The sequence below is a fragment of the Momordica charantia genome, assembly GCF_013281855.1.
Source record: "Momordica charantia cultivar OHB3-1 chromosome 9 unlocalized genomic scaffold, Mcharantia_2.0 BLBB01000009.1, whole genome shotgun sequence".
Classification (NCBI taxonomy): Eukaryota; Viridiplantae; Streptophyta; class Magnoliopsida; order Cucurbitales; family Cucurbitaceae; genus Momordica; species Momordica charantia.
In genome coordinates, this window is record NW_028275167.1 from 14,041,942 (window position 1) to 14,114,030 (window position 72,089).

Genomic DNA, 72,089 nt, shown 5'->3' on the forward strand with positions numbered 1-72,089 from the left:
AACATTATTCATCAACCTCCCGAACTGCTTACCCCCATCTCGGCCCCATGTCCATTCGCGTAGTGGGGGGTAGATATCATAGGTCCTTTTCCCCTGGGCAAAGGACAAACCAAGTTCGCCGTTGTCGCTGTGGACTACCTCACCAAGTGGGCCGAAACCGAGGCACTATCCCACATCACAGAGTCCAGAGTCACATCTTTCATATGGGCAAACGTTGTATGCCTTTTTGGTATACCAAATGCTATTGTGACAGACAACGGAAAGCAGTTTGATAACGCGAAGTTCAAGGACTTTTGCAGTAACCTGGGAATACATCATCTCAGCTCGTCCCCTGCTCATTCAAAGGCCAACGGGCAGGTCGAAGCAGTAAACAAAATCACAAAGCGGGGACTCAAGCTGAGATTGGATTCCAGAAAGGGACGATGGGCCGAGGAGCTACCTGAAGTATTATGGTCGTATCGGATCACCCCGAGAGAGTCAACTGGTGAAACTCCGTTATCGCTAGCCTTTGGCTCCGAAGCTATTGTACCAGTTGAGATCAGCGTACCAACAGACAGAGTAGAGTAGTACGAGCCAGCGAAGAACGAAGAAGAGCTACTCCTTAACCTGGACTTATTGGAAGAAAAAAGGGAAATGGCTCAGCTGCACCTAGCATAGTATCAAAACAGAATGGCCAGACATTACAATGCCTGAGTTTGACCTCGAAGCTTCCAAGTTGGACATTTGGTCTTAAGGAAGATTCAGAGTCATGTGGGCACCCTTGACCCAAGTTGGGAGGGACCGTTTGAGGTTAAAGGCATAGTCCGGCCCGAAACGTATATGCTGGCCGACCTGGAAGGACAAGTGCTTGCGCATCCATGGAACGCGGAGCACTTGAAGCGCTATTACCCTTGAAATGTCAAAATAGTCCTAAAATGGACTTGTAAAAATTTTCAAGGGACGGAATATTTAATAAACGAAGTTATTTAATTTCGTGATTTCGAGTTCGATCAGAAATTAAATGGGGGCCACGGACTCCCATAAGACTTAAGATCGGCAAGGTAAAGCTAAAAATTGATCAAATTAAATCCTCTAAACCCATGGGTGCGAGGTGCGATGTGAATATTAATTATGGACTAAAAATTCAACCCTTTAAACGTTCAAGTTAAAGGTGCGATGTAGGAAGTTCAAATTGTTGCTTAGTATTATCTTCTGGACTTCTGAGTTCGAGGAGAAATATTAAAAACCAATTAAAGAAACTCTTAGATTCAAACCTTAAAGGTGCGATGTGAAAAATTATCTCACGCTCAATCCTTCAAACTTATGAGTTAAGAGGTGCGAGATGGAAATTATTCATAGATAAGTTCCAGCTTACAAAAGCAAATCTAAAAAGTTTAAGGAAAAAGTAAGGGAAGAAAGAATCAGAGCTAGATGCAGAATCGCAATCAAATGTAAAGAATGAAGAATTCATTGATTGGAGGACAGAGCCAAGGCTTATAGACCTTGCAGCTCTGCCCAAAGACTTACAAAGGAAAATAAAAAAGAAAAAAAAAGAGAGAGAAAGAGAGCCTCAGCTACTTCCGAGGTGGGAGGACAGCTCGCCTTGGGAGCCCAGAAGGTTGACCTTCTTGGAATTCGCCCTGCTGAGAAGGAACCTCCTCTTGCGTCGTGCCGACCTCATTAGGCTCTTGGCTAGGAGCATCCTCTTCCTCCACATCGGAGTAGTCAGAGTCCAGCTCCCTGACGTACTTATCCACCAGTGATTGGGGGCCAGGAGTACCGTTGGGCCCAGAAGCCCACTTCTCAGAATACTTCTTCTTGAGATCGCTGAGATCGATCTGAAGATGAGGCATGTCGGCAGCAATGCCCTTCATCAGGAACTTGAAGCCAGCATCGCTGAAGTCTTTGGCAAACCCATCGAAGTCTGGGTGTTGCCTGAACGACTTCTCCAACAGAGTTCCATTGGTAAGGTGCTCCTTCAGGTCTTTGAGCTCGGTCGTAAGGCGCCCAATTGAGGCATCATTCTCCTCAAGGACTTGAGCAAGGTCGTCCTTCTCTTTCAGGAGTTGGAATTTCTCCTTCTCCAGCCCTTTGGTGATAGCACGGGTTGCTCGGAGGTGGGCCTTGTATTTCTCACCCTCTTTCTTCAGAAGCTCGGCCTTGACATCCACCTCGGCCCTTAAAATATCCACCTCGACCCGGGCCTTTAGCAGCTCGCCCTTCAGCGTGGTGGCAGCCTCTAAGGCAGCAGAGGAGTTCTCCCTCTCCTTCGCTGCCAAAGCCTCTCTTCCATCCAGCTCGGCTTTGATCAGAACCGCTGAATGAATGGAAGCGACAAACGCCTGCGAAAATCAAAGAGCACAATGGTTAAACCAAGCTGAGAATTGAGAAAGTAAAAAATGGTAAAAAATGGCACAAAAGCAGGTCTTAACTCGGCAGCGTTGTCAATGGTCCTCTGCAATACGGACCCAGGATCACTCACGAACTTGGATGCTCTACTCAGACAGCGGTCCAAGAACGTGGCCGAGATGCGGGACACATGGTCTTTCACCCCAGAGCTTGACGGTTCCATCCTGAACCGCATTTTCACATCGGATGTTCCCCCCATCCGAGCTTCGGGGTCATCCACCAAATGAGCATGGCTAGTAGGCAGAGTCCCACGAGCCCCAGCCTCCGAGGAGGAGAAAGTCTTCTTCTTCTTTCTTCTTCTCCTCAAAGGAGATTCTCCCCTCACCTCGTTTAGGGGAGATACGTCAAGCGCCTCGGACTCCTCCCTTGGACGCTTCTCTCCAGATCGATCCCCAGATAAGTCAAGCTCAATCACGAGGGTGGGGACTGCAGAAGATGGCCCAGAGTTACCATGGGCCTCAGTCCGTGGCACCGTTGGCGTCACCGGTTCAGTACCCACCACGGTCTTGAGGGCGTGAACACGACCCTTGGACTTGCGCTTCACACTTCTAGTGAATCCAAACACCATTGCTGCAAAATAAACAAGCATAAAGTTTGAGATCAAAGGAAAGTTAAGATTGAAGTTGAGATCGAACACGGCTTACCGAGCTCGGAGTTCGGCCTTGAAGCTTCAATTGGTCGAACCAGAGGGTTGTAGTCTAGTAGCCCCGACTCCAAGAGTAGCTTGTCGATGACCAAGGTTCCGATCTTTCGGCCCCTAGGGAAGTGATCCTTGTAGTATTTGAGGGTATCGAAGGTGGCTTGAGCAAGCTCGGGAATCGGTTTGATCGACACTGCACAAGACAAAAAAGATTCAAGTTTGATAAGAAAAAGGAAGAATAGAAAAATTCAAAGAGGTAAACACAACGACCTCATACCTAGATTCCCAAACCTAACAGGCACGTCAAAGAAGGGACGACCTGACTCGTCCTTTGCCAGCCATTCCCCTGAGGCAAAGAACCATTTACCTACCCATCCTTTGATGGAGGTTGGCCCCTTGACTATGCCACCCGCGCCCTTCCTTGCGCACATATAATACCGACCTGGTTTTTTAGCTATCCTCTTGGCCTCAAAGCACCCAAGAAGTTGATCAACGCTTAGTAGCTCGGCCTCATCCTCGTCCCGAGCTCACAACCAAAAAAGAATAGCTAAAGCAAAAATGACACCCCACCCATTGGGGGCCACTTGAGTAGGAGCTAGTCCAGTTCGGTTCAGGAACTCCTGAGCAAAAGGATGAAGGGGAAGTCTGAGGCCGTACTCAAACATCTTTAAATAAAGAGTGACCCATCCCTCTGGAGATTGTCAGCTCTTTCCCCTTCCTCAGGAATCCTAAGAAGGATATCGTTCGGAATTTTAAACCCCCTACGGAGGGGTCCGAGATAGTGCTCGGGCATCTTTGAAGGGTACTCCAGACCCTGAGCCGAGGTGGAGGTATCACTATCCTCTCCATCATCTGAGAACCTAAAGTTCTCTATTTCTTCTAGCTCGGACTCTAACCTACGAGCTAAGCCCTCCCCAGAATCACTTGGTTTTGGGGGCGAACTACTTATGGTACGACCCGCATTACCTAGGCTATGACTACTGGAAGGGGAAGACAAAAAAACCACCACATTCGAAAAAGAAGTAAACAAGAATGACTGACCTACGGAAGGTTCGAGCTGGCTTCAGATCGAACTCCAGAAATTCAGGAAATGTGAGGTTTGACCTGAAATCTCGGGACTATTTATAACTAATCGAAAAAGTCTCTGCGCCGTACACGTGTAATCAATGAGCGGCTAGGATCTTCTCGGGATACGCAACGGTAGTGCTCCGACAACCTGGCAGATCGAAACGTCTTTCGCAACGGTCATATTCCCTCTACAAATGAAAAGTCGCCACGTGTCCAGGATGGACTCGGATGAACTTCTCTGCCAGGTCGAGAACGAACCTGACAGAGAGGGGGCCAATGTTTGGGGGTAAAATATACCTAGTGTTGGGTGTGTTGCCCTAAACTCGTAGTTTGTATTTTGTAAAAACATATATCTATTTAATAAAGTTTTATTCAATAAATTTGTTGTTGAATCATAGCTTTGCATTTTCAAAAATCCAATAAACTAAACATCCAAGGTTATTTATGATGTAATCGGGACAATATATATACTGGGTTCGGACATTTCCTGATTAGTTCTTTAATCTTTCCCACACCTCGTGAACAGGTTCACGATCATACTGTCTAAAGGAGATGATCTCCTCTCTGATAACAACGTGGCGAGTAGGTGGGAAGAATTTTGTTAAGAACTTCTCCACTAACGACCCCCATGTGGTGATGGATCCCGGTGGAAATGAATTGAGCCTGCTCTAGCTTGGTCCTTCAAAGAAAATGGAAAAAGTGTTAGTCTAAGAGCATCGTCTGTTATACCCGGTAATCGAAATGCATTTGCAATTTGAATGAATGATTTCAGATGATCATGTGGATCCTCATATTCCTGCCCTCCAAAATATCCAATTGTCTGCAACATTTGGAACATCATTGGTTTAAGCTCAAAGTTTGCGTGGGCTGGAATAGGGTTGACTATCCCTGAATCAAAGTTTTGAAAAGTCGTGGCGGCATATTCTCGCATTGCCACGTCTCTGTTGTCCGCCATATGGATATGGTTGAATTCATCATTTCTTGCGTGATCCCTCATATTACCGTTAACAGCAGGTGGATCAACCGGATCACGAGGTGGAATATCTGCCATTGATGTGCTCGTACTCTGTACCTCACTTTCAAGACTGATTTCACCTTCTCTCTCTTTTTGCTTTTCTAGTTGTTTTCGAAGTCTTTGCTCCTTTCGAGTTTTTCGAAGGGTCCGCTCAATCTCAGGGTCAAGGGGGAGAAGAAAAGATCTTGTGCTCATGCACTTTAACTTAACCTTGTGAGATAAACGACCAAAAATATAGAACAAAAACGGTGGATGGAAATTACACCCAACAACAATTCACAAAAATAAAAACTAAAAGAATTTGAAAATAATTTTAAAACTAAAGTCCGCGGCAACGGCGCCAAAAACTTGACTGGCGTTTTATGCTGAACGCACGCACTAAGCGTGGTAACAATTCTATAGATGCAAGCGCACACCTGTCAGAGTAATATAAAATGGATGGAGTATCCAAGTATCGATCCTCAAGGACTTCTAAATAATTTCCAAACTCTAAAGTTTTAAAGAATAGTGAATGTTGAAATGAGTGATTCTTGTAAAATGGGAAGTGGTCACAAATAATGGTTTTGGATTTGGGATTTGGACTTATAATGGTAAAACCTAGCCCGAATTACTTCAAGTTAGCCAACAAAGAATCAAGGATATGCTAAGGACGATATGCATTTTGCTTTAGGAACCAACGACTACGCTTTTCACTTGACTTATGTCTAAGCAAGTTCAAAGTCCTAAGACATTCCCTAATATGTCTATTATGAGAGATATCTTAGTTTTAGGATGGAAATAGTCGCAACCTCGGGTTAAGGTCCTATGTCTAGGCTACTTAAGCGGAACCCCTATGTCTAAGGCACTCATCTCCTCGGTTTAACCACTCAACAATGCAAATAAGCAACCTTTTCAGTATTGACTTGTTAAGACTTACAGTGGCCTTCTCTAAATCCTAACTTTTTAGGAAAACATGTTGAGCAATGAATGGAAAGCAAAAACACTACTTCTTAGCAACCCTTTTTAGAAATAAAAGGCTAAATATCCATAACCGGGCTAGAGACGGGAATTTAGAAAGCATATTGAAGAAAATACAGCAAGTAAAATGGTTGAAATTGAAATGCATGTGTGAAAAACAAAAGTTAACTAACAGAGAGTTTTTCTCGGGATTGAGAGCTTCGCCCTTCTCTTTCAAGCAAGGGGGAGTGTCACGTGCTCTTTCCTCCAAAAACACAACTCTCTTAACTAAAAATAAAGTAAAGGCAAAGGGAAGATAAGCAAAGTGCTGGATTTTTATATATTTAAATAAGTAGAAAATAACTAAGTATAAATGGAAACAAAACAAAGCTCAATAAAGGAATGTAAAGTGCTCGGGATTTAAAAACCAAAAGCAACTAATGAAAGCAACTCAAAAGTACTTAGAAAGCAACAAAGAAACACTAAAAATGATCAAGAGAAGGAAGCAAGGCTTGATGACTTTGGTGGAGAAGCTGCTGGAATTTATAGCTGTGCAGAATTGGTTAGGTAGGTCCTAAAACGATGGTGAATCACCCATTTCCAACATCTTTGACTGACTAAATCGTGCTCAAACTGATAGTGGAACACTTTTTCTACACTTATGCATCGGTTGGAACCACCAAAACGCATTGGAAGACGCGTTTCATTAAGGGCAAAGTTGGAAGAAAACCAGTTTTTCTGCAGGCACGCAGGCGCCTGGCGCCTCCTGAGGTACTTTTCCATCTTTTTGCTTCTTTTGATTAATTTCCACTCCCAAATGGTCCTAAAATGTCATAAATATAATATAAGCCAACCACAAACCATCATATATGAATTTTGCATGAATTGGAACTCAAACGACCGAGAAAAAGTCCGAAACAAAGTTAAAACATAGTAAAAACAGCATCTAAAACCTTATTTTTACGCATGTAAACAAGCGTAATCACACCCCCAAACTTAACTTTTTGCTTGTCCTCAAGCAAAACTTAGCAACTTTAATCAGCTTTCTAACACATGGACAAGGTAAAGCAAAAGCAACCGAGATGTTCAATCATAAATTGTCTCAGGGAAAAGATGTCAAAGCTTACCATTCTATTGCCTTTGTAAGCTTAGTCACTATAAACCAAGTTTGAAATGATAAAAACTTTCTCTTTCAAAATCCTTTTTCCTTTCACAAACAGAAAACGTTTTCAAATACCCCTAAGGAATCTGCACACTCCCTTCTTACATTGAGACTTTTACATTTGAAAGACCGGCTACTAGCCCCTGAGGTTTCCACACACTAACATCGGTTTCAACCACAGCTACTCGTAGAAAGACTTTGAAACTAACAGCTAGGTCATAAGACGACGACAATGAGAAACACGAAGTCACTTATCACCATCCTTACTGCTATTTTCAAAGTCAACACCTAAAACTAAATGGGTGTCTACAGTAGGACTCGGAAATCATAAATACATTTTCTTTAACTCTCATTGTTTTTACCACTCTTTTCTTTCTAACACAAGTATTTTCCCCACTCTTATTTTCTCTCAACAAGACTCTTTTTACTCTTTTGCAACTTTTTTTTTTGCTGAGTGCTTTTCAACACTTTCTTTCTGTAATAGCATTTGTTTTTCCAACTGACTCTTTTTCAAAAGAAAATAGCATGAGTTTTCAAATATAAATGACACTTTATCTTTCTGAAACAACGACTGACACAACGACTGTCGCCCCCAAACTTAAGAGAGACAGTGTCCTCACTGGGAAAAGACTTTTGCATCGGATGAAAAAGGCTTAACAGCAAAAAGGACAAGGACTTCCTATATAGGGGCAAAGAAAAAGCTTAAAGTTTGTAAAGATCAAAAAGACATAAAAGAAAATGAGTTTATCACATAAACGAATGAAATAGCTCAAAGCTTAGTCAGGCATAGAACAGAAAACGCAACAATCTATTATAATCATCATCGACATGAAATCACATGCACAGCACAGATGCTTCAAAGTAGGCATGTGAAAAGCTAAACTAAGGCTAAGTGAAGGCATACTTTAAGTGATAAGAAGATAAACGATACTATTTTATACATGCTTTAACTGAGCTCGAAACATAATCAATACAAAAAAAACATGCGTAGTAATGCTAGAATATGCAAACTACGTCATTAACCAAAAGAGTAATACACAAAAAAAAAAAAGCAAAGAAAGAACCTCCCCTTCATGAAGTTGGAGGTTGTGGACTAGGATCAGTGTCGGTACTGGAAGATGGATGACAAAGGATAGCAGCTAGCGCTGGAGGCCAGGAAGGTAAAACCGCAAAATCCAATGAAGCCCTCAAGTTGTAGATATGTTGCACGACTTCTCGAACTTGATCTCGCAGCTGTTGGTTCTCCTCTCGGAGACGACGGATCTCCGATGTAGGAGACGTCCCAGTACCTTCCCTTCTTTGTAGTGCATGTGCGATAATTCTCCGAATATTCTTCTCTTCCACAACTGGGGCATCTCTCTTAATGTGAAGTATTTTTGAGTTTAAGGAGAGATTTGAAACTTAAATCACAAAGGATTAATGTTTGACCCAAAATAAAACCCATAAAATTCGAAAATGAAACCCAAACCACGAAGGAAAAAGAGTTTTCGAAATGCTGGAAAAACGGGGCAGGCGCCAGGCGCCTGCGTAATTTTTTTCAACGTTTTTTTTGTTTGTTTGTTTGTTTGTTTCTTTGTTTTTTTTAACGCTTTCAAGAACATTCTTAATAAGCAAAACTTTTTATGATTAAACAAAAAAAATGTAAGAAACAAAAACTTCCTTCCTTTAGTTTTGTTCTTTTAAAACGGATAAGAAGGAAAAACATTTTTCGCAAAAATTTATTGTCCTGAAAGTTGAATAGAGGTTTTTCCTCTATCCACTGGTTCTCCAAAATATGGCTTAAGTCTCTGCCCATTTACTTTAAAAACACTTCCCTTAGAATCAACTAGATCCACTGCCCCATATGGGTAGACTTTAAAAATTTTAAAGGGACCAGACCGTCTAGACTTAAGTTTCCAAGGAAAAAGTTTCAACCTAGAATTGAATAACAGAACCAGATCACCTTCTTGAAGATTGTTCGGTCGAAGACGCCTATCATGCCACTGTTTAGTTTTTTCCTTAAACAGCTTAGCATTCTCATAAGAAAATTGCCTGTGTTCTTCTAATTCCAACAATTGTAACTTCCTCGCTTCACCTGCAGCCGACAAATCAAAATTTAATTTCTTAGTAGCCCAAAATACTTTATATTCCAGCTCAAGAGGCAAATGACATGCTTTTCCAAAGACTAGCCTATAGGGGGACATGCCGAGGGGAGTCTTAAATGTTGTCCTATATGCCCAAAGTGAATCATCAAGCTTCAAAGAGCAATCCCTACGGTTAAGATTTACAGTTTTTTCTAAAATGTTTTTTATCTCCCTATTAGATATTTCGGCTAACCCATTCGACTGAGGATGATATGCTGTTGCAACCCTATGACGCACATTGTATTTAGTCAGCAACTTTTGCATAGACCTATTCACAAAATGAGCCCCCCCATCGCTTATCAGACAACGCGGGGTTCCATAACGCGTAAAAATGTGCTTTTGCAGAAAACGAATGACAACTTTAGAATCATTGGTAGCAGTTGCAATGGCTTCTATCCATTTCGAAACATAATCTACTGCTAACAATATATAAACCTTACCATTAGAAGATGGAAATGGACCCATGAAATCTATACCCCACACATCAAATATTTCAATCTCAAGGATCGGGGTTTGAGGCATTTCGTGGCGTTTAGATATATTACCTGTCCGTTGACATTTATCACAAACCTGGGCAAACTTATGTGCATCTTTGAACAGAGTGGGCCAAAAGAACCCACTTTGCAAAACTTTGGCTGCGGTTTTGTGTCCTGCAAAATGTCCTCCATATGGAGACATATGACAAGCGTCTAATATCTCCTCGTGTTCTTCTTCTGCTACACACCTGCGTAAGATATTGTCAGATCCTAGCTTATATAAAAAGGTTTATCCCAACGATAAAATCGAACTTCATTTAGAAATTTCTTTACCTGTTGCTTGTTAAACTCATAAGAAACTATTCGCCTTACTAAATAATTTGCTATATCGGCATACCACGGAACTGAATCAACTCGTAAGAGTTACTCGTCAATAAACTGTTCACGTATAACAGTTCCATCATCACAGAGCGGGGATTCCAATCTAGACAGGTGATCAGCAACTTGGTTTTCAGTACCCTTCCTGTCCTTAACTTCAATATCAAACTCTTGAAGTAACAAAATCCACCGTATCAAACGTGGTTTCGCATCTTTTTTAGCAAATAAATATTTTAAAGCAGAATGGTCAGTAAAAACAATGACTTTTGTGCCTATCAAGTAAGACCTAAACTTATCAAAGGCGAACACAACTGCTAACAGTTCCTTTTTAGTAGTAGTGTAATTGAGTTGTGCACCGGTCAGAGTCTTACTAGCATAATACACAAGATGCAAGATCTTGTTTTTACGTTGTCCTAACATAGCTCCTATTGCATAATCACTAGCATCACACATGAGCTCGAAAGGTAAATCCCAATTAGGTTCGATAATTATAGGGGCTGAACTTAAAGCAACTTTCAACATTTCAAATGATTTTAAACAGTCATCATAAAAAACAAATGGTCTATCATGTTCTAATAATTGACACAAGGGTTTAGAAATTTTAGCAAAGTCTTTTATAAAGCGGCGGTAAAATCCCCCATGCCCTAAAAAACTTCTAATCCCTTTAACATTTGTGGGAGGAGGTAGCTTTGAAATGATGTCTATCTTAGCGTGGTCTACCTCTATTCCTTGCTTGGAAATTTTGTGACCCAAAACAATACCCTCTTGTACCATGAAATGACACTTCTCCCAATTTAGGACTAGGTAAAACAAAATGACTAAAAGACCTTTTACTGGAAAAGGTTATAGAGCCAAAGAGCCCTTAGAACTTATACATTCAGACCTTTGTGGTTCGATGAATGTTAGAGCTCGAGGAGGGTATGAATACTTCATCTCTTTTATCGATGATTATTCAAGGTATGGTTATTTATACCTAATGCAACATAAGTCTGAAGCACTTGAAAAGTTCAAGGAGTACAAGACTGAAGTTGAAAATCAATTAGGTAAAACCATTAAAACACTTCGATCAGATCGGGGTGGAGAGTATATAGACTTGAGATTCCAGGACTATATGATAGAACATGGAATTTCGTCCCAACTCTCAGCCCCTGGTACACCTCAACAAAACGGTGTATGAGAAAGGAGAAACAAAACCCTGTTGGACATGGTTCGATCAATGATGAGCTATGCTCAATTCCCTAACTCGTTTTGGGGTTATGCAGTGGAGACTGCAGTTTATATTTTGAACGTAGTTCTATCAAAGAGTGTTTCTGAAACACCCTTTGAGCTGTGGAAGGGTTGTAAACCTAGTTTACGTCACTTTCGCATTTGTGGATGCCCGACACACGTGCTTATGACTAGCCCGAAGAAACTGGAACCTCGTTCAAAAGTATGCCTATTCGTACGTTACCCTAAAGAGACGAGAGGTGGTCTCTTCTTCGATCATAAAGAAAATAGAGTGTTTGTATCGACAAATGCTACTTTCTTAGAAGAAGGTCATGTTCGAGATCATAAACCACGGAGTAAGGTAGTAATTAACGAGATTTCCGAAGAGGCTACAAACACGTCAACAAGAGTTGTTGATCAAACTGGCACTACAACAAGAGTTGTTGATGAAGCCAGCACATCGCGTCAGTTGCATCCACCTCAAGTGTTAAGGGTGCCTCGACGTAGTGGGAGGATTGTGTCACAACCTGACCGCTACGTGAGTTTAACTGAAACTCAAGTTGTCATACCTGATGACGGCGTCGAGGATCCATTGACCTATAAGAAGGCAATGGAAGATATTGACATGGACAAATGGGTCAAAGCAATGGACCTGGAAATGGAGTCGATGTACTTCAATTCCGTTTGGGAATTTGTAGATCAACCTGACGGGGTAAAACCAATAGGGTGCAAATGGATCTACAAGCGAAAACGAGACGTCGAAGGAAAGGTACAGACCTATAAGACGAGACTTGTGGCAAAAGGCTACACACAAAGGGAAGGGGTGGACTATGAAGAAACCTTCTCCCCTGTAGCTATGCTTAAGTCTATTAGAATACTTTTGTCCATTGCCACATATTATGACTATGAGATATGGCAAATGGACGTCAAGACTACTTTTCTGAATGGTAATCTTGAAGAAAGTATTTATATGTCTCAACCCAAAGAGTTCATAGAACAAGGTCAAGAGCAAAAGGTTTGCAAGCTTAAACGGTCCATATATGGACTCAAACAAGCATCTCGATCTTGGAACATAAGGTTCGATACTGCGATCAAATCTTATGGTTTTGACCAAAACGTTGATGAGCCTTGTGTATACAAGAAGATCGTCAACAATACCGTAGCCTTCTTAGTGTTGTACGTGGATAATATCTTACTCATTGGGAATGATGTAGGATACCTCACTGACATAAAGAAGTGGCTAGCGACTGAGTTCCAAATGAAAGATTTGGGAGAAGCTCAGTATGTTCTTGGCATCCAAATCTTAAGGGGCCGTAAGAACAGAACGTTAGCCCTGTCTCAAGCAACTTATATCGACAAGATGTTTGTTCGATATTCGATGCAGAATTCCAAGAAAGGTTTGTTACCCTTCAGGCATGGAATTCATCTGTCTAAGGAACAATGTCTTAAGACACCTCAAGAAGTTGAGGATATGAGACGTATACCCTATGGTTCAGCAGTGGGCAGCCTGATGTGTTATGCTGTGCACCAGGCCTGACATTTGCTATGTGGTAGGGATAGTCAGTAGGTACCAATCCAACCCAGGATATGATCACTGGACTGCTGTTAAGGGAATCCTCAAGTATCTTAGGAGAACGAGGGACTACAAGCTCGTGTATGGCGCTAAGGATTTGATCCTTACAGGATACACTGACTCTGACTTCCAAACAGACAAGGATTCAAGGAAATCCACGTCGGGGTCAGCATTCACTCTTAACGGAGGAGCGGTAGTTTGGCGAAGCATCAAACAAGGATGTATCGCAGACTCCACCATGGAGGCTGAATATGTTGTGGCTTGTGAAGCAGCGAAAGAGGCAGTTTGGCTTAGAAAGTTCTTGATAGATTTGGAAGTCGTTCCAAACATAAACTTGCCCATCACACTTTATCGTGATAACAGTGGTGCTGTGGCAAATTCTAAAGAACCTCGAAGCCATAAGAGAGGCAAACACATCGAAAGGAAGTACCACCTTATACGGGAGATAGTGCAGCGAGGAGATGTGATTGTCACGAAGATCGCTACAGAGCACAATATTGCTGATTCTTTTACAAAGGCACTCATGACTAAAGTGTTTGAGGGCCATTTAGAAAGTCTAGGTTTACGAGCTTTGTACAGTTAGTCTAGGGCAAGTGGGAGAAATGTAATTGGGTATAGTGTATGCCCTAGTTTATTGTATTTTCCCTTTGCTTTATGATAATGTACACCCCACTCGAGTTTAGTTCAAGTGGGAGTTTGTTGGGTGTGTTGCCCTAAACTCGTAGTTTGTATTTTTTAAAACATATATCTATTTAATAAAGTTTTATTCAATAAATTTGTTGTTGAATCATAGCTTTGCATTTTCCAAAATCCAAGAAACTAAACATCCAAGGTTATTTATGATGTAATAGAGACAATATATATACTGGGTATATAGTTGATATACGGGGTATATATTTGATATACCCCTGATATATGAATGGATAATGTCCCGTGAATAACCTAAAGGGTCTATAGTATATGGATAAGGCTGGGTACCTTATCCTAGCAACACTATGGATACGGCCCACTCTGTAAAGGTTTCAGACGACTCGATCCAGGTCGTTCGTGTGCAGACATGCGAGTGGGGATATCCTATAAAATGAGTTTGTATAAGACCGGATCGCGAAATAGGCAATCTTTAGTTGTAACACCGTTAACTAATAGATTGCCATTTCTTAGGATGACCAGGCAACTCATTCTCAATCCTGAGTGAGTTATGGACTCCTGCCCGTGAGGGCTCGTTCTTTGATCTGTATGTGTGAGAGTGGCCCGAGTCGCCGACTCAACATTCCTACCATTTTGGGGACGAGACAGAGTGGGGAGCTGGAAACATAACTTCATGTAACGCCCCAGGTATTTCACCATTTCCAAACAGGGACCGTCACTAAGACTACCTAAAATTTTCATAAAAACAAGAGAATTTTCTTCACAACAATACTAAGCAATAAAGCTACCACGCTTCCGCTGCACTACTCTATTTTCAACACTCACGAGAGCTTGAACAATTAGAACAACAACCCTAAAGATTTAAGAGAAACTTGCCTCCTATACAGATAAACCATTTAATGCCGACTTCACACTAACCAAACCCGTCCAGAAAACCTTTCCTAACTATAAACCATTCACTAAACGAATATTAACATCTCGAATGGCAATGAAACAAAAACTAATTCAAGTACAATCAACTTAAACAGATGTATTCATAAATATCCTAGGTAGGTTACAATCCCGTAGTTCAAGAAGACAACAAAATTAGTGCTCTAAAAAGAATAATGAATCGGCAACCTTACAACATCCTTTAGACAATAAACTAAACAAAAACCAACCACTAACAACTCAACTACAAGATTACGTAGCCACAACTATCCTAACTAAAAGAAATTAATTCCACACAGCATAGCTAATGGTCTTTCCGATCAAGCCTCCTCCTCGCCATCACCGTCCCAAGAGCTAGCTCGATACCTGCAAACTGGAGGGGAAAAGAGGGATGAGTACAACCACAATACTCAGTAAGCAGCCCTTATCTGAAGGGTCACACACAAACAGCATGCTTATCAAGGAACAACGTGTCATGCTTATTAAAGGATCAACACACACACATTATGCTCAACCAAATCATGAACATTCACAGTCATGCTTTTCATCACATTATGCATTCAAACATAGACACATTCTATAAAATTCAGTGACAACCACAACCAGGAACACATTAACTTCCAGTACTAACCTCTAGTCTCCCTAACATTCAAGTACCTCTACGCCTATCACAGCTACTTTAGCCTTTCACAGTTAACTCCTTCGAGTAGAGTCGGCCCCTGACCATTTATACCCAGAGCCCCGACACTGCTCCATCGGCCCTCGACCATTTATACCCGAGGCCCCGATAACTTCACCATCTATTGGCCCTTGACCATTTATACTCAAGGCCTTGAACTCTGCATCGACCCTCGACCATTTATACCCGAGGCCTCGATGTCTTACAATCTATTGGCCCTTGACCATTTATACGCAAGTCCCCAATAGTTCTCCTTTCGAAAGACTCCTCGCATCGACCCCCGACCATTTATACCTGAGGCCTCGACGCTCATCTTTATCCAATATTGGCGTATCGACCCCCGACCATTTATACCCGAGGCCTCGATACCCAATTAGTGACGTATCAGCCCTCGACCATTTATACCCGAGGCCCTGACACTCACCCATTCACTTCATAACTTTCATAACTCCACATAACATTTCTAGCCTCCAACCAAGATTTCAGTACTACTTCCCTAATAACAGCAACCACCACAATGCCCATCACGACACAACCACTAGTATGATTTCAATGCATCACAGATCTCAAAAACACAAAGTTTGACAGCAACCAACCTGATCACGACATAGAGCACACAAAAGCTTCAACAAATAACCCTATGGCATGCTTCACATAACATACATTTCACATAGCGGTTCAGAAAACTTTTAAGAACACGCCCAACACAATTCATCCAAACATTTAATATCCAACATTCGAAGAAATCATCCAACATTAGTATTCAATAAGCATTGCTAGACATAAATAAACACATCAGACACGCCAAACATCTTATGCAAAATTCAGACAACAACATCTTCACAATAAGTCCACTTTAACGAGCATTCCCTACAACATACGTCATTCCACATCAGATCTCAGCAGCTCAACAATACAAAATTTCCACTATTGTCATCGACGGACATGCAACACTACTCAGGCACATAAACCAACATAAACAAGAGTTACATTTTCATTACTCGATAGGCCACCAATTCCAATCTTTCAAATGCATCGACAAGCCACTCACACATCAAATCAAAACACAATTATCCAACATGCTCGTCATCGTACAAAACAAGAAGATAATCCCGTAGCTTCCAACTAAGCAAACATAAACTAAATAACATAAAACTATCACGTGCATTTTCAATCCCAAGACATGCTTTCAAACATCAAAGCTTAATCACTTCCAACCATATCGAGCAGCAACTTTCAAGGCACATCCAATAATCATGACACAAGATATTTTCCTAATATGTAAAAGGAAAGGAACAAAAGAAACAACAGGGATGCAACCCAACAATAACAACTAGAAGTCCTCAAATGATATCCAACAAACTCTAAATACAAGAGATATTCAAGTATAGCAAAGTTAAACACGAAACCATCTCAATAACCCCTATTAACTTACATATTAATAAATAATAAACACACCGAAAGCACCACACAATTCATACATATTCAATCAACAAACATCCCCCAAGTAAGAACTACTTACTACAAAGTTCTAATACGCTACCAAGTTCACCGAAGTGTTCCTAAATCCAAAGGCAAACCAACCTTGATTAGAATTCATCTAAAACATGTAATTTGAATCGAAACAAGGTTTAGGTAAGTTATTACCTACTAACTCACTCTACGACCTCTTGTGTTAGGAGTGGGTCGATGCCGAGGAGGTCCGAGCTTTCAACTCCAAGTTTGAAGGACTTTGCGCTTGCTGTTTCGATGTCAAAAAGTGATGGGTAACGCTGGTTTGGCTTCGATTAGGGGTGGGTCAACACCGAACCAACGCCGGAGGGGATGAGTAACGAAAAACGAGCTTCGAACGGGTGTGGGTAAACTTCAAACGGGCCGAAAAGCTACTGCTAGAGTCGGGGAGGGCTGGACGCACCATTCTGGACTAATCGAGGAGTTGCGTCACCATTTCAACCGTTGAAGAACGTCGGGACGCCATGAACTGAGGCAAACATCGTCGGAACGCCATGACCCGCCGCTGCAGCACCGTCAAGTGCTCGGGCTGTCGCAAAATTCGTGGGTAGCCGCCGAAATTGCCGTGGGCTGGTGTTGGGCATCGGGGTCGCGCGCTGTCGGGTCCGTCTGAGAGTCGCCGCGCCGTGGGTCGTGCGAAAACGCCGCGCCGCCGTGGAGAGCCGGTTCGTGCGCTGCTATTCGCGAAGTCGGGCCGCCGGCGTGGAGCTGTTGTGCCGCTTCGCCGGAGAAGAAGGGGCCGCTGGCGTGGACTGCTCCAAGAAGAAGAAGAAGAAGTTTGGGGAGGGGGGGGCTGTCGGCTGCCAAGAGGGAGAGGAAGAAGGAGATCCTAGGGTTTCTTTTTTTTTCTTTTCTTTTGTTTTAAAACCCATAGCCCAACTCCCAAATCTTAATGAGGCCCAACTAAAACTACAATGGTCCAAAACAAAAGCCCAAAATTTCACTTTAGAAATAAGAATAAACCCCACAACAACCCGGAATAAAATAAGTTAACTTAAACTCTAAAACCCAAGAATAATAATTAAAAGAAAAGTAGAATTTAGGAAGGAAAATCCTAAATCTCGTGAATTTAGAATTTAACTAAAAATCTCCTACACAGGTCGAGAACTTAAATTATCTTAATCCAAAGAAATTAAACTTAATTCTAATTTAGCAAAAAATTAGAATTTCAAAGTTAGAAACTCCAAGAATTAAAGTTATCAACTTAGGGAAAAATCCAAAGGTACTATTTATCTCTTAAAATAAACGAGTCAGAGAACGCGGGGCGTTACACTTCACAAGATGGAATTCACTCCTTCCCGACTTTAGGGGAGTAGATGAGTGTTCTCTTAAATGCTGACTCCGGGACTTGAACAAGGGGCCCCACCCTCTCATTGGCCGAGAGGGACTTCTGGTTATTGGTTGGACCATAATCGGGTTGTTCATTAGAGGAGCAGTGGAGTTTAAGTAGTAAGATGTAACTCAGGGGTAAAACGGTAATTTGACCCAACTTGAGTTACGAACACTCGTGAAGGATTGACAAGTCATTAATGGTCATATATCCATGGACACGAAAACATTCTGCAATGAGAAGAGTGCAACTGCGGGTCTTTAGTGGAATGACCCGTAGTTAACGAATCTAGATTAACTCGGTCAATGAGTTTGACCGATTAATCTTGCATCGTTGGAGCTTCGGATCTGTAGGTCTATTAGGTCCCCTTGCTAGCTCATAACGGGTAAAACGAGGATCAAGTTTTTGGAAGAATTTGAATTGTTCAAATTACTTAAGGGATTATATGTATATTGATACATTATAATATATAGTTAATTGTGAATTAAAACTATATATTATGAGAGATATTATTTGAATGAGATTCAAATAAAATTAATATGAATGACATTCATATTAAAACTATAGGTTAAAAATAATGTGCATAAGATGTACATTAAAACTATAGGTTATACGAGAGAAATGTTTTAGAATATGATTCTAATTTTATAATAAATAATTAAGTGTTAATTATTTATGTATATATATATTTATTTAATTATTAATTGGATTAATAATTAATTATATTAATTAATTTGATTAATTAATTTTATATATATATTAATTATTATATATATTTTATTATTATTATTATATATATATTATATATATATATTAATATTATTATTAATATTAACTCCCCTGCAAAATTGCAGGGGAGTGGGAGGAGTTGTGACGTGGGGAGTTACCCCACGTCACCCTTCTTCTTCCTCTCCAAGTGTTGAGAAGCAGAAGAAGAAGTGCGTTACAGAACAGAACCAAGGAAGAAACTCCCACAACTCTCTCTCTCAAAATTCTCTCAAACTCTCCCTCTCTTCTATCAAGGTGCTACCACGAGCACAATCCCGAGACCCAAGAGGATAGCGAGAAAGATCCCGGTGGTGGTGTTCGAGGGGAATTCACTGAAGAAACGATCTTCAAAGGTTTGGGTTTCCCCTGCATTTTTCTTCTTTAAAACTAGATTTTGTATCTCGAAAATCAGCAACGAAAATCCGCTTCTGCTCCGGGATTCACATCCCTTCACCTAGGACACGTGGAAGACTCTTATTGGTGTTTGAAGAAACTGAATAAGAGGGATTGCTTAGGTCCACCTCGGCCCTACCGAGGAGACCGGGTTCGCCCATTATAAAAAGGCTAAGTATGGGCGTCAAGATTCGACCTGGTTGGGGTCCAACCTGCTTGGAACCCGACAGGCTCGACATGAGAAAAGACATATAACCGCCGGTCGTGTGTACTGTCGGATCCATCACCTATAAATAGAGGGCTTCATTTCAAGCTCAGGTATCGAATCTCACCTCGAACTAAATACAGAATCTGATCTACACTGACTTGAGCATCGGAGTGCTTACCCTCTTGTGCAGGTCCGCCCTAGTGTTCAGGTCGGATCCGGAGATCGGGTTCGAGCTTGATTCGCGAAGAACCGTTGTGCAAACTCTTGCATAAACAATTATAAATAAGATACATCTACACAAATGGTACTCCATCATTAACCTTATTATAAGCAAAGAATATCATTTAACCTCAAAAGTATTAATCGACTCCGGAGCCGATCAAAATTGCATCAGAGAGGCATTAATCCCGACAAAATATTTCGAAAAAATCTTCGAAAGACTTCATGGAGCAAATGGACAACGACTAAATATCAAATACAAACTCTCTAATGCCCATATTTGCAATCAGGGATATTGGTTCAAAAACACCTTCATTCTTGTCAAAGATCTCGATGAAGAGATAATATTGGGAACCCCTTTTTAGCCCAACTTTATCCCTTTTCCGTTAGCGAAAAAGGAATAACATCAAAAGTTCTTAATCAAGAAATTACCTTCACGTTTTTAAATCCAGTATCTCCAAAAACTATACATTCTATTCAAAATTCTTCAATATCTAGAACTATTAATTTAATTAAAAGAAAGACACAACAAATACAATTCCTAAAGGAAGAAATAATCCACAAAAGAATTGAAGGACAATTAAACAATCCCAACATCCAAGAAAGAGTTACTAACCTTAAAGAATTAATTGAAAATGAAATATGCTCGTCACTACCTAATGCTTTCTGGGAACGAAAAAGACATATAGTCAGCCTACCCTATATAAAAGATTTCTATGAATCAAAAATCCCTACAAAAGCTAGGCCTATACAGACGAATGTAGACTTGTTACAACATTGTCAAAAGGAAATTAAGGACTTACTTGATAAAAAACTAATCAGACCTAGTAAATCACCCTAGAGTTGTGCAGCTTTTTTGTTCGGATTATGGAGCCAAAACAGGAACCCATGTCCTATGAAGAAAAAAAATTTTCAACACTATTACCAATTTCTACCAGGAGTAGGATATTGTTGTCATATAAAGATTACAATATTGTTTTCCTATAAGAATTAGGATATTTGGCCTCTTATAAATAGAGCCCTTATGTTAAGGTTTCATTTGTACAGAATTCAAATAAAAGGGACTTGAGTGGTTGTGGCAGTATTGAATAGGATTCTGTATCCCGTGGGTTTAGTGAGTGTTTTTTTATTCCTGTATCTAAGTATAGTGTGTTATAATACTTAGAAGCTAGGGGGCTTTCGTTGGGACCTCTAGGGGATATTTTTTGGGGAGAGTTTTGTATTCCAATCCTTAAACAGTTATTAGTGAATTACCCACATCTGAGTAGAAGACTGGATGTAGCCCTTATTGGTGAACCACTATAATTTGCTGTGTCGTTATTCTTGTGCTTTTACAATTTTCTTTCTATTTACATATTTTTGGTTGTGTTTGTGTTTTATTTCTGTTGAAGTGGAAATTATTCAGATAAGTTAATTTCCCAACACTTTTATGTTAGTAATCAAGCTGAAATTGAAAGAGGAGTCTCACGCTTAGTCATCAACTATAAACCTTTAAATACAGTCTTAGAATGGATTAGATATCCTATTCCTAATAAGAAGGATCTTATTAGTCGGATTCATAATGCCTCAATATTCTCCAAATTCGACATGAAATCTAGATTCTGACAAATTCAGATAGCCGAGAAAGACAAATACAAAACAGCCTTTAATGTACCATTTGGTCAATATGAATGGAATGTAATGCCATTTGGTTTAAAAAACGCTCCTTCTGAATTCCAGAATATAATAAATGATATTTTTCACCCATATATCAAGATTTCACAATAGTATACATTGATGATGTCCTAGTATTTTCACAATCAATTGAACAACATTTAAACATTTAAATATATTTCATCAAATAATCAAAAGAAATGGTTTAGTAGTATCTCTCCCATAAATCAAATTATTCCAACAAAAAATAAGATTTTTAGGATACGAAATTGGTCAAGGAAAAATCAAATCAATACAAGGATCTATAGAATTTGCAAATAAATTCCGTGATGAAATTTTTGATAAAACTCAAATACAAAGATTCCTATGATGCCTCAATTACATTTATGATTTTATTCCAAATCTAAGACAAACTTGTGAACCTCTGTATCAAAGACTTGGGAAAAATTCTCCTCCTTAGTCTCATAATCATACATGCATCATACAAACTATCAAACGATTAGTTAAAAGCCTTCCACGTCTATCAATTGTTAACCCTCATGCATCTCTCATAGTTGAAACTGATGTCTCTGATATTGGATATGGTGGCATTCTCAAACAGTCCGTACAAGGTCAAGAACAATTAGTTAGATATCAGTCTGGATAAGTGCATAAAAAAATTATTCTACTATCAAAAAGGAAATTTTATCAATCATTTTATGTATCGACAAATTTCAAAGTGATCTTGTTAACAAAAGTTTTTTGTTACGTGTCAATTGCAAAGCAGTCACAGATGTTTTACAAAAGGATGTCAAAAATTTAGTTTATCTACAAATTTTTGCTAGGTGGCAAGCAATTCTTTCTTATTTTGATTTCAAAATTGAATCTATAAAAGGAAGCACAAACTCCCTTCCTGATTATCTTACAAGAGAGTTTCTAGAAGGGAAAATAGAGAAAAATGAGCGCCCCAAAGACAGAAAGTGAAGAAGATGAGCAACCAAAACCTCAAACAAAAGCCTCATACTCTCAAGCTTATCATATTTTTGAAGGAGAACCATTAACACCAAGAAGAAAGGAAAAGGCACCTCAACAAGAATCCTCTCAACCAGGTGATACAATATCTACATCAAATAGATTTCAAATTTTGGGATCTTTTATCCCACTAAGACATTCGGTCTTGCATATCGGGTCATCGACCCTTTCCACTCCTTCAAAACCCATCATTATAGGAGAGTCATCGACCTCCTTACTTAGACTTACACCATCACTATCAACATATATCCAAGCAGTTCCTGGATCTAATCCTGAAAATCCGAAAATTGTACCATCAAGAACTCATAATTATCTTTCAAAATCCCAGACCACCTTTATGACCACTTTTGAACCAGGATACCTAGACACCTCCATCTCCGAAACCATCCAAAAAACATTTCCTTCCAACTTTCATTTCATTCCAGACCAAATTTATAAATCCCCACGATTTTATGAACATATACTCATAGAAACAGATTCTATTGAGTTAACCCATACCAAAAACAAAATCCATCCGAATAAAATTGCCTTTTCAAAAGTCAAAATCCTCCGTGTATTAACTCCCACCAAATGAAATCAAAATATTTACATCGAAAAGAAGTTTACCCATACTTTTTTTCCTAAAACATATTCATACATTGATTATCAAAATGCTTGGTACAACATGTTTTGGTTAAATAATTACAATCATTCCTGATTTATTATTTTTGACAAATCTTGTGCTCAAAACTTCCCATTATGGTTTAATGACTGGTGGAATATTTTCGGCCTCACCAAGACTATTTTACCCTCTCCAATTTCACAAAGTTTCAAATATTTCACAAATAATGTTTTTACAAATTCGTTCAATTCTCTTTTACGATTTTCAAATTATTTTCCTTTAGCTTGGATATTCTGCTCGATTTATTCATTATAGAATCCAATGGAATATCCCGTCTTCACCGAATCTACAAAATCAAATGGTGGGACAAGTTCAATACATCAGTGGCCTCAAAACAGGTAGTCGAAAAATGGTTCTCCAAAAAGAAAATGTTCAGCGGAATCAACAATTCCTTGCTCAAAGCAAGACTTATCGCGGCCATGGCACGAGCTGCAAATGATCCAGAACTGACAAATATAATTCAACAAATGTCTTCTTCAAACAACAGTCAAGAAGATGATGACGATGGAGATCAAGATGACAACAAGTTTGCCAACTTCATGAGTCATATCTATTCCCAATCACCAAGACAATAAAACCAAGATTCCAATCAAGACAAAATCTCAATCAACCTTGGAAACTTCGTCAACAAAGCTGTATCAAGATGTAGCTTGTCGTTTTGTAAAGGTGTCGTATGTAGCCTTAATAACTCGACACCTAACATATTACGTGTTTTAGTTTTGTAAGGGTGTCATATATAGTTCTAGTAAATCGACACCTTGCATCTTATGTTTTTAGTTACTTTCCACGTGTTGTACTTTACTTTTATGCAATGTCTATGTGTTGTAAATACTTTCCACGCGTTGTACTAAAACGTTTCCTACAGTACTATAAAGGAAGGATGTAGTTGGACATAGAGGGCAGAGGTTAGAAAGCGAGTGATCCTAAGCTTGTAAAAGGGGAACAGTGCTCACGTTTGAATAAAATACTCTTTTCTCAGCTTTTGTCTTCTTCTTACAATTAAGTTTAAATTTTGCCTCTTTATTTACCAATCGAAGCACACGATTTTAGCAATTATTACAATGCCTTCTTATCAGCACACATTATTTCAAATTCCAATGCCACCAAGTTATTGCATCACACATATTCATGATGTCTATTTTGTCTTCGTTCTCCATACTATGATATCTTTCCAATATTGCGTCATAGATCAAGAAATGTTCATTACTTTAGATAGCATTCTTGACATCGCGCTCAGATACGGATGTCAAGAATGCTATCAAAAGTAATGAAGAATACTCAATATTTAATATTACAGGATCTATCTTGGATTATAGACTTGCAATGTTGCAATTCCACACATTCTGATCAAGTCGAATAATAGTGTGAGCAATTATCACGTGAACACATGGATAACTCTGGATAATAGAGTGCTTTAGCTTTGCTTAGCCTAGTGGATCCAAAATTTTTTGTTTTGGACTTTATATAAAATTCAGTAAATATTCCCCATGAAATTGGTCCTGAATATTACCATTATAAATTGTAGATTCAAAACTTTATGTTAGGATATTGTATAAAATATAATTTGAAGGTGTTGGATATGGATTTTGACTTGCCACGTATCAAAATCGAAAAGGTGGGTTGAATTAGTATCTGTGCAAAATATGGAAATTAACCTTAAAACATTGAGGTCGATAGTTGGAGCACGACTTAAGAGGCCGAGCTGACCTTCAGTGATGTCCGTAACGGTGTCTCCTCCAAACCCGATAACATGCCGCATTTTTAGGGTGTGTCAAAGTTCCTGTCGGATCCAGTTTCTATAAATAGAAACTCTTGTATTAAATGCAAGGTACGCAAACCTAGACATACACGGCAAGTTAGATCAGATCAGAACTAACTTGCTCGTTGGAGTGCTAACCTTGTTTTGCAGGTTCCTCAAGTGCTCTAGGAGGTCGTTTGGCAGCTTAGAGAAGAACTGTAACGCCCCGCGTTCTCTGACTCATTTATTTTCAGAGATAAATAGTGCCTTGGATCTTTCCCTAAGTTGATATCTTTAATTCTTGGATCTTCTAACTTCGAAATTCTAATTTTCGGCTAAATTAGAATTAAGTTTATTTTCATTGGATTAAGATAATTTAAGTTCTCGACCTATGTAGGAGATTTTTAGTTAAATCTTAAATTCATGATTTTTTTTTGGACTCTTAATTTCTACTTTTCTTTGAATTATTATTCTTGGGTTTTAGAGTTTAAGTTAAATATTTTATTTCGGGTTGTTATGGGGTTTATTTTATTTCTAAAGCATAATTATTGGGCTTTTGTTTTGGACCATTGTAGTTTTAGTTGGGCCTCATTTAAGATTTGGGAATTGGGCTATTGGTTTTAAAACAAAATAAAGAAAAAAAAACCCTAAATCTATTTTGTTTTCTTTTTTTTCTTTTTTTTTTTTCCTTTCTTCTTCTTCTTCCTCTTGCTTTGGAGCCGCCCCGCCCCTTGCTTCTTCTTCTCCAGCAAGTCCTCACCGGCGGTTATTGACAAGCAGTGACGGCTCCCGGCGAACCAGCAGCGACGGCGCACGGCAGATACATCTAGCGAGCTTCATCCTCCGGTGTTCAACAACAGCTACGGTCAGCCCAGATCTTCAGTTCTTTAGCGTGTACAGACTCGCAGCGGCGCATCCCATAGCAGCAATGGCGGATTTGGGTTCACCGGCTTCGAGCAGTCCCACGAATGGCAAACTGTCGCAGCTTCTCCCGTGCGGCTACGCGACCAACCACCATACCGGAAACGTCCTCCTCTACGGCAGTTAGCAGTGTTACCAGTAGCATTTGCGGCGGCACGCGGTTGCAGCGAACCAGGCGGCGTGTTTTCCTTCGGAACCCGACGGTATTAGCGGCTGCCCGACAAACCAGTTGCGTTTCCGTTCAGATCTGACGTCCCACTAGCAAACGACGACCAGCTGTAGTCTTCCCTTCTACCCACGACCCCTCGACGACCCACGAACCCGCAACCAGCACGTGAATCAACGCTTCGGTGACCCGTTTTGTGATTCCAAAGCGAGCAAAAGTATTCCGACGCATTTTGGCATTTACCCATACCAAATTGGAGCTCGATTCGTGATACCCATCCTTATTCGAAGCTAGATTTAAGTTACCCATTACTTTTCGGTATCAAACCAGCAAGCTCGAAGCTTCTCGAACCCGGATTCGGCAGCTCAAGCCTCCTCGGCGTCTACCCATTTCAAACCCAAGAGGTTTTATGGTGAGATAGTAGGTAACGGGTCATCTAAATTTACTTTCGATGCAAACTAAGTGTTTCTAACATGATTTCTAATCAAGTTTGGTTTGCTTTTGGATTTAGGAACCCTTCGGCGAACTTGGTAGGGCATTAGAACTTTGTAGTAAGTAGTTCTTACTTGGGGGGATGTTTGTTGATTGAATATGTATGAATTGTGTGGTGCTTTCGGTGTGCTTATTATTTATTAATATGTAAGTTAATTGTGTCTTATGAATATTGGCTAATGGTTGTAAGTAGTTTCTTACTGGAGGGATTGGTGGTTGTGTGCTGATATGATATGGATGTTTGCTCGTGTGCCCATGTGTGATACTTGCATGTCGCTTGTCGTTGTTATCACTTAGTAAACGTCATTGTTGATAAAACTGTTGATATATCTTGGGAAAAGTATGTGGTTGTGTGAATAAATTGTAGCCAGGTAATCCTGGATGACTATGATTGAATTGCTATTATGTTCTAATTGGTTTTCATGATGAAATTTGTATACAGGTACTATAATCTGTTGTTTCGAAAGCGTATTGAATATTTATGAGAAATCGGTTGTGTTTGATGTATGTTGGGTATTTATTAATTATATTTTGGTTAAGTGGTTGATTGTGTTTTTTTTGTGAACGATGCCTGCTGGAGCTGTTGGATCATATTGGACTATTTTAGATTGATTGGCTTTTACATATGATCATCTTGGTGTATCGCATATTGGACTGTTATGAGATTGTTGATGCATGAGGCATGGCGTAGTAGCAAGTAGGACTCTTATGAGAATTTTGGGACATCACAAAGTAAGTAGCACGGGGGCGGGTGCGTGCGTTGATGTTTGTTATTTGATTGCCGATGTGCTGTTTATGACGTTTAATATTGGTTCTGATACGTTGTTGTGCAGTGTAACTCTTGTTTATGTTGGTTTGTATGCCTGGGTAGTGTTGAATGTTCGTCGGTGATAATAGTGGGAATTTTGTATTGTTGAGCTGCTGAGATCTGTTGTAGAATGATGTATGTTTATAGGGAATGTTCGTTAAAGTGGATTTATTTTGGGAATGTTTGTTGTCTGAATGTGTATGAAGTGTTTGGCGTGTCTTATGAGTTGTTTATTATATCTGGCAATGCTTATTGGATATGGACGTTGGATATTAAGTGTTTGGATGAATTGTGTTGGGGCTCCAATCGTTTGCAATTTGTTTACTATGCTTTGTTATGACTAAACTCGCTGTGGTGCGGTTGTTAAGAATTGATATGTGGTGAAAGCATGTTTGGTTTATTGTTTTACTATTAGAATGATGTTTATGTTGTGGAAGCATGCTGAATTGTGTTGGTGAGCTGAGAGATGCATTGAAATCATACTAGTGGTGGTGTTGTTGATGGGCGTTGTGGTGGTTGGAGTTATTAGGGAAGTAGTACTGAAATCCTGGTTGGAGGCTAGAAATCATATGTGGAGTTATGAAAGTTACGAAGTGAATGGGTGAGTGTCAGGGCCTCGGGTATAAATGGTCGAGGGCTGATACGTCACTAATTGATCGAGGCCTCGGGTATAAATCGTCGGGGGTCGATATGCCAATATTGGATAAAGATGAGCGTCGAGGCCTCGGGTATAAATGGTCGGGGGTCGATGCGAGGAGTCTTTCGAAAGGAGAACTATTGGGGCCTTGGGTATAAATGGTCAAGGGCCAATAGATTGTAAGACATCGAGGCCTCGGGTATAAATGGTCGAGGGTCGAGCAGAGTTCAAAGCCTCGGGCATAAATGGTCGAGGGCCGATGCTGCAGGGTCGGGGCTCTGGGTATAAATGGTCAGGGGCCGACTCTGCTAGAAGGAATTAACTGTGGAAGGCTAGAGTAGCTGTGATAAGCGTAGAGATACTTGAGATGTTAGGGAGACTAGAGGTTAGTACTGGTAGTTAATGTGTTCCTGGTTGTGGTTGTCACCGAATTTTATAGAATGTGTCTGTGTTTGAATGCATAATGTGATGAAAAGCTTGACTGTGAATGTTTCATGATTTGGTTGAGCATGATGTGTGTGTGTTGATCCTTTAATAAGCATGACACGTTGTTACTTGATAAGTATGCTGTTTGTGCGTGACCCTTCAGATAAGGGCTGCTTACTGAGTACTGTGGTTGTACTCATCCCTCTTTTCCCCTCCAGTTTGCAGGTATCGAACTAGCTCTTGGGATGGTGATGACGAGGAGGAGGCTTGATCGGAAGGACCATTAGCTTTGCTGCGTGAAATTATTTCTTTTAGTTAGGATAGTGGTGGCCATTTAATCTTGTAGTTGAGTTGGTAGTGGTTGGTTTTGTTTAGTTCTATTGTCTAGAGGATGTTGTAAGGTTGCCAATTCATTATTCTTTTAGAGCATTAATTTTGTTAGCCTCTTGAACTACGGGATTGTAATCTACTTAGGATATTTATGAATACATTTGTTTAAGTTGTTCGTACTTGAATTAGCTTTTGCTTCATTGCCATTCGAGATGTTAATATTCATTTAGTGGATGGTTTATAGTTAGTAAGGTTTCCTTGAAGGGTTTGGTTAATGTGAAGTCAGTATTAAATGGTTTATCTGTATAGGATGTGAGTTTTGACTGGGCGTTTATGCTGAACGCACGCGCTAAGCGTGGTAACAATTATATAGATGCAAGCGCACACCTGTCAGAGTAATATAAAATGGATGGAGTATCCAAGTATCGATCCTCAAGGACTTCTAAACAATTTCCAAACTCTAAAGTTTTAAAGAATAGTGAATGTTGGAATGAGTGATTCTTGTAAAATGGGAAGTGGTCACAAATAATGGTTTGGATTTGGGATTTGGACTTAGAATGATAAAACCTAGCCCGAATTACTTCAAGTTAGCCAACAAAGAATCAAGGACATGCTAAGGACAATATGCATTTTACTTTAGAAACTAACGACTACGCTTCTCACTTTACTTATGTCTAAGCAAGTTCAAAGTCCTAAGACATTCCCTAATATGTCTATTATGAGATATATCTTAGTTTTAGGATGGAAATAGTCGCAACCTCGGGTTAAGGTCCTATGTCTAGGCTACTTAAGCGGAACCCTTATGTCTAAGGCGCTCCTCTCCTCGGTTTAACCACTCAACAATGCAAATAAGCAACCTTTTCAGTATTGACTTGTTAAGACTTACAGTGGCCTTCTCTAAATCCTAACTTTTTGGGAAAACATGTTGAGCAATGAATGGAAAGTAAAAACACTACTTCTTAGCAAACCCTTTTTAGACATAAAAGGCTAACTATCCATAACCGGGCTAGAGACGGGAATTTAGAAAGACATATTGAAGAAAATACAGCAAGTAAAATGGTTGAATGTGGAATGCATGTGTGAAAAACGAAAGTTAACTAACGGATAGTTTTTATCGGGATTGAGAGCTTCGCCCTTCTCTTTCAAGCAAGGGAGAGTGTCACGTGCTCTTTCCTCCAAAAACACAACTCTCTTAACTAAAAATAAAGTAAAGGCAAAGAGAAGATAAGCAAAGTGCTAGATTTTTATATATTTGAATAAGTAGAAAATGACTAAGTACAAATGGAAACAAAACAAAGCTCAATAAAAGAATGTAAAGTGCTCGGGATTTAAAAACCAAAAGTAACTAATGAAAGCAACTCAAAAGTACTTAGAAAGCAACAAAGAAACACTAAAAATGATCAAGAGAAGGAAGCAAGGCTTGATGAATTTGGTGGAGAAGTTGCTGGAATTTATAGCTGTGCAGAATTGGTTAGGTAGGTCCTAAAACGATGGTGAATCACCCATTTCCAACTCTTTTGACTGACCAAATCGTGCTCAAACTGATAGTGGAACACTTCTTCTACACGTATGCATCGGTTGGAACCACCAAAACGCATTGGAAGACGCGTTTCATTAAGGGCAAAGTTGGAAGAAAAACTGTTTTCTGCAGGCTTCCCAGGCGCCTGGCGCCTCCATGAAGGTTTTTCCGTCTTTTTGCTTCTTTTGATTAATTTGCACTCCCAAATGGTCCTGAAATGTCATAAATACCATATAAGCCATCCACAAACCATAGTATATGAATTTTGCATGAATTGGAACTCAAACGATCGAGAAAAATCCTAAACAAAGCTGAAACATAGTAAAAACAGCATCTAAAACCTTCTTTTTACGCATGTAAACAAGCGTAATCACACCCCCAAACTTAACTTTTTGCTTGTCCTCAAGCAAAACTTAGCAACTTTAATCAGCTTTCTAACACATGGATAAGGAAAAGCAAAAGCAACCGAGATGTTCAATCATAAATTGTCTCAGGGAAAAGATGTCAAAGCCTACCATTCTATTGCCTTTGTAAACTTAGTCACTATAAACCAAGTTTGAAATGATAAAAACTTTTTCTTTCAAAATCTTTTTTCTCTTTCAAAAACAGAAAACGTTTTCAAATACCCCTAAGGAATCTGCACACTCCCTTCTTACACTAAGACTTTCTACATCTGAAAGACCGGCTACTAGCCCCTGAGGTTTCCACACACTAACATCGGTTTCAACCACAGCTACTCGTAGAAAGACTTTGAAACTAACAGCTAGGTCATAAAACGACGACAATGAGAAACACGAAGTCACTTATCACCATCCTTACTGCTATTTTCAAAGTCAACACCCAACCTAAAACTAAATGGGTGTCTACAGTAGGACTCGGGAATCATAAATACATTTTCTTTAATTCTCAATGTTTTTACCACTCTTTTCTTTCTAACACAAGTCTTTTCCCCACTCTTATTTTCTCTCAACAAGACTCTTTTTACTCTTTTGCAACTTCTTTTTTTTTTTTTCTTTCGTTTTTTTTTCTTTTTTCTTTTTTTTTTTAGCTAAGTGCTTTTTCAACATTTTCTTTCTTTCCAACTGACTCTTTTTCAAAAGAAAATAGCATGATTTTTTTAAATATAAATAACACCTTATCTTTTTGAAACAACGACTGACACAACGACTGTCCCCCCCAAACTTAAGAGAGACAGTGTCCTCACTGGGAAAAGACTTTTGCATCGGATGAAAAAGGCTTAACAGTAAAAAGGACAAGGACTTCCTATATAGGGGCAAAGAAAAAGCTTAAAGTCTGTAAAGATCAAAAAGACATAAAAGAAAATGAGTTTATCACATAAACCAAGGAAATAGCTCAAAGCTTAGTCAGGCATAGAACAGAAAACTCAACAATCTCTTATAATCATCATCGACATGAAATCACATGCACAGCACAGATGCTTCAAAATAGGCATGTGAAAAGCTAAACTAAGGTTAAGTGAAGACATACTTTAAGTGATTAGAAGATAAACGATACTAATTTATTCATGCTTCAACTGAGCTCGAAACATAATCAATACAAAAAAAACATGCGTAGTAATGCTAGAATATGCAAACTACGTCATTAACCAAAAGAAGAAAACACAAAAAATAGCAAAGAAGGAACCTCCCCTTCATGAAGTCGGAGGTTGTGGACTAGGATCAGTGTCAGTACTGGGAGATGGATGACCAAGGATAGCAGCTAGCGCTGGAGGCCATGAAGGTAAAACCGCAAAATCCAATGAAGTCCTTAAGTTGTAGATATGTTGCACGACTTCTCGAACCTGATCTCGCAGCTGTTGGTTCTCCTCTCGAAGACGACGGATCTCCGATGTAGGAGACATCCCAGTACCTTCCCTTCTTTGTAACGCATGGGCGATAATACGCCGAATATTCTTCTCTTCCATAATTGGGGCATCTCTCTTAATTTGATCCTCAGGGAGCTGTACACCTTGTCGCAAGCATAAAGAAGTGACCAAACGTGGGTGATAAAGCTTACCACGTGTCCGGTGGGCACACTCATGGATACTAGTATTGATCAATTCTCCATAATTCACATCTATGCCCTTTAGCATGGCATAAACCAGCAATGCCCTATCCTGAGTGACATGCTCATCATGCTCCGTTGGCAGAATTCTGTTTTTGACTATGTATAACCATCCTGCAGCAGCTAGGGAAACATCCTCGGGTTTTAGTCGTACCTTGCCATGAGTAGTCAAATCCCAAGTGGCAGAGGGCTTCCCAACACATTCTAGAGCCTCATCAAGCTGTTCCAGAGTCGGAGTCACTAACATCTTATTGCCCACAGCATCTCTGATATTCTCAATGTTGAAGGTGTAGTTGATCTGAGTGGCATCAAACCGTATTTCCTTCCCGCGCACTATGGCTATATGTGACTGGGGATGGACAGCAGCATAGAACTCTCTGACTAACTCCAAAGCCTCACATTGTATGGGCTGAATGAGTGGTCTCCACTCTTTGTCTCTAGCGGTCTCCCTCCAATCATCAGGCACATCTCCTAGAGTGAGATCGAATCCCAATTCTGTCATAATCTTACGGGATTTCATTAATGAAGTTCGAGTGGCTAAATTTTCCGCGTTCCATTTCGTCTCGACCTCCTCTCCCTCAAATAAGTCCAGTTCAATTGTATCAACTGGCCCAGGTGCCACTACCTTCTTCTTAGCTTCAGCTGCTTTAGCTTTCGCAGCTCTCGTTTTAGGTTCATTCATGGGCACTGTTGGCTTCTTAGCCTGAACTGCACGTCGTTTTGAACTCTTTTTCTCCCGCCTCTTGTATTGAAACATTTCCCTTATCGTCTGCGTGTCCTCAAGATCTTCTTCGTTGGTAGGTTCTTGAGTACTATTCTCCCCAACCTTGGATCTACCTGTATCACACCCAAGCGGGTTAACTGTATTAGAAGGAATAGTGTGAGCATCCCTTACCCCTGGTAGAGTGGCCATCGGTGTGACATACTCATCCGTTGCCAACGGAGTAGATCCAGTTGCCCCAGTAGGCAACTCTTGGTGACTACAAAATGCTCCTTCTGTAGGTGTATCCAATGGGGAAGGTTCCTGAGTATCTGTTCTCACCACTTCGTTCTCGGTATCCTCTGTTTCCGGCATATTTGAACAATGTCCTCGTGAAACCAGTAGAAAATCATCATTACCATCTTCCGGTGTAATAATCAATGGAGATGAATAAAACTGCTCCTCGTCCTTGTTCTCCATAGATGAATCCTTAGGCGTCAGACGCCTACTACTCCCATCTTCCTCAATTTCTGGGTCTATCATCACCTCCTTGCCCTTCCTCTTTTGCCCTATCGAAACCCCGGGCTCTAGCCTATGGCTGTGGCTCTTCTCTTGCTCTCCTCCATGCTCATCTCTTGCATCCATTGGCATATTGATTGGGGTTGGCATCCTAGGAGGCTCTAAGGGTTTTAGTTGTCCCATGTTGAAGGTACTCGATATGTTAGGGTTCAATTGGGGTGCTTGAGGTCCTCTTTCTAGGAATGGAAGTTGAGCTGGTGGGGGAACCCTAGGTGAAAGCATCCCATAATTGGTTGGAGGTACCCAATGACCCATTCCATAATAAGGTGGAAGGCTAGGAAATAGAGTAGATGGGTTTGGCATTCTATAAGGATGAACACTAGCTGGAATTTGCATTTGAGACAAGGGAAAATGATAGGAAGGAACTGGGTTAAACATAAACGGTTGGTACATACCCGGATTGATCATTGGAGGAAGTTGTTGAGGATTTTCAGCCCTAAACTCACTGTTTTGAGGTATATTAAAGGTGGGTAGTTGCTGAAAATTAACATAACCATGTGGGCTCATTATAGGATGTTGTGTAGGAGCTTGGGATGGAGGACATTCAAATGTTTGAAGCGGGTTTCCTCCCCTAACAGCAGCTAGCCTAGAATCTGAACCCATGTGTTGTTGGAAGTTCTCCAATGGTGGAAAAGGAATGCTTGTGGCATTTGGAGCTTGAGTGGAAGAGGTAGGAAGTGAAGTATGTTGAGAAGAGGAAGCCATAGATGTAAGCAAATGCTGGAAATTTCTTCTTCTCTTTGGTGGCTGAAAATCGAAAACAAGGGTGATGAAGGGAGTGGTTTTTTCTTCGAAAAAACAAGGGGAAGAAGAGAGTTGTGTGGGTTTTGGTGGAGTTGTAAAGCTTAGGCAATGGGTCTATTTAAAGCTTTCCCCAAACTAAATCCTAAATGGAAAGGGATTGACATTTAAGTTCAACCAAGTTTCCTAAACCTAAAAGGAAAAGAAAACAAATTTGAATACAAAATAGGATTAGGGAAACAAAATTTGAGTTTGAAGAGAAGTTCTTAAAGCTAAATCATAGAGGATTAATGTTTGACCCAAAATAAAGCCCATGCTATCGAAAATTAAAACCCAAACCGTGAAGGAAAACGAAACTCGAACTGCTGGAAAACAGGGCAGGCGCCAGGCGCCTGCGTGATTTATTTTCGCAAAGGGCAGGCGCCAGGCGCCTGCGTAAAATTTTTTTCAATGTTTTTTTTTTTTTTTTTTTCATTCTTTCTTTTTGTTTTTCAACGTTTTCCAAAAACATTCTTAATAAGCAAAACTTTTTATAATTAGACAAAAAGAATGTAAGATACAAAAATTTCCTTCCTTTACTTTTGTTCTTTCCAAACGGATAAGAAGGAAAAACATTTTTCGCAAAAATTTATTGACCTGAAAGTTGAATAGAGGTTTTTCCTCTATCCACTGGTTCTCCAAAATACGGCTTAAGTCTCTGCCCATTTACTTTAAAAACATTTCCCTTAGAGTCAACTAGATCCACTGCCCCATATGGGTAGACTTTAAAAATTTGAAAGGGACCAGACCATCTAGACTTAAGTTTTCCAGGGAAAAGTTTCAACCTAGAGTTGAATAACAGAACCAGATCACCTTCTTGAAGATTGTTCGGCCGAAGACGCCTATCATGCCACTGTTTAGTTTTTTCCTTAAACAACTTAGCATTCTCATAAGAAAAGTGCCTGTGTTCTTCTAATTCCAACAATTGTAACTTCCTCGCTTCACCTGCAGCCAACAAATCAAAATTTAATTTCTTAGTAGCCCAAAATGCTTTATATTCTAGCTCAAGAGGCAAATGACATGCTTTTCCAAAAACTAGCCTATAGGGGGACATGCCGAGGGGAGTCTTAAATGCTGTCCTATATGCCCAAAGTGAATCATCAAGCTTAAAAGACCAATCCCTACGGTTAAGATTTACAGTTTTTTCTAAAATGTTTTTTATCTCCCTATTAGATATTTCGGCTAACCCATTCGACTGAGGATGATATGCTGTTGCAACCCTATGACGCACATTGTATTTAGTCAGCAACTTTTGCATAGACCTATTCACAAAATGAGCCCCCCCATCGCTTATCAGACAACGCGGGGTTCCATAACGCGTAAAAATGTGCTTTTGCAGAAAACGAATGACAACTTTGGAATCATTGGTAGCAGTTGCAATGGCTTCTATCCATTTCGAAACATAATCTACTGCTAACAATATATAAAGCTTACCATTAGAAGATGGAAATGGACCCATAAAATCTATACCCCACACATCAAATATTTCAATCTCCAGGATCGGGGTTTGAGGCATTTCGTGGTGTTTAGATATATTACCTGTCCGTTGGCATTTGTCACAAACCTGGGCAAACTTATGTGCATCTTTGAACAGAGTGGGCCAAAAGAACCCACTTTGCAAAACTTTGGCTGCGGTTTTGTGTCCTGCAAAATGTCCTCCATATGGAGACATATGACAAGCGTCTAATATCGCCTCGTGCTCTTCTTCTGCGACACACCTGCGTAAGATATTGTCAGGTCCTAGCTTATATAAAAAAGGCTCATCCCAACGATAACATCGAACTTCATTTAGAAATTTCTTTACCTGTTGCTTGTTGAACTCATAAGGAACTATTCGACTTACCAAATAATTTGCTATATCGGCATACCACGGAACTGAATCAACTCGCAAGAGTTGCTCGTCAATAAACTGTTCACGAATAACAGTTCCATCATCACAGAGCGGGGATTCCAATCTAGACAGGTGATCAACAACTTGGTTTTCAGTACCCTTCCTGTCCCTAACTTCAATATCAAACTCTTGAAGTAACAAAATCCACCGTATCAAACGTGGTTTAGCATCTTTTTTAGCAAATAAATATTTTAAAGCAGAATGGTCAGTAAAAACAATGACTTTTGTGCCTATCAAGTAAGACCTAAACTTATCAAAGGCGAACACAACTGCTAACAGTTCCTTTTCAGTAGTAGTGTAATTGAGTTGTGCACCGGTCAGAGTCTTACTAGCATAATACACAGGATGCAAGATCTTGTTTTTACGTTGTCCTAACATAGCTCCTATTGCATAATCACTAGCATCACACATGAGCTCAAAAGGTAAATCCCAATTAGGTTCGATAATTATAGGGGCTGAACTTAGAGCAACTTTCAACATTTCAAATGATTTTAAACAGTCATCATCAAAAACAAATGGTCTATCATGTTCTAACAATTGACACAAGGGTTTAGAAATTTTAGCAAAGTCTTTTATAAAGCGGCGGTAAAATCCCCCATGCCCTAAAAAACTTCTAATCCCTTTGACATTTGTAGGAGGAGGTAGCTTTGAAATGATGTCTATCTTAGCGTGGTCTACCTCTATTCCTTGCTTGGAAATTTTGTGACCCAAAACAATACCCTCTTGTACCATGAAATGACACTTCTCCCAATTTAGGACTAGGTTTGTTTGTTCACATCTCTCCAATACTCTCTCCAAATTAACTAAACATGCGTCGAAAGAATTTCCAAAAACAGAAAAGTCATCCATAAAAACCTCTAGAATATTTTCTACCATGTCAGAGAAGATGGCCATCATACACCTCTGAAAAGTCGCGGGTGCATTGCATAGTCCAAAGGGCATTCGCCTAAAAGCGAACGTACCATACGGACACGTAAATGTTGTCTTCTCTTGGTCTTCTGGAGCAATAGTAATTTGATTATAACCCGAATATCCATCTAAAAAACAATAGAAATCCTTACCTGCCAGACGGTCGAGCATCTGGTCAATAAACGGGAGAGGAAAATGGTTTTTCTTTGTTACCTTGTTGAGTTTGCGATAATCAATGCAAACTCTCCACCCGCTCACAGTTCGGGTTGAGATGAGCTCATTCTCCTCGTTGGCCACCACGGTAATACCCCCTTTCTTTGGTACACACTGTACTGGGCTTACCCAGCTGCTGTCGGATATTGGGTATATAACACCGGCGTCAAGCCATTTAAGAATTACTTTCCTTACAACCTCTTTCATCTTCGGGTTCAACCGCCTTTGACTCTCAATAGAGTTCTTAGCATCTTCTTCCAATAGAATTTTGTGCATGCAAAAGGCCGGGCTTATCCCTCGGATATCTGTTATCGTCCATCCAATGGCCTTTTTGTGCTTCTCCAAAATCTACAATAAAGAATATTCATGAGTAGGTGATAAATTGGAAGCTATAATAACTGGTAAAGTGTCGTTATCCCCTAGATACGCATATTTCAAATGCGACGGCAATGGCTTCTGCTCCAACGTGGGTGGTTCCACTATGGACGGAAGTAACGACTTGCATTCTTCTTTTTGTATTTTTTCAATAGGATTAGCCATATCTTCTGGTCCTTCTGCTATCTTATCAAGCTCTTCTTCAATCTCTGTAACTAACGAGTCATAAAACTCATCAAACATAATAGGATTCAAGCTATTTATAGCAGAGCACTCTTCAAAGTCTCCTGGTAATTTCATGGCGTCTAGAACGTTAAATTTAACTTCTTCATTATTTACCCTCATTGTAATTTCTCCCTTCCTTACATTAAAAACTGTATCCCCAGTGGCTAGAAATGGTCTTCCCAAAATAATGGGAACGTCTAAGTCTGCCTCGCAATCTAGAATGATAAAGTCCGCAGGGAAAATGAATTTGTCCACCTGGACTAAAACATCTTCTATCTTTCCCTCAGGTCTTATAATAGATCTATCTGCTAGTTGGAGGGTAACCGTAGTAGGTCTAGCTTCTCCTATGCCTAAAGATTTGAAAACTGATAATGGCATAAGATTAATGCTAGCGCCTAGATCACATAATGCCCTACCTAAGTTTTTTCCTCCTATGGAACATGGAATGGTAAAACTGCCAGGATCATTACATTTCATGGGTAGCGGGCTGCCTACAGCTTCACTACTACATTTTGTCATGGCTACCAGTTCATGCTCTCCTATTTTTTTCTTCCTAGAAACTATATCTTTCAAAAACTTAGCATAATTTGGCATCTGTTCTAGAGCATCTACTAATGGTATATTTATATGCAGTTGTTTTAAAATATCTAAAAATTTTCTAAACTGGGAATCATTATTTTTCTTTACTAATCTTTGTGGAAATGGGGGAGTAGGGGTAAAAGAAGGCTGTACCTGTGGAGGAACACTCGGGGTGTCCTCATTACCTTTTCTAATATTTTCTTTTTCTGGTGTTGTTGGATTTTCTGGTATCTTTACAATTGGTTCAGTGGACGGAATCTGTACATCTGTTGTTGGCATTGTTGGTCCATCATATGTCAGTCCACTCCTGAGGGTGACAGCTTTGCACTGTTCTTTCCCTTCTCGTTTTGGTAATTCAGTATGGCCTGGAAAAGAACCTTGTGGTCTATTCTTCAATTCATTGGCGAGCTGTCCCAATTGGGTCTCGAAATTCCTCATTGATGCCGCTTGGGATTGTATCACTGCGTCGGTTCGGGCCATGTACTCCTTCATCATATTCTCAAGATTTGAGTTGTTATTTTGAACTGGTGAAGTCTGTGTTCTCTGATTGTACTGCTGTTGCGGTGGTGGGATGTATTGTTGTGTAGGTGGAACATAGGGCTGCTTGTTCTGCTGGCTCTGCCCTTGATTAAAACCGCTCGAACCTCCTTGTCCGCCCCATGAGAAATTAGGGTGGTGCCTCCAACCTGGGTTGTAGGTGTTCGAATATGGGTTAAAGTTCCTATTGTTCCCATGTCCTACATAAAAAACGGAAGCAGAGTTATGTGGACAATTATCATAGATATGGTTTTCACTGCAGAATGAACAAATGAGATCGTTGACTTGGCAAACAGGGGCAGGAGTGCAATAATCCGACTGCACAGGTTGTATCGGCGTGGCTAATGGATTTTTTATTCCCAATGCCATCTCTTTCAGCCTCTGGTTCATTGTAACCATCTCTTTTTGCATCGAGGTCGCAATGTCCAGAGCCAAAACTCCAGCTGGATCTTGCTTCTTTGGTGCTGCCCTAGATCTTTGCGAACACCATAGTTCGTTATGTGAAGCTAAGTCATTTAGGATGTCAACTATCTCGTTGAATGTCTTCTTTGTAAAGGCTCCGTTGGCAGCATTGTTTAGCATCATCTTAGTAGGATGATCTAAACCTCTAAAGAAATGTTCTATCTGGATGCATGCCGGCAAGCCATGGTTCGGACATTTCCTGATTAGTTCTTTAAATCTCTCCCACGCCTCGTGAACAGGTTCACGATCATATTGTCTAAAGGAGATGATCTCCTCTCTGATATCAGCGTGGCGAGTAGGTGGGAAGAATTTTGTTAAGAACTTCTCCACTAACGACCCCCATGTGGTGATGGATCCCGGTGGAAATGCATTGAGCCATGCTCTAGCTTGGTCCTTCAAAGAAAATGGAAAAAGTGTTAGTCTCAGAGCATCGTCTGTTATACCAGGTAATCGAAATGCATTTGCAATTTGAATGAATGATTTCAGATGATCATGTGGATCCTCATGTTCCTGCCCTCCAAAATGTCCAATTGTCTGCAACATTTGGAACATCATTGGTTTAAGCTCAAAGTTTGCGTGGGCTGGAATAGGGTTGACTATCCCTGAATCAAAGTTCTGAAAAGCCGTGGCGGCATATTCTCGCATTGCCACGTCTCTGTTGTCCGCCATCTGGATATGGTTGAATTCATCATTTCTTGCATGATCCCTCATATTACCGTTAACAGCAGGTGGATCAACCGGATCACGAGGTGGAATATCTGCCATCGATGTGCTTGTACTCTCTACCTCACTTTCAGGACTGATTTCACCTCCTCTCTCTTTTTGCTTTTCTAGTTGTTTTCGAAGTCTTTGCTCCTTTCGAGTTTTTCGAAGGGTCCGCTCAATCTCAGGGTCAAGGGGTAGAAGAAAAGATCTTGTGCTCATGCACTTTAACGTACCCTTGTGAGATAAACGACCAAAAATATAGAACAAAAACGGTGGATGGAAATTACACCCAACAACAATTCACAAAAATAAAAACTAAAAGAATTTGAAAATAATTTTAAAACTAAAGTCCCCGGCAACGGCGCCAAAAACTTGACTGGGCGTTTATGCTGAACGCACGCGCTAAGCGTGGTAACAATTATATAGATGCAAGCGCACACCTGTCAGAGTAATATAAAATGGATGGAGTATCCAAGTATCGATCCTCAAGGACTTCTAAACAATTTCCAAACTCTAAAGTTTTAAAGAATAGTGAATGTTGGAATGAGTGATTCTTGTAAAATGGGAAGTGGTCACAAATAATGGTTTGGATTTGGGATTTGGACTTAGAATGATAAAACCTAGCCCGAATTACTTCAAGTTAGCCAACAAAGAATCAAGGACATGCTAAGGACAATATGCATTTTACTTTAGAAACTAACGACTACGCTTCTCACTTTACTTATGTCTAAGCAAGTTCAAAGTCCTAAGACATTCCCTAATATGTCTATTATGAGATATATCTTAGTTTTAGGATGGAAATAGTCGCAACCTCGGGTTAAGGTCCTATGTCTAGGCTACTTAAGCGGAACCCTTATGTCTAAGGCGCTCCTCTCCTCGGTTTAACCACTCAACAATGCAAATAAGCAACCTTTTCAGTATTGACTTGTTAAGACTTACAGTGGCCTTCTCTAAATCCTAACTTTTTGGGAAAACATGTTGAGCAATGAATGGAAAGTAAAAACACTACTTCTTAGCAAACCCTTTTTAGACATAAAAGGCTAACTATCCATAACCGGGCTAGAGACGGGAATTTAGAAAGACATATTGAAGAAAATACAGCAAGTAAAATGGTTGAATGTGGAATGCATGTGTGAAAAACGAAAGTTAACTAACGGAGAGTTTTTATCGGGATTGAGAGCTTCGCCCTTCTCTTTCAAGCAAGGGAGAGTGTCACGTGCTCTTTCCTCCAAAAACACAACTCTCTTAACTAAAAATAAAGTAAAGGCAAAGAGAAGATGAGCAAAGTGCTAGATTTTTATATATTTGAATAAGTAGAAAATGACTAAGTACAAATGGAAACAAAACAAAGCTCAATAAAAGAATGTAAAGTGCTCGGGATTTAAAAACCAAAAGTAACTAATGAAAGCAACTCAAAAGTACTTAGAAAGCAACAAAGAAACACTAAAAATGATCAAGAGAAGGAAGCAAGGCTTGATGAATTTGGTGGAGAAGTTGCTGGAATTTATAGCTGTGCATAATTGGTTAGGTAGGTCCTAAAACGATGGTGAATCACCCATTTCCAACTCTTTTGACTGACCAAATCGTGCTCAAACTGATAGTGGAACACTTCTTCTACACGTATGCATCGGTTGGAACCACCAAAACACATTGGAAGACGCGTTTCATTAAGGGCAAAGTTGGAAGAAAAACTGTTTTCTGCAGGCTTCCCAGGCGCCTGGCGCCTCCATGAAGGTTTTTCCGTCTTTTTGCTTCTTTTGATTAATTTGCACTCCCAAATGGTCCTGAAATGTCATAAATACCATATAAGCCATCCACAAACCATAGTATATGAATTTTGCATGAATTGGAACTCAAACGATCGAGAAAAATCCTAAACAAAGCTGAAACATAGTAAAAACAGCATCTAAAACCTTCTTTTTACGCATGTAAACAAGCGTAATCAAGTTTCTCTTAAAACATTAGTGTTGTTGTTCTAATTGTTCAAGCTCTCGTGAGTGTTGGAGATCAGAATAGCGCAGCAGAAGCGTGGTAGTTTTATTGCTTAGTGTTGTTGTGAAGAAAATTCTCTTGTTGATGCGAAAATTTTAGGTAGGCTTAGTAACGGTCCCTGTTTGGAAATGGTGAAATTCCTGGGGCGTTACAGTTGGTATCAGAGCGGAGTTGTTCCTGTAGACTAGCCTAGATCCTAGGTCATTTAGTGTTATGGTCTTCCTTGGTCTCCTCTCCATCACCAGGTACGTGAGCTTGTTATCTTACGATTGGTTATTTACTTATAGACTTGTGATACTCTTAAAATTTACCGAAGTTGCTTATGCTTGATTTGCTTGCCTTATGTATTGTTATTATTGATGCTTTACTAGGCATAGGGTGCTCCCTTAGATGCCTAGATAGTTTTGTGCTTAAGTTCGGGTATGCTTTTGCAGAGTTTTTGGTTGTTATCTTTGATTAAAGGCCTTGTGTTAGTCTTTTTCACGTATCAACCTAGCTAGTGACCTTAGTATTCTTTTCTCAAGGTTAAAAGTTTACCAAATGACTAAATTCTGCAAGTTCGTAACACTTAATGGACCTACTACCTATGTTGCAGCGAATAGGGTGCCTTAGTTAAGGATAAGAATTTTCCCCAAGTAGCAATACCTCAAAAGAGTGCTTGGTAGCGAACAAAAGAAGACATCTTCGTGATCACTAAAGAAGAAGTAAAAGATATGGATGTTATGGTAGCAGGTACCCTTCCACTAAGTTTTATCTCTTTTAAGCGCTTGTTGGGACTCTATCATGTCCCTTGGATTTGTCGTTGTATGAGGTATTTTAGTCTGCTGGGTTTTGCTTGTGTATTTTGGTGGCTCAAGGTGAGTCATTTCCTTGTTCCCTACTTGTTGTTGGCGAGTGAACATAGAGTTTGAGGTTGTTGGTTTGGTTGTTGATTCTTACTCAAGTAGTGGAACCGGAAAAAGTTCTCCAATGTTATTTGAACCTATAAGAGCTTAAGAATTTCGTCAAAAGGTCTCAGGAAGACTTGACGACCCACGAAAGGAACTAGATGTTGAGTCATCCCTTGTTCCCCATGCCTGTGTTGGTAATCTAGTTAAGGTTGAAAGCATTAGGTTAATTGCTGTAGGTCCTCACATCGTTCAGCTCGATGTTGGTTATCATATAGTTTTGATGGTAGGAAAAGCTCTTTAAATGAGTCCATAAAGAGTTAAGGATCTCCTCTGAAAAAAAAAAACGAAGACCGTCACTTGACTGGACCGCAAGTTAGCTTAGGTAGATGAAGACGATTCTGTTTTGAGTGAGACTTATTAAGATCTCAGTTAGAGAAACCAAAACCTTAAGCAGCAGAAGGTTGTCTTAGTAAAGTTGTTGCAAGGAAGCAACTAAAGAGTATGAGAAGATATTGGTCAAGGGACAAGGATCGCTTGACCAGTCAACTTTCAAGGACGAAGGTTCTTAAGGAGGGTAGTCTGTAATGCTCTAGAGTTTAGAGTTGTGCTACCGGTCAACTTTCGAGGACGAAAGTTTCTTAAGGTGGGTAGTCTGTAACGCCCCGCGTTCTCTGACTCGTTTATTTTCAGAGATAAATAGTGTCTTGGATCTTTCCCTAAGTTGATATCTTTAATTCTTGGATCTTCTAACTTCGAAATTCTAATTTTCGGCTAAATTAGAATTAAGTTTATTTTCATTGGATTAAGATAATTTAAGTTCTCGACCTGTGTAGGAGATTTTTAGTTAAATCTTAAATTCATGATTTTTTTTTTGGACTCTTAATTTCTACTTTTCTTTGAATTATTATTCTTGGGTTTTAGAGTTTAAGTTAACTATTTTATTTCGGGTTGTTGTGGGGTTTATTTTATTTCTAAAGCATAATTATTGGGCTTTTGTTTTGGACCATTGTAGTTTTAGTTGGGCCTCATTTAAGATTTGGGAATTGGGCTTGGGACTTCCACCTTGCCTCAGATCAGTTTCCACCGCTGGAGCCTCAGAGGAATGGACTTCCACCGTGTGTTCCTCATCTTCGCAGCTGGGGGAACACGGGGGGCGTGTTCCGAGGCGAGCGCTGACGTGGGTGTGGATCCCGTCGTCGTAGCTAATATGATCACCGAGCTTACAAAGGTCAAGGTGCGACTAGAAGCAGTTGAGAACAGAGTATCAGTTGAGAGGGGAAGCGAGGTGTCTGACTCTTCCATCTCTAGGGATCTTGCCAGACGGAAGGGGCCGCTGCATCCGACCAAGAGAACAGAGTATCAGTTTCAGCCTTGTAGGAAGGTCCGAGCTCGAACACCCTAGCTAAAGCTTCAACGCCCGGGGTTGGGCGGTACCCCAGGGGCACAGGTGCAAGGCCACCCTCAGCAAGACGACCAGGTGGAGGACCAACGCCCGAGGGTCCGACCAACTCGGACCCATCGGGCATCGATCGATAGCTACAATGCTTGCCAGGGCCGAGGTTAGGGACTATCAAGATGTCGGTGGGTGACACCTGAGGATTGGGAGTACCAGGTTGACTTACGAAGGGAATAGAGCTCGGAGGTAGATGACCGAGAAAGGTCCTCCTTGGCCGATCACTCATTTCGATCCGAGGTTGACCTTTTCCGAGATCAGTTCCAGAGGGAGATAGAAGACCTCAGAAGGCAGTGCAAACCCTTAGATCCACATTGCACGGTCGAGCAGGAGGAGCCACTTTTCTCCCAAGCGATCCTAGACGCGCCCATCCCGTCGAGGTTCATAGCTCTAGTCATGAGCTCGTATGATGGGTCTGGGGATCTAATCTCGTATGTAGAGGTGTACGAAGGAAAGACGGATTTTTTGGCCGCGAGCGACGCTATGAAGTGTCGAGCGTTTCAGATAGCACTAGAAGGCTCGGCGAGACTATGGTACTGACAGTTGAAGCCGAGGTTAATCGACAATTACCAACAGCTGAGAAGGTTATTCATCAATTAGTTCTCAGCAGGCAGTTGTTGAAGTTGTCGGCCTCTCACCTCGGAACAGTGAAGCAAGGGGACAACGAGTCCCTTACGGAGTATCGCTTGATTCATGGACGAGCATGTTAAGGTGGTGAGCTGTACTGATGACATCGCCATGATGTACTTCACAATAGGGTTGAATGACAGAAACTTGACAATCGAGTTCGGAAGCCGCCCGTCGACCTCTCTAAACGAAATGCTTGCCCGAGCTCGCCAATATATTGATGGCCTGGAGCTGTGGAAGGCCAACAGAGCCAGGCAAAGCAGCTGCAATAGAGATCGGGACCACATGTCTCCACCCTCCAGGAAGCGGTGCGGTGATGATCGAAGTTCATCTCGCTGAGCCGATGACGACAAGATTAGAGGCCGACGTGATGAAAGGATCCCTTCAGATCGTCGTGGGCTAAAGTTTGACAAGTTTACTTCGCTGAATGCCGCGATCGCTGAGATCTACGCGACAGTCGAAGACACCAACTTGGAGGCGCTGTTCGCAGCCCCAGAAAAGCTCCACCGACCTTTGGGAAAGTGATACAAGCGACTCTACTACCGATTCCATAAGGATCATGGCCATGACACCTCCCGTTGCTTCCATCTAAAGGAGCAAGTGGAGGATTTGATCCGGAGGGGTTATTGAAGGGATGTTAATCCCAGAGCGGAAGTGGATTTTCGTTGCTGATTTTAGGGATACAAAATCGAAATTGAAAGAGGGAAAATACAGAGGAAATTCAATACCTTTGAAGAACGTTTCTTCGACAAAATTCCCTCGAACACCATCACCGAGCCTTCCTCGCTATCCTCTGGGTACGAGATCGTTCTTGTGGGAGAGTTTCTTTTGGAACGAGAGGGAAAATTTTTATTGAGAGCTTGAACAGAGAGAGCATCACTTTGGGAGTTATGTGTTCTTCTGTTTTTGCAAAACACTTCTGCAAATTTTCCCAGAAAAACAAGTGACGTGGGGAGTTACCCCACGTCACTTAACTCCCCACTCCCCTACATTAATGAGGGGAATTAATAATTAATATTAATTAATTAATATATTAAATAATTATTAATCAAATTAATAATTAATTAATTAAATGTAATATAAAATAATTTATTAATCAAATTAATAAATAATTAATATAATTAATTAATTAAATGTAATATTAAATAATTAACAATTATTTAATTAAATCATATTCTCTCTTGTATAACCTATAGATTTAATGTACATCTTATGTGCATTAATATTTAACCTATAGTTTTAATATGAATCTCATTCATATTAATCTTATTTGAATCTCATTCAAATAATATCTCTCATAATATATAGTTTTAATTTAGAATTAACTATATATTACAATGTATCAATATACATATAATCCCTTAAGAAATTTGAACAGTTCAAATTCTTCCAACAATTTGATCCTCGTTTTACCCGTTAAGAGCTAGCAAGGGGACCTAATGGACCTACAGATCCGAAGCTCCAACGATGCAAGATTAATCAGTCAAACTCATTGATCGAGTTAATCTAGATTCGTTAACTACAGGTCATTCCACTAAAGACCCGTAGTTGCACTCTTTTCACTGCAGAATGTTTTCATGTCCATGGATATATGACCATTAATGACAAGTCAATCCTTCACGAGTGTTCGTAACTCAAGTTGGGTCAAATTACCGTTTTACCCCTGAGTTACATCTTACTCCTTAAACTCCACTGCTCCTCTAATGAACAACCCGGTTATGGTCCAACTAGTAACCGGAAGTCCCTCTCGGACAATGAGAGGGTGGGGCCCCTTGTTCAAGTCTCGGAGTCACCATTTAAGGGAACACTCATCTCCTCCCCTAAAGTCGGGAAGCAGTGAATTCCATCTTGTGAAGTTATGTTCCCAGCTCCCCACTCGGTCTCATCCCCAAAATGGTAGGAATGTTGAGTCGGCGACTCGGGCCACTCTCACCCATACAGATCAAAGAACGAGCCCTCACGGGCAGGAGTGCATAACTCACTCAGGATTGAGAATGAGTTGTCTGGTCATCCTAAGAAATGGCAATCTATTAGTTAACGGTGTTACAACTAAAGATTGCATATTTCGTGGTCCGGTCTTATACAAACTCATTGTATAGGATACCCCCACTCGCATGTCTGCACACGAACGACCTGGATCGAGTCGTCTGTAACCTTTACAGAGTGGGCCGTATCCATAGTGTTGTCAGGATAAGGTACCCAGCCTTATCCATATACTATAGACCCTTTAGGTTATTCACGGGACATTATCCATTCATATATCAGGGGTATATCAAATATATACCCCGTATATCAACTATATACCCAGTATATATATTGTCTCTATTACATCATAAGTAACCTTGGATGTTTAGTTTATTGGATTTTGGAAAATGCAAAGCTATGATTCAACAACAAATTTATTGAATAAAACTTTATTAAATAGATATATGTTTTTACAAAATACAAACTACGAGTTTAGGGCAACACACCCAACAGTTATTTGAAGGAATATGTTGGCAGTAAAGAATGAACTGAGCCAGAGGGATCAACCCGGGAAGAAAAGCGAAAAAGGTCGCAGCCGCCCAGACAAAAAGAAGATCACCCTGTTGTTATAAATACCATTCACGAGGGTCCGAGCATAGGTCAGTTAGGGAAGAAGAGAAAAGCTCTAGCCCAGGAAGCAGCACATGAGGTCTGTACCTCGTACCCTAATGAGCTCATGATGCCGATCTTTTTTGACGAGCAGGATGGTGAAGAAGTTCATATGCTCCATAATGACGCTTTGGTAGTCGCCCCCATAATAGACTATGTGAAGGTCAGAAGAGTTCTTGTTGATGGCGGGGCGTCGACTAATATATTGTCCTTCTCGACCTATACGACTCTGGGATGGGAGAGAAGGCACTTGAAGCACAGCCTAACGCCCTTGGTTGGCTTTGCAAGGGAGTCAGTTAGTGCGGAAGGATGCATCTCACTCCCTGTTACCATTGGCGAATGGGAGCATCAAGTGACCAGAGTTACCGAGTTCGTCGTGATAGATCGAAGCTCGGCATACAATGCCATACTTCGTCGGCCCCTGATTCATGACCTCAAAGCAGTTCCATCCACTTACCATTAGGTTCTGAAGTATCCAACCCCTGTCGGGATTGCAACGATCCGAGGTGAGCAAAGAACATCAATAGCGAATGCTACGCTACTACTATGAAAGGAACCGCCACTTGTACAGCGGTCATGGAACTTAAAACAACCGCACCAACACATACCAACGAGGCAGAGCTCAACCGCGACACACCAGCAGAGGAGCTAGAACTCGTCCCCTTGCTAGTGTCGGATAGGCAGGTCAGCATCGGCAGCAGGCTGGGGGCAGAAGCGAAGGAAGAGCTCGTCGGGTTTTTGAAGGCGAACTCTGACGTGTTTGCATGGTCCCATGACGATATGCCGGGTATTGACCCAAACATAATGGTTCATAGGCTCAATCTAGATCCTAATTATAGACTTGTAAGGCAAAAGCATCGGCCTGTCGACGCCGAGCAAAGTAATGTAATTTGTAAGGAGGCGGAACAATTATTACGAGCTAATTTCATAAGAGAAGTTCAGTACCCCGCCTGGCTTTCCAATGTTGTTTTAGTTAAAAAGTCTAACGACAAGTGGTGCGTCTGTATTGACTTTACGAGTCTTAATAAGGCGTGTCCGAAAGATAGTTTTCCCCTACCTCGAATAGATCAGCTCGTCGACGCGACCGTAGGGCATGAACTACTCTCTTCATGGACGCCTACTCAAGATACAACCTGATCCGCCGCTCATACGAGGCGCGGTCTCCTCCTCCATCAGGTCCCAACCTTCAAGCTCGGAGCCCATCATGGATGCCGATAGGCAGGCATGGTAGTGCAGCTGCAAGAGCTCGATGTTAGACCAAAAGAAAGAAAGAAAAAGAGGAAAGGAAGAGAGTGCGGGAGGTTACCTCTGCAACAAGAGCCAAGGTTGTCCTCACTGCATCTACAGGGTTCTCGGGCGCCTGGACAGATCGCTCCACCCGGTGAGAGCTCGAGGATCTCATCTTTGTTGCAATATCGTGAATACTCGGATGAGAGAACGTGAGCTTAAACGGGAGTCGAACCTCGTCGCACGATTGCCGACCTTGTTGGGACCCTTCCTCCGAGTCGACCACGATAGGGGAGGCGGAGACTTGGAGGTAACCTCTTCAGATTGGAGCGCGTCCCTTGCTCGCTTTTTCCGCTGCAAGGGGGTAGCCGACCCCTCGCCCCCCGCAACAGTTTGCAAGGGCTGAGCTTGGAAGGCCTGAGCTTGGCCAAATTAGCCATCCCAGGGGTCGGGACGTCGGCTCTGCTTGTATGACGACGGGCTTGAGGAGGCGCAGGTTGGGCAACCGAGGTTGAAGCGCGCTGCCGCTTTCCACTATTGAGCACGAAGAACTTGGAGGCCATTTCTGAAAAGAATACGAGGTTAGTAAGGAGATTACAGATACGAGCTTAAGTTCCGAGCAGAGGTTACCTTCTAGAGTCTTGCGTTTTTCCGATTTGCACTGCCAAGGTTTAGGTAGCTTCTTGTACTCGTCCGGTTGGTTGTGCAGACTGAGGCCACTAGAGAAGAGGTGGGATTTCGAAACAAGTGCCTCGCCCCACAGTGCATACTTCAGATTCTAACTCTGAGGGTGCTTGACGATCTCCCACGACTTGTTACTAATCTTCAGAACGGGAGATGGCAGAGCTGCACCATGAAGCATCGTCAGAAACAAAGGTGCGAAAATATGAAAATACCTAACTCATACCTAAGACACTCACCTACATCTCCGAACTCTACTAGGACATGGCAGATCAGCTCACCCTCTTCATTTTTCACCAGCCAACTGCAGGAGACGAAGAACCAGCACTTCTTCCAGTTCTTATTAGAAGAGAGATTTCTAATAAGCTGACCTATATTCCGTTGAGCAAAGAGGTAATACCGACCCTCTCCCTCGTTGGAGGCTTTGACTGTGTGGGTCGCTAAGAGCTGATCTACCGTGAGCCTATCCTCATTCTCGTACCAGATGATCCACCATAGAACGTAAGCCCCAAACACGGTGGACCAACCGTTGGGAGAGAGCTGAGCTGGGGCACGGTTGACCGTGCTGAGGAATCTCTAGATGAATGGGTGAAGAGGAAGCCTGACCCCCCTATTGAACGTCTGAGGGTAGAAGTTGATGAAACCAGGAGGGGGATCCTCGAGGTATTCGCCGACCTTGGACACCCTAAGCTCTACGGAATCAGGTATGAGATATGTTTTGCGAAGCTCGGCCAACCTACCTACCGAGTAGGTTGAGGAAGGGAGGTCAACTACCGAGTTAGCCACAGACCTTCTCGAGGTGGAGGCTAGGTTGGGATTTCCTGAGGTAGAGGCTAAGTTCGGGTCTCCTAAGACATTATCTATATTAGAAAAACTAGACGACTCGGACGACGGATCGTTAGACGAGCTACTCATGGTCGGAACTAAAAAAGAAGTCTGAAAAACTACCTAATGGAAGAGGGAGAAAGTACCTGACTTGGGCAACGGTCGAGGTACTCAAAAAGCTTCGAAGTGAAAAGTGTAAAGTGAAAAAAGGAAAAATTTTGCCTTTTCTAGAGCAGCTCGGAGGCATGAGGACCGTCCGATCGAGAGAGAATCAACGGACAGGATTTGTCCACGATGGGCGATCCCCGTGGTGATGTTTGAGTACTCGAGATAGAAATTAGGGCTGACGAAGTTCATGACGTCACATATGGACACATGAGTTCAACTTATCGTCATTTAGCTCGGAGTACTATGCCAAGCCGACCTCCGCCCCGTCGAAGTGGGGGCCAATGTTGGATATGGATTTTGACCAGCCATGTTTCAGAATCGAAAAAGTGGGTTGAATTAGCATCCGTGCAAAATATGGAAATTAACATTAAAACACTGAGGTCGGCAGTTGGAGCATGACCTAAGAGGCCGAGCTAACCTTCAGTGATGTCCGTAACGGTGTCTCTTCCGTATCCGACAACACGCAACATTTTTAGGATGTGTCAGAGTTCCTGTCGGGTTCAGTTTCTATAAATAGAAACTCCTGTCTTAAATGCAAGATACGCAAACCTAGATATACTCAACAAGTTAGATCGGATTGGAACTAACTTGCTCGTCGGAGTGCTAACCTTGTTTTGCAAGTTCCTCAAGTGCTCTGGGAGGTCGTTTGGCAGCTCAGAAAAGATCTTTCCAATCACTCCGACCTATCTTTCTTCCGAGCTTGGAAATCCGAGCTCAAACAGAAGGCCTATTGGATATTTTTTTAAAGTTCGTGTTAAGTACAACTCTCAATATTTTATAAATTAAATCTGTAATTTATACAATTAAATTTGTTCAATAGAATATTGAACAAGATTTTCCACGTGAAACGAAAGAGAATGAAATCTAAAAGAATAAATCAAGTTTTGTCATTTTATAAGAATTATATAGTTTTTTATGCCATCAATTTTTTTAAAATTATTTATTGAAATGAAAATTATTTTTTAATTAATTTCTATTTATATTTGTTTATGCAAGGATATGCACAACAGTGTGTTCCACATTGCAGCTCGAACTCGGCCTCCGGACCGACCTGAACGCTTGGGCGGACCTGCACAAAAAGGTGAGCACTCCGACGATCAAGTCAGTATAGGTCGGATTCCCAGTTTAGTTCGAGGCCAGAAATCATCATACCTGATCGTGGAGTGAGGTCCTCTACTTATGGGCGGCAGTCCCACTAATCTCGCGACGGTTACATTCGGTAATCTCAGGACCGTCGGTTACACCCGCTAATCTCAAGACCGACGGTTACGCCCGATAATCACGCCGCTGACAGTTGCTCACATCGGCCCCCACCGATCTCCCCGGTAGGTCAGACCTGGGCCAGGTTCACCTCGGCCCTCATACTTAGCATTTGTCGACGTTAGTGGCGGCCATCTCGGCGGTCCGAGCTGGGCATGACTCATGAGCCATCTTGGAGCACCAATAGGGGTCCTCCACGTGTCCAGGGTATTCCCTTCCCCAAACATTGGCCCCCTCTCTGTCTGGTCCGATCTCGACCTGGCAGAAAAGTTCATTCGACTTGCTTTGGACACGTGGCGACTTCCTATTCGTGGGAAAATACAACCGTCGCGGAAGATTTATTGTCGGAATATTCAAATATTCCGACGCTTCAGATCTCAGGGAGGATCCTAGCCGCTCGTTGATTACACGTGTACGGTGGGGAAATTCTTCCGACGGGCTATAAATGCCCCCAATCCTTCAGGTCATACCTTACGTTCCCTGAATTCTTGGAGTTCGATCTGAAGGCAGCTCGAACCCTTGGTAGGTCGGTCTCTTCCCTCTCTCTTTCGAACGTAGTCGCCATGTCGTCCTCTTTTAGCAGCAACTTAGGATCCGATTTAGCTCGTAGGTTAGAGTCCGAGCTCGAGGAGGTTGAAAACTTTAGGCTCTCCGATGACGGGGAGGATAGTGACGCTTCCACTTCAGGTCAGGGTTTGGAATACCCTTCTAGGATACCTGAGCACTACCTCGGATCCCTTCGTAGGGGGTTCGCCATCCCTGAGAACATCCTCCTCAGGCTTCCGGAGGAGGGGGAGAGAGCTGACAATCCTCCAGAGGGATGGGTCACTCTTTACTTCAAAATGTTTGAGTACGGCCTCAGACTTCCCCTTCACCCTTTTGTCCAAGAATTTCTCTTCCGGACTGGGTTGGCTCCGGCTCAAGTGGCCCCCAATGGGTGGGGTGTCATTTTCACTTTGGCCATCATTTTTTGGCTACGAGCTCGGGATAGTGAGGAGACCGAGCTGTTGGACGTAGACCAGCTCCTCGCGTGCTTCGAAGCGAAAAGGATAGCTAAGAAGCCCGGTCGGTTCTATATGTGCGCAAGGAAAGGCGCGGGCGGTATAGTTAAGGGGCCGACCTCCATCAAGGGATGGGTGAGGAAGTGGTTCTACGCTTCCGGGGAATGGCTCGCAAAGGACGAGTCAGGTAGTTCCTTCTTTGACGTCCTCACTAGGTTTGGGAACCTAGGTACGGAGTAGTTCTTGCTTTTCGCAATTTTCTTTTCTGTTATTCAGGCCTAACTCGGATTTTGTTTTCGTGCAGTTTCAATCCGACCAGTCCCCGAGCTTACGCAAGCCTCCTTCGACACGCTGAAATACTACAAGGAGCGCTTTCCGAGGGGTAGGAAGGTCGGGACCTTGGTGACCGACGAGCTGCTGCTTGAGTCTGGGCTGCTAGATTACAACCCTGCAGTTCGTCCCATCGAATCCTCAAGGCCGAACTCTGAACTTGGTATGCCGAGCTTACCTCCCCCCTTTTCCTTTAACCTTGTGTTGACCCCTGCTTTTATTTCGCAACCATGGTTTGCGGATTCGCAAGCAGCGTGAAGCGCAAGTCCAAGGGCCGAGCCCATGCTCTTGAGGCCGCCCAGAGTTTGAAACCTGCCACCCCCGCCGTGGCAGGGCCTGCCTCGGAAAATCCAGCCCCAGTGATCGAGCTGGAGTCTTCTAGGGGTCCCTCGAGGGAGAAGCGCCCCAGGGATCAGACCGAGGCGGTGGACGCTCAGACCGAGGCGGTGGGCGCCCCGCCTTTGGGCGAGGAGGTGAGGGAGGAAGCCCCTCTGAAGCGAAGAAGGAAGAAAAAGAAGGTGATCTCCCCCTCGGAGGTCGGAGCTTGCAGGGTCTTGCCTGCAAGTTTCGCAGATCGGGTGGACGATCCTGCGGCCAGGATGGGCGGGACGTCCGACGTGACGGCACGGTTCAGAATTGAGCCGTCAAGTTCCGGGGTGAGGGACCAGGTGTCCCGCATCTCAGCTGCAAGTTTGGACCGCTGCCTAAGGAGGGCGTCCAAATTTGTGAGCGACCCTGGGTCCGTTCTGTAGAGGACCATCGATTACGCCGCCGAGGTAAGACTAGTATCCCCATTTTTGCTTAATTTCGCCCAACAGGTAGTTCAGTCTAACTTTTTCATTGTACCGTTTCTCAGGCGTTCGTTGCTTCCATTCAATCGGCTCTGGCTGTAAAGGTCGAGCTTGATGGGAGGGAAGTTCTGGCAGTGAGGGAGAAAAAGGAGTTCTCTGCTGCCTTAGAGGCTGCTTCCTCCACCATGAAGGATGAGCTGCTGAAGGCTCACTCTGAGGTGGAGACTTTGAAGGCCGAGGTGGAGTCTCAGGCCGAGCTGCTGAAGAAGGAAGAGGACAGGCGCAAGGCCCAACTCCGAGCTGCCCACGTTATCACCAGGGGCTTGGAGAAGGAGAAGTTCCAGCTCCTGAAGGAGAAGGACGACATGCTCCAGGCGCTTGAAGCGAAGGATAAGGAGCTGGAGCATGCGACTGCCGAGCTGGAGACGGCGAAGGAGCGGCTCAGCAATGGAGTCCTATTGGAGGAATCGTTTAGGCAACATCCTGACTTCGATGGATTTGCCAAAGACTTCTCTGACGCGGGCTTCAAGTTCCTCATGAAGGGCATTGCTTTCGACATGCCCGACCTTCAGATCGATCTCAGCGGTCTGAAAAGGAGGTATGCCGAGAAGTGTGCGTCTGGGCCTGGCGGCACCCCTGGCCCCCAAGCGTTAGTGGATCAGTATGTCAGAGATCTGGACTCTGACTACTCCAATCCCGAAGAGGACCAGGTCGGCTCCACTCAAGAGGGCGCTCCCCAAGCAGGCTCTTAGGCGACCACCCTTCACGAGGCTTTTCGCTGTTCTTCCTCCTTTTTCTTTTTGTTTGTAAGTGTCAGGGCAGAGCTGCAAGGTCTATAAGCCTTGGCTCTGCTCTTCATTCAATAAAGAGGCTCCTATTTGTTTCTACTTTGTTGTTGGCAACCTCTTTTCTTTGCTTTTTTCTTGAACTGCAGCCAATGTCACCTCGCACCTCTTACCTTTGAGGTCGCGCCTTCAGTTAAAATAGTTGTAAGTTTGAGCTTGAATCTCTTAATATTCAATACATTGCACCAACTCTGGATTTTTAACATTTCACCCTTAACTTAAAAAAGGTTAAAAGGCTAAAATCCTAAGTCCGTAGCTATTCTTCATATCGTTCCTCGTACCCCCAAGTTCGGAGGCTTGATCATTTTGAACTTTTCACATCGCCCCTTTGCCTTGAAGGTTTAAGTTCGTCAGTGGTTTTGGCATCGCACCTCGTACCCTTAGGCTTCGGAGGATTGAATTTAAACCAACTGCTGGAATGTGATCGCGTGGGAGTCTGTGGCCCCCATTTAATTTCTGGTCGAACTCGGAAGCACGAAATTAAATCATCACATTTATTCTGATCATAATGCCTTTGGAACAGTCGTTACAGATTCATTGAAAACCCTTTTGGCGTTTCAAGGATAATAACGCTTCAGGTGTTCCGCGTTCCACGGGTGCGCGAGGACATCTCCTTTCAGATCGGCCAATATGTACGTCCCAGGTCGGACTATGCCCTTGATCTCAAACGGGCCCTCCCAGGCCGGATCAAGGGCACCCACATGCGTTTGGACCCTCCTTAAGACCAGATGTCTGACCTGAAAGGCCCGAGGTCGAACGCGGGCATTGTAATGTCTGGCCATCCTACCCTGATATTCCGCCAGGCGTAGCTGGGCCATTGCTCTTCTTTCTTCCAACAAGTCGAGGTTGAGGAGCAGCTCTTCCTCATTTGTCGAAGGCTCGTAATGCTCTACTCTGTCAGACGGCATGCCAATCTCAACCGGGACTACAGCTTCGGAGCCGAATGCCAGGGAGAACGGGGTCTCACCCGTCGACTCTCGTTGGGTGGTCCGGTACGACCAAAGAACCTCTGGTAGCTCCTCGACCCACCTGCCTTTCTTGGAGTCCAGTCTAAGTTTGATGCCTCGCTTGATGATCTTGTTGACTGCCTCCACCTGCCCATTTGCTTGCGGGTGTGCGGGGCACGAGCTAAGATGACTCAAGCCAAGTTTGCTGCAAAAGTCTTTGAACTTGGCGTTGTCAAACTGCTTCCCATTGTCTGTCACTATGGCCTGCGGTATACCAAAGCGACATATGATATTCGTCCATACGAAGGACGTGACCCTGGATTCCGTTATGTGGGAGAGCGCTTCGGCCTCGGCCCACTTGGTGAAGTAATCCACAGCAACCACAGCGAACTTGGTCTGGCTCTTGCCCAAAGGGAAAGGACCAATGATATCTACCCCCCACTGCGCGAATGGCCACGGGGCTGAGATGGGGGTGAGCAGCTCGGGAGGTTGGTGGATTATGGTTTCGTAGCATTGGCAATTGTCGCAAGTTCTAACGAACTTCTTGGCGTCCTGGCTGAGGGTCGGCCAATAGTATCCTTGTCGGATCACTTTGGCTGACAGCGACCGGGCGCCTGAGTGATTGCCGCACACTCCTTCGTGGATCTCTCTGAGGACGTACAGGCCCTCTTCAGGGGTTAGGCATCTCAACAGAGGCAGGGAAAAGCCACGTCGGTACAATGCCCCATCTCGGACCACGAACCGAGCTGCCCGCCTTGCCAACTTTCTGCGCTCCTTGGGGTCTTGTGGTGGGTTGCCCTTAATGAAGTCCGCGATCGGGTCCATCCATGAGGATTCTGGAGCGCCGATCTTCATCAGATCTGGCTCTAAGATCGAGGGATTATCTAGGATCTCGACGGGGACCGACCTGGCCAGGTCGGTCTCGTACGCCGATGCTAACTTGGCCAAGGCGTCAGCATTAGAATTTTCTGCTCGCGGAATCCGGCTTACTTCGTAAGTTCGAAACTGGGCGAGGTACGATCTGACCTTGCCCAAATACTTCTCCATTCGGGTGTCTTTGGCTTGGTACTCGTCCTTGATCTGGCTCACAACCAGCTGGGAGTCACTGAAGACCTTAACACAAGAAGCCCCCAATGCTCGAGCGATTCGCAGGCCGGCAATAAATGCTTCATACTCAGCCTCGTTGTTAGAAGTCCGGAAGCCGAACCGCAAGGCATACTCAAATCGCTCGCCCCCTGGTCCGAGCAAGAGGACCCCGGCTCCGCACCCCTTCTCATTAGAGGATCCGTCGACATAGACTGTCCACGGTAGGTTGGACTCGCTCAGCTCGGAAGGTGGTGTGAGCTCGGCTATGAAATCTGCCGCTGCTTGTCCTTTCAACGCAGTTCTGGGTTCGAACTGGATGTGGTACTCACTTAGCTCTACTGCCCACTTCATTAGGCGTCCAGAAGCTTCCGGCTTATGGAAGATGCTTTTTAGGGGCAAGTTAGTGAGCACCACCACCGTATGGGCTTGGAAGTATGGTCTGAGCCGTCGGGCCGAGGTGACCAAAGCGAGAGCCAACTTCTCCATCTGAGGGTACCTAGTCTCGGCTTCGGTCATAGCCTTGCTTGTGTAGTAGACCGGGTTTTGCCGCGCGTCCTCTTGCCTGATTAGGACCGAGCTGACGGCACTGTCTGACACTGCTAAGTACAATTGGAGCTTGTCCCCCGGCATGGGCTTGGCGAGCAAAGGTGCCGAACAGAGGTAGCTCTTCAATTGCTGAAACGCTTGCTCGCATTCCGCTGTCCATTCAAACGGCCCTTTTTTTTCGTAGGATTTTGAAGAAAGGAAGGCACTTATCTGTCGCTCTTGAAACAAACCGGCTCAGGGCCGCAAGCCTGCCATTGAGACACTGAAGCTGCTTCAGCGTCTTCGGTGCCTCCATCTCGGTCACAGCTTTAATCTTCTCGGGGTTGGCCTCGATTCCCCGGTTATTCACCATGAAGCCGAGGAATTTTCCCGAGGAGACTCCAAAGGCACATTTAGCCGGGTTGAGCTTCATTTGATATGCCCTCAAGACCTCGAAGGCTTCGGCCAGGTCGGAGAGATGCGACTTAGACTGCTTGCTCTTGACAATCATGTCGTCCACATACACTTCCATATTCCGGCCGATCTGCTTGGCGAACATTTTGTTCACCATTCTCTGGTAGGTCGCTCCTGCGTTCTTTAACCCGAAGGGCATGACCTTGTAGCAGTACAGACCTTGGTCTGTTATGAAAGCGGTATGACCTTCATCTGGGACATGCATCTTGATTTGGTTGTACCCAGAGTAGGCGTCCATGAAGGTGAGCAGTTCGTGCCCGGCTGTGGCGTCTACGAGCTGATCAATCCTCGGCAGTGGGAAGCAATCTTTCGGGCATGCCTTATTTAAGTTCGTAAAATCTACGCACATTCGCCACTTGCCGTTAGATTTTTTTAACTAATACAACATTGGAGAGCCACTCGGGATACGAAATTTCTCTTATGTATTCAGCTTTCAAAAGTTTGCTAACTTCCTCAACAATTACATCACTCCTCTCCTTGTTTATAGGTCTTCTCTTTTGTTTCACAGGTCGGAATGATGGATCTATGCTGAGGCGATGCGTCATAATTCGCGGGTCAATGCCAGGCATGTCCTCGTGGGACCACGCAAAGACGTCTGAGTTGGATCTGAGGAAGTGGATTAGCTCCTCTCTGTCGGTGGCCCCCAGCTTGGTTCCTATGCTTACCTGCTTCTCGGGACTAAGCAGAGGAACAAGCTCGAGCTCCTCAGTGGGTGCGGCAAACTCCTTCCTCGGCAGGTCGGCCTCGAACTCGAACGGCCCATCCCTGCCAGCGAGAGTTTCGAGGGCGCAGACCGATGAGCCTTTGAGTGCGGAGGCATGACTGGGCGTTTATGCTGAACGCACGCACTAAGCGTGGTAACAATTATATAGATGCAAGCGCACACCTGTCAGAGTAATATAAAATGGATGGAGTATCCAAGTATCGATCCTCAAGGACTTCTAAATAATTTCCAAACTCTGAAGTTTTAAAGAATAGTGAATGTTGAAATGAGTGATTCTTGTAAAATGGGAAGTGGTCACAAATAATGGTTTTGGATTTGGGATTTGGACTTATAATAATAAAACCTAGCCCGAATTACTTCAAGTTAGCCAACAAAGAATCAAGGACATGCTAAGGACAATATGCATTTTACTTTAGAAACTAACGACTACGCTTCTCACTTTACTTATGTCTAAGCAAGTTCAAAGTCCTAAGACATTCCCTAATATGTCTATTATGAGATATATCTTAGTTTTAGGATGGAAATAGTCGCAACCTCGGGTTAAGGTCCTATGTCTAGGCTACTTAAGCGGAACCCTTATGTCTAAGGCGCTCCTCTCCTCGGTTTAACCACTCAACAATGCAAATAAGCAACCTTTTCAGTATTGACTTGTTAAGACTTACAGTGGCCTTCTCTAAATCCTAACTTTTTGGGAAACATGTTGAGCAATGAATGGAAAGTAAAAACACTACTTCTTAGCAAACCCTTTTTAGACATAAAAGGCTAACTATCCATAACCGGGCTAGAGACGGGAATTTAGAAAGACATATTGAAGAAAATACAGCAAGTAAAATGGTTGAATGTGGAATGCATGTGTGAAAAAACAAAAGTTAACTAATGGAGAGTTTTTATCGGGATTGAGAGCTTCGCCCTTCTCTTTCAAGCAAGGGAGAGTGTCACGTGCTCTTTCCTCCAAAAACACAACTCTCTTAACTAAAAAAATAAGTAAAGGCAAAGAGAAGATAAGCAAAGTGCTAGATTTTTATATATTTGAATAAGTAGAAAATGACTAAGTACAAATGGAAACAAAACAAAGCTCAATAAAAGAATGTAAAGTGCTCGGGATTTAAAAACCAAAAGCAACTAATGAAAGCAACTCAAAAGTACTTAGAAAGCAACAAAGAAACACTAAAAATGATCAAGAGAAGGAAGCAAGGCTTGATGAATTTGGTGGAGAAGTTGCTGGAATTTATAGCTGTGCAGAATTGGTTAGGTAGGTCCTAAAACGATGGTGAATCACCCATTTCCAACTCTTTTGACTGACCAAATCGTGCTCAAACTGATAGTGGTACACTTCTTCTACACGTATGCATCGGTTGGAACCACCAAAACGCATTGGAAGACGCGTTTCATTAAGGGCAAAGTTGGAAGAAAAACTGTTTTCTGCAGGCTTCCCAGGCGCCTGGCGCCTCCATGAAGGTTTTTCCGTCTTTTTGCTTCTTTTGATTAATTTGCACTCCCAAATGGTCCTGAAATGTCATAAATACAACATAAGCCATCGACAAACCATAGTATATGAATTTTGCATGAATTGGAACTCAAACGATCGAGAAAAATCCGAAACAAAGTTGAAACATAGTAAAAACAGCATCTAAAACCTTCTTTTTACGCATGTAAACAAGCGTAATCACACCCCCAAACTTAACTTTTTGCTTGTCCTCAAGCAAAACTTAGCAACTTTAATCAGCTTTCTAACACATGGATAAGGAAAAGCAAAAGCAACCGAGATGTTCAATCATAAATTGTCTCAGGGAAAAGATGTCAAAGCCTACCATTCTATTGCCTTTGTAAACTTAGTCACTATAAACCAAGTTTGAAATGATAAAAACTTTTTCTTTCAAAATCTTTTTTTCTCTTTCAAAAACAGAAAACGTTTTCAAATACCCCTAAGGAATCTGCACACTCCCTTCTTACACTAAGACTTTCTACATCTGAAAGACCGGCTACTAGCCCCTGAGGTTTCCACACACTAACATCGGTTTCAACCACAGCTACTCGTAGAAAGACTTTGAAACTAACAGCTAGGTCATAAAACGACGACAATGAGAAACACGAAGTCACTTATCACCATCCTTACTGCTATTTTCAAAGTCAACACCCAACCTAAAACTAAATGGGTGTCTACAGTAGGACTCGGGAATCATAAATACATTTTCTTTAATTCTCAATGTTTTTACCACTCTTTTCTTTCTAACACAAGTCTTTTCCCCACTCTTATTTTCTCTCAACAAGACTCTTTTTACTCTTTTGCAACTTCTTTTTTTTTTTCTTTCGTTTTTATATATATATATATATTTTTTTTTTTTAGCTAAGTGCTTTTTCAACATTTTCTTTCTTTCCAACTGACTCTTTTTCAAAAGAAAATAGCATGATTTTTTAAATATAAATAACACCTTATCTTTTTGAAACAACGACTGACACAACGACTGTCCCCCCCAAACTTAAGAGAGACAGTGTCCTCACTGGGAAAAGACTTTTGCATCGGATGAAAAAAGCTTAACAGTAAAAAGGACAAGGACTTCCTATATAGGGGCAAAGAAAAAGCTTAAAGTCTGTAAAGATCAAAAAAACATAAAAGAAAATGAGTTTATCACATAAACCAAGGAAATAGCTCAAAGCTTAGTCAGGCATAGAACAGAAAACTCAACAATCTCTTATAATCATCATCGACATGAAATCACATGCACAGCACAGATGCTTCAAAATAGGCATGTGAAAAGCTAAACTAAGGTTAAGTGAAGGCATACTTTAAGTGATCAGAAGATAAACGATACTAATTTATTCATGCTTCAACTGAGCTCGAAACATAATCAATACAAAAAAAAACATGCGTAGTAATGCTAGAATATGCAAACTACGTCATTAACCAAAAGAATAAAACACAAAAAATAGCAAAGAAGGAACCTCCCCTTCATGAAGTCGGAGGTTGTGGACTAGGATCAGTGTCGATACTGGAAGATGGATGACCAAGGATAGCAGCTAGCGCTGGAGGCCATGAAGGTAAAACCGCAAAATCCAATGAAGCCCTTAAGTTGTAGATATGTTGCATGACTTCTCGAACCTGAGAGTTTTCGAAATGCTGGAAAAACAGGGCAGGCGCCAGGCGCCTGCGTGATTTATTTTCGCAAAGGGCAGGCGCCAGGCGCCTGCGTAATTCTTTTTTTTTTCAACGTTTTTTTTTCTTTCTTTTTTTTTTCTTTTTTTCCTTTTTTTCAACGTTTTCAAAAACATTCTCTTAATAAGAAAAACTTTATAATGAAACAAAGAGAAAATACAAGATACAAAGACTTCCTTCCTTTACTTTTGTTCTTTCAAAAACGGATAAGAAGGAAAAAACATTTTTCGCAAAAATTTATTGACCTGAAAGTTGAATAGAGGTTTTTCCTCTATCCACTGGTTCTCCAAAATACGGCTTAAGTCTCTGCCCATTTACTTTAAAAACATTTCCCTTAGAGTCAACTAGATCCACTGCCCCATATGGGTAGACTTTAAAAATTTGAAAGGGACCAGACCATCTAGACTTAAGTTTTCCAGGGAAAAGTTTCAACCTAGAGTTGAATAACAGAACCAGATCACCTTCTTGAAGATTGTTCGGCCGAAGACGCCTATCATGCCACTGTTTAGTTTTTTCCTTAAACAACTTAGCATTCTCATAAGAAAAGTGCCTGTGTTCTTCTAATTCCAACAATTGTAACTTCCTCGCTTCACCTGTCCGTTGGCATTTGTCACACACCTGGGCAAACTTATGTGCATCTTTGAACAGAGTGGGCCAAAAGAACCCACTTTGCAAAACTTTGGCTGCGGTTTTGTGTCCTGCAAAATGTCCTCCATATGGAGACATATGACAAGCGTCTAATATCGCCTCGTGCTCTTCTTCTGCGACACACCTGCGTAAGATATTGTCAGGTCCTAGCTTATATAAAAAAGGCTCATCCCAACGATAAAATCGAACTTCATTTAGAAATTTCTTTACCTGTTGCTTGTTGAACTCATAAGGAACTATTCGACTTACCAAATAATTTGCTATATCGGCATACCACGGAACTGAATCAACTCGCAAGAGTTGCTCGTCAATAAACTGTTCACGAATAACAGTTCCATCATCACAGAGCGGGGATTCCAATCTAGACAGGTGATCAGCAACTTGGTTTTCAGTACCCTTCCTGTCCCTAACTTCAATATCAAACTCTTGAAGTAACAAAATCCACCGTATCAAACGTGGTTTAGCATCTTTTTTAGCAAATAAATATTTTAAAGCAGAATGGTCAGTAAAAAGAATGACTTTTGTGCCTATCAAGTAAGACCTAAACTTATCAAAGGCGAACACAACTGCTAACAGTTCCTTTTCAGTAGTAGTGTAATTGAGTTGTGCACCGGTCAGAGTCTTACTAGCATAATACACAGGGTGCAAGATCTTGTTTTTACGTTGTCCTAACATAGCTCCTATTGCATAATCACTAGCATCACACATGAGCTCAAAAGGTAAATCCCAATTAGGTTCGATAATTATAGGGGCTGAACTTAGAGCAACTTTCAACATTTCAAATGATTTTAAACAGTCATCATCAAAAACAAATGGTCTATCATGTTCTAACAATTGACACAAGGGTTTAGAAATTTTAGCAAAGTCTTTTATAAAGCGGCGGTAAAATCCCCCATGCCCTAAAAAACTTCTAATCCCTTTGACATTTGTAGGAGGAGGTAACTTTGAAATGATGTCTATCTTAGCGTGGTCTACCTCTATTCCTTGCTTGGAAATTTTGTGACCCAAAACAATACCCTCTTGTACCATGAAATGACACTTCTCCCAATTTAGGACTAGGTTTGTTTGTTCACATCTCTCCAATACTCTCTCCAAATTAACTAAACATGCGTCGAAAGAATTTCCAAAAACAGAAAAGTCATCCATAAAAACCTCTAGAATATTTTCTACCATGCAGAGAAGATGGCCATCATACACCTCTGAAAAGTCGCGGGTGCATTGCATAGTCCAAAGGGCATTCGCCTAAAAGCGAACGTACCATACGGACACGTAAATGTTGTCTTCTCTTGGTCTTCTGGAGCAATAGTAATTTGATTATAACCCGAATATCCATCTAAAAAACAATAGAAATCCTTACCTGCCAGACGGTCGAGCATCTGGTCAATAAACGGGAGAGGAAAATGGTCTTTCTTCGTTACCTTGTTGAGTTTGCGATAGTCAATGCAAACTCTCCACCCGCTCACAGTTCGGGTTGAGATGAGCTCATTCTCCTCGTTGGCCACCACGGTTATACCCCCTTTCTTTAGTACACACTGTACTGGGATTACCCAGCTGCTGTCGGATATTGGGTATATAACACCGGCGTCAAGCCATTTAAGAATTTCTTTCCTTACAACCTCTTTCATCTTCGGGTTCAACCGCCTTTGACTCTCAATAGAGTTCTTAGCATCTTCTTCCAATAGAATTTTGTGCATGCAAAAGGCTGGGCTTATCCCTCGGATATCTGCTATCGTCCATCCAATGGCCTTTTTGTGCTTCTCCAAAATCTGCAATAAAGAATATTCATGAGTAGGTGATAAATTGGAAGCTATAATAACTGGTAAAGTGTCGTTATCCCCTAGATACGCATATTTCAAATGCGACGGCAATGGCTTCTGCTCCAACGTGGGTGGTTCCACTATGGACGGAAGTAACGACTTGCATTCTTCTTTTTGTATTTTTTCAATAGGACTAGCCACATCTTCTGGTCCTTCTGCTATCTTATCAAGCTCTTCTTCAATCTCTGTAACTAATAAGTCATAAAACTCATCAAACATAACAGGATTCAAGTTATTTATAGCAGAGCACTCTTCAAAGTCTCCTGGTAATTTCATGGCATCTAGAACGTTAAATTTAACTTCTTCATTATTTACCCTCATTGTAATTTCTCCCTTCCTTACATTAAAAACTGTATCCCCAGTGGCTAGAAATGGTCTTCCCAAAATAATGGGAACGTCTAAGTCTGCCTCGCAATCTAGAATGATAAAGTCCGCAGGGAAAATGAATTTGTCCACCTGGACTAAAACATCTTCTATCTTTCCCTCAGGTCTTATGATAGATCTATCTGCTAGTTGGAGGGTAACCGTAGTAGGTCTAGCTTCTCCTATGCCTAAAGATTTGAAAACTGATAATGGCATAAGATTAATGCTAGCGCCTAGATCACATAATGCCCTACCTAAGTTTTTTCCTCCTATGGAACATGGAATGGTAAAACTGCCAGGATCATTACATTTCATGGGTAGCGGGCTGCCTACAGCTTCACTACTACATTTTGTCAGGGCTACCAGTTCATGCTCTCCTATTTTTTTCTTCCTAGAAACTATATCTTTCAAAAACTTAGCATAATTTGGCATCTGTTCTAGAGCATCTACTAATGGTATATTTATATGCAGTTGTTTTAAAATATCTAAAAATTTTCTAAACTGGGAATCATTATTTTTCTTTACTAATCTTTGTGGAAACGGGGGAGTAGGGGTAAAAGAAGGCTGTACCTGTGGAGGAACACTCGGGGTGTCCTCATTACCTTTTCTAATATTTTCTTTTTCTGGTGTTGTTGGATTTTCTGGTATCTTTACAATTGGTTCAGTGGACGGAATCTGTACATCTGTTGTTGGCATTGTTGGTCCATCATATGTCAGTCCACTCCTGAGGGTGACAGCTTTGCACTGTTCTTTCCCTTCTCGTTTTGGTAATTCAGTATGGCCTGGAAAAGAACCTTGTGGTCTATTCTTCAATTCATTGGCGAGCTGTCCCAATTGGGTCTCGAAATTCCTCATTGATGCCGCTTGGGATTGTATCACTGCGTCGGTTCGGGCCATGTACTCCTTCATCATATTCTCAAGATTTGAGTTGTTATTTTGAACTGGTGAAGTCTGTGTTCTCTGATTGTACTGCTGTTGCGGTGGTGGGATGTATTGTTGTGTAGGTGGAACATAGGGCTGCTTGTTCTGCTGGCTCTGCCCTTGATTAAAACCGCTCGAACCTCCTTGTCCGCCCCATGAGAAATTAGGGTGGTGCCTCCAACCTGGGTTGTAGGTGTTCGAATATGGGTTAAAGTTCCTATTGTTCCCATGTCCTACATAAAAAACGGAAGCAGAGTTATGTGGACAATTATCATAGATATGGTTTTCACTGCAGAATGAACAAATGAGATCGTTGACTTGGCAAACAGGGGCAGGAGTGCAATAATCCGACTGCACAGGTTGTATCGGCGTGGCTAATGGATTTTTTATTCCCAATGCCATCTCTTTCAGCCTCTGGTTCATTGTAACCATCTCTTTTTGCATCGAGGTCGCAATGTCCAGAGCCAAAACTCCAGCTGGATCTTGCTTCTTTGGTGCTGCCCTAGATCTTTGCGAACACCATAGTTCGTTATGTGAAGCTAAGTCATTTAGGATGTCAACTATCTCGTTGAATGTCTTCTTTGTAAAGGCTCCATTGGCAGCATTGTTTAGCATCATCTTAGTAGGATGATCTAAGCCTCTAAAGAAATGTTCTATCTGGATGCATGCCGGCAAGCCATGGTTCGGACATTTTCTGATTAGTTCTTTAAATCTCTCCCACGCCTCGTGAACAGGTTCACGATCATACTGTCTAAAGGAGATGATCTCCTCTCTGATATCAGCGTGGCGAGTAGGTGGAAAGAATTTTGTTAAGAACTTCTCCACTAACGACCCCCATGTGGTGATGGATCCCGGTGGAAATGCATTGAGCCATGCTCTAGCTTGGTCCTTCAAAGAAAATGGAAAAAGTGTTAGTCTCAGAGCATCGTCTGTTATACCAGGTAATCGAAATGCATTTGCAATTTGAATGAATGATTTCAGATGATCATGTGGATCCTCATGTTCCTGCCCTCCAAAATGTCCAATTGTCTGCAACATTTGGAACATCATTGGTTTAAGCTCAAAGTTTGCGTGGGCTGGAATAGGGTTGACTATCCCTGAATCAAAGTTCTGAAAAGCCGTGGCGGCATATTCTCGCATTGCCACGTCTCTGTTGTCCGCCATCTGGATATGGTTGAATTCATCATTTCTCGCATGATCCCTCATATTACCGTTAACAGCAGGTGGATCAACCGGATCACGAGGTGGAATATCTGCCATCGATGTGCTCGTACTCTCTACCTCACTTTCAGGACTGATTTCACCTTCTCTCTCTTTTTGCTTTTCTAGTTGTTTTCGAAGTCTTTGCTCCTTTCGAGTTTTTCGAAGGGTCCGTTCAATCTCAGGGTCAAGGGGTAGAAGAAAAGATCTTGTGCTCATGCACTTTAACGTACCCTTGTGAGATAAACGACCAAAAATATAGAACAAAAACGGTGGATGGAAATTACACCCAACAACAATTCACAAAAATAAAAACTAAAAGAATTTGAAAATAATTTTAAAACTAAAGTCCCCGGCAACGGCGCCAAAAACTTGACTGGGCGTTTATGCTGAACGCACGCACTAAGCGTGGTAACAATTATATAGATGCAAGCGCACACCTGTCAGAGTAATATAAAATGGATGGAGTATCCAAGTATCGATCCTCAAGGACTTCTAAATAATTTCCAAACTCTGAAGTTTTAAAGAATAGTGAATGTTGAAATGAGTGATTCTTGTAAAATGGGAAGTGGTCACAAATAATGGTTTTGGATTTGGGATTTGGACTTATAATAATAAAACCTAGCCCGAATTACTTCAAGTTAGCCAACAAAGAATCAAGGACATGCTAAGGACAATATGCATTTTACTTTAGAAACTAACGACTACGCTTCTCACTTTACTTATGTCTAAGCAAGTTCAAAGTCCTAAGACATTCCCTAATATGTCTATTATGAGATATATCTTAGTTTTAGGATGGAAATAGTCGCAACCTCGGGTTAAGGTCCTATGTCTAGGCTACTTAAGCGGAACCCTTATGTCTAAGGCGCTCCTCTCCTCGGTTTAACCACTCAACAATGCAAATAAGCAACCTTTTCAGTATTGACTTGTTAAGACTTACAGTGGCCTTCTCTAAATCCTAACTTTTTGGGAAAACATGTTGAGCAATGAATGGAAAGTAAAAACACTACTTCTTAGCAAACCCTTTTTAGACATAAAAGGCTAACTATCCATAACCGGGCTAGAGACGGGAATTTAGAAAGACATATTGAAGAAAATACAGCAAGTAAAATGGTTGAATGTGGAATGCATGTGTGAAAAAACAAAAGTTAACTAATGGAGAGTTTTTATCGGGATTGAGAGCTTCGCCCTTCTCTTTCAAGCAAGGGAGAGTGTCACGTGCTCTTTCCTCCAAAAACACAACTCTCTTAACTAAAAAAATAAGTAAAGGCAAAGAGAAGATAAGCAAAGTGCTAGATTTTTATATATTTGAATAAGTAGAAAATGACTAAGTACAAATGGAAACAAAACAAAGCTCAATAAAAGAATGTAAAGTGCTCGGGATTTAAAAACCAAAAGCAACTCATGAAAGCAACTCAAAAGTACTTAGAAAGCAACAAAGAAACACTAAAAATGATCAAGAGAAGGAAGCAAGGCTTGATGAATTTGGTGGAGAAGTTGCTGGAATTTATAGCTGTGCAGAATTGGTTAGGTAGGTCCTAAAACGATGGTGAATCACCCATTTCCAACTCTTTTGACTGACCAAATCGTGCTCAAACTGATAGTGGAACACTTCTTCTACACGTATGCATCGGTTGGAACCACCAAAACGCATTGGAAGACGCGTTTCATTAAGGGCAAAGTTGGAAGAAAAACTGTTTTCTGCAGGCTTCCCAGGCGCCTGGCGCCTCCATGAAGGTTTTTCCCTCTTTTTGCTTCTTTTGATTAATTTGCACTCCCAAATGGTCCTGAAATGTCATAAATACAACATAAGCCATCGACAAACCATAGTATATGAATTTTGCATGAATTGGAACTCAAACGATCGAGAAAAATCCGAAACAAAGCTGAAACATAGTAAAAACAGCATCTAAAACCTTCTTTTTACGCATGTAAACAAGCGTAATCAAGGCATAACACTCCCTCGAAGCGGCCTGTTCTCCTCGGACCGTGCCCACGCCATTGGGGGTGGGATACTTCAAAACTTGATGAAGTGTTGAGGGAATGGCCCGAAATGAGTGGATGATGGGTCGCCCAAAGATGGCGTTATAGGTCGATCTACCATCAATTACCACGAACTCGGCCATTTGAGTGACCCGAGTTTGGTCCTGCCCCAGCGTGACCGGCAAGTCAATGCAACCCTCTGGGATGACCGATTCTCCAGAGAACCCAACTAGCGGTGTCGGGCTCCTCTTCAATTGCGACCTCGTCCATCCCAAGGCGAGGTAGGTCGGTAAGGACAGGATGTTAGCGGATGCGCCCCCGTCTACCAGCACTCTCCTGAGCACCACATGATCAATCAAGGGAGCAATCACAAGTGCATCATTATGGGGTAGGTGGACCTCCTCCAAGTCTGCACCGTCGAAGGTGATTGGGCAGGTCGGCCCCTGTTCCCTGATGATGCACACCTCGCGCCTGGCTGCACGGGCTAACTCCTTTCTTTTATGTCCGGACTGACCCCCGTTTGGCCCTCCAAAAATGGTATTGATGACCGCAGGTCGGTCGGTGCGTCGGGGTGGCGTCCTTGAACGCTTTCGCTCTTCCTTTTTCTCTGCTGAGCTGGTCCTGGGCTTTCCCACAAACTTCTTGAAGTAGCCGTCTTGAATTAGATCCTCAATTTGGCGCTTCAACTCCCAACAATCCGACGTGTTGTGGCTGTGCTCCCGATGGAAACGGCAATACTTGTCCTTGCTGCGCCTCTCCGGGGCTCCCCGAAGTTTCTCAGGACGCTTGAGTAGTTTTTCCATTCCAGACTCCTCAATGTTCGTTAGGATCTCGGAAATTGGAATCGTGGTCGGGGTGAAGCGCTCGTAAGGTCGGCTCCTGGTAGGTCCGTTCTCCGCCCTTCGATACTCAGCTCGGCCGCTGGAAAAGGATCCCTTGTCCTTGGACTCGGGATCTGCCCTTTCTACATCTTTCCCACTTCTGCCCCGGCCGATCTTTCGCTTCGGTCGGCCGATTTTGGTTCGGAGAAGCTCCTGTCCATCGATGACTTTCTTCGCCTTCTGAAGTACCTCGGCGAAGGTGGCCGGGGCCTCCTCTCCGAGTTTCACCGTGAGGGCTTCGTCGGCTAGACCGGTGAGGAAATAGCACATGGCCGAGTCATCGGAGCAGTGTGCAACCTTCAACTGCTCCTCCTGGAATCTGGTGACATACTCCCGCAGCGTCTCACCCTCCTTCTGCCTGATGGTGGCAAGATGGGTCGCTGTCTTTTTGTCATAGTGCCGAGAAGAGAACTGGGCGAGGAACTCCCTTCTCAGCTGAGAGTAGGTCGAGATCGACCTGGCTGGCAGTCTCCGATACCACAATCGCGCGCTGCCAGTAAACGCGATCTGAAAGGCGCGGCATTTGATTGCGTCTGATGCCGCTTGGAAGTCCATGAGGCCTTCAAAGACCTCAACATAGTCCTTGGGGTCCTTCGTCCGATCATAAGGTTTCACGGTAGGAGCTTTGAACTTCGGAGGGATTGGTGCTTCCAACACGTCCGAGGTGAAAGGCGATTCTCCCAAGTCGCCATCGTTCAGTGAATCGTCTTTCTGCTCACATTTGGCCTTTAAGGTCTCCACCTGAGCATCGAGCTCCCCCCTCAGCTGGTCGAACTCCTCCCTCGTGATTATCCCTGCGGGATTGTGAGAGGATTCAGCCTGCTGGTTGGAGCTCCTGTGTGAGCGGGATGGTGACTGCCCTTTTCGGAGAGACGAGCCTCTCTTTCTGTTGAGATGCTCACGGAGGTCTCCCCTCTGGCGAGTGTACCCCTCGCTCTCGTTGTCTTCGGGTCGTTCCTCCTCGGCTGGGCCGAGGTGGGAACCCCTTTGCTCGCGTACGTCCACGCGCACCACTCGATTTTCAGATCGAGACCCTGCGCTTGCAGCTAGCATCATTTCGTTATACATTTCCTCCATGGAGCGCATTTGTGTGCGCATTGCCTCCATCTCTTTCTTGAGCGCATCAAAGTTCTCGCTTGTTGGAGCCGGGGCTGGACCCCGGGCGCCCTTCTTAGAGGTCCCACCTCAGCCACGGGTGGCCTTGGACGTCCTCGGGTGCGCAGGCGGTAGGGCAGGCGCGGTGATCCGTGCCGACCTGCGGAGGGGTTCCGTTACTAGGCCGTCGTGACCTTGCCCCTCTACCGCTGCTGCTCCGACCTCCCTCTGGGGGGCATCGCTGGCAACTAGAGTCCTTCGATCTGTCGTATTGGTCGACTTCGCTGGTTGAACCATGTTCGCTCGCGTGTTGGTTTAAAAGAATAGAGATGACTTAGATTGTCGTTTCCCACAGACGGCGCCAAATGTTTATGCAAGGATATGCACAACAGTGTGTTCCAGATTGCAGCTCGAACTCGGCCTCCGGACCGACCTGAACGCTTGGGCGGACCTGCACAAAAAGATGAGCACTCCGACGATCAAGTCAGTATAGGTCGGATTCCCAGTTTAGTTCGAGGCCAGAAATCATCATACCTGATCGTGGAGTGAGGTCCTCTACTTATGGGCGGTAGTCCCACTAATCTCGCGACGGTTATATTCGGTAATCTCGGGACCGTCGGTTACACCCGGTAATCTCGGGACCGACGGTTACGCCCGATAATCACGCCGCTGACAGTTGCTCACATCGGCCCCCACCGATGTCCCCGGTAGGTCAGACCTGGGCCAGGTTCACCTCGGCCCTCATACTTAGCATTTGTCGACGTTAGTGGCGGCCATCTCGGCGGTCCGAGCTGGGCATGACTCATGAGCCATCTTGGAGCACCAATAGAGGTCCTCCACGTGTCCAGGGTATTCCCTTCCCCAAACAATATTTAACACCAAGAAACCGGAAAAATATCAAATTTAAAAAAGAAACTAGAAGATTGATAACATAGGCAATATTTGTTCTTAAATAAAGAACAGTTATTCCCTAAGAAAAACTCATTATTTAGTTCGACTGTTCCCCTCCAGCATTTTTCTTAAAATAAAAGAACAATAATAATAAAAAAAAAAAAAGAGCAGCATTTTTCCTCAAATAAAATAACAATTAAAAAAAACAAACAAAATAGCATTTTTATAAAAGAAAAATTAAAAAAATTTCATAAATAAAAATCACTCCTGACCCTTCCTTCGGCTTAGATCGGACTTCAATTTGTACGGTTCCTGTAAAAAAAATGATAAAAAACGAAACGCCGTTGCCGGGGATCGAACCCGGGTCACCCGCGTGACAGGCGGGAATACTCACCACTATACTACAACGACTGAACGGTAATGAGTAAATAGTTTTATCTATATATTTAATAAAGTTTAATATATCTATACTTTAACATTTTTTTTAAAAGAACAGATTTAAACACAAAATTATTTTGTGTCTAATTTTTCCATTTATATTTAATGTCTTTGAATTAAAAAAAAAATGTAAATAAAGTCGATCACCTTTTGCACACAAAATAAAAAATTCAAAAACTTGTCAA

General features: G+C 42.2%; 2 protein-coding genes, 1 long non-coding RNA gene and 3 other non-coding genes across 7 annotated transcripts in view; 4 read left to right on the top strand and 2 right to left on the bottom strand.

Moving 5' to 3' along the window:
• Nucleotides 1–567, top strand: part of LOC148209029 (uncharacterized) — a 921-nt gene extending 354 nt beyond the window's left edge. The window contains exon 2 of the mRNA XM_088117395.1: nt 254–567. Within this exon, the coding sequence (XP_087973521.1) occupies nt 254–567 (314 nt within the window). The remainder of the gene's footprint in view (nt 1–253) is intronic.
• A 14,047-nt stretch (nt 568–14,614) lies between these two features.
• LOC148209030 (uncharacterized) lies at nt 14,615–17,555 on the bottom strand. 2 transcript variants are annotated; one of them, XR_015787307.1, is made up of 3 exons: nt 16,870–17,549; nt 16,745–16,784; nt 14,615–14,916 (listed from the first exon to the last, which is right to left on the bottom strand). It is a non-coding gene; the product is annotated as an uncharacterized LOC148209030 (long non-coding RNA). The 2 variants fall into 2 exon arrangements; XR_015787306.1 differs by lacking the exon at nt 16,745–16,784 and having other exon boundaries at nt 16,870–17,555.
• A 21,951-nt stretch (nt 17,556–39,506) lies between these two features.
• LOC148209031 (small nucleolar RNA R71) lies at nt 39,507–39,613 on the top strand. The gene has a single exon (XR_015787460.1). It is a non-coding gene; the product is annotated as a small nucleolar RNA R71 (small nucleolar RNA).
• Nucleotides 39,614–47,699: 8,086 nt separating this feature from the next.
• Nucleotides 47,700–48,092, top strand: LOC148209032 (uncharacterized). Its single transcript, XM_088117396.1, has one exon. The coding sequence runs from the start codon at nt 47,700–47,702 to the stop codon at nt 48,090–48,092; it is 393 nt and encodes a 130-aa protein (XP_087973522.1).
• A 17,997-nt stretch (nt 48,093–66,089) lies between these two features.
• On the top strand, nt 66,090–66,196 carry LOC148209033 (small nucleolar RNA R71). Its single transcript, XR_015787528.1, has one exon. It is a non-coding gene; the product is annotated as a small nucleolar RNA R71 (small nucleolar RNA).
• A 5,609-nt stretch (nt 66,197–71,805) lies between these two features.
• Nucleotides 71,806–71,877, bottom strand: TRNAD-GUC (transfer RNA aspartic acid (anticodon GUC)). Its single transcript has one exon. It is a non-coding gene; the product is annotated as a tRNA-Asp (tRNA).
• Between the last annotated feature and the right edge of the window lie 212 nt (nt 71,878–72,089).

What these genes read in the sequence shown, in the direction of transcription:
- LOC148209032 (XM_088117396.1), top strand. Translation starts at nt 47,700, where the DNA reads ATGCCGATCTTTTTTGACGAGCAGGATGGTGAAGAAGTTCATATGCTC.